Genomic DNA, 72,089 nt, shown 5'->3' on the forward strand with positions numbered 1-72,089 from the left:
TTTACCAAACACTATTTGACTTATTTTCACAGCTAATTTTTCTAAAAGCACAGCCGACAACAATTATTTTAAAAACTACAACAATCCCAAATGGAGCCTAAATATTATTACAAATTTTAGAGTACATAGATTAAATTATTATAAACCAAAATTAAAAGACTAGATTATTGCAGAATTGAAAGTATATATACATGAACGAAATCGTTACAAATCAAAATGAATACAAAATTTAAAACAAACTATCTTGAAAATACAACCAAATAAGCTCTAAAATGTCTTTTTTTTAAATAAAAAAAAATGACATTGTCATGTCCATAATACAAGTGTTGCCATCATGATTATATTTGATTTGTAGCATCAATTTCATTTACTTTTGTGATTATTAATTTTTCTTTTTCTATATAAGTATATGGTTTTTGCCCCCACATGAAATGTTGAGAAATATCCCAACATAAACATAGAGGGATAGTTCATGGGTCATAATTGTGTTTCTCAGTCTCTTAGGTGAAGACATCCCACAAATGATCTCAACTACTTCTGTTTTTATATCTTAACTTCCATTATTTTCTTTTCAAATTAAAGTATACTTTTGTATCTTTATAAACTTTCACTTTATTCTATTTTCTCTTTTTTTAAATGGTGTATTTGTGTGCTTAATTTGTGGTAATTTTGGCCATATATATATACACACACACTCTTGTATCTTTATAGACTTTCACTTTATGTAATTTTCTCAATTTTGTACAATATGTATTTTGTCTATTAATTTTGATGATATTTTTGTGTTTAAAAATTATTTGATTGAAATATATTATGTAATTTCGCAGGATCGACAAAAAAAAATATATTTTTGTATGGAGTCTGTTTAGAGGAATATTGACGATGTGTTTGTGGGTGATTTTGAAAACGTTGAAATTAATTTTATCATGTTTTTATTATTATCAAACATGTTTTTAATAATTTAGGATTAATTTATGTCTTGTTTGGTAATCATTTCATTTTTAAAGTTTGGTTTTTAAAAATTAAACATATTTCTTCTACATTTCTTACAATGATTTGCATCTTTCTAAAGTACAATAGTTGAATTCTTAGTCAAATTTCAAAAACAAAAACAAGTTTTTAAAAGCTACTTTTTCTAGTTTTCAAATTTTGGTTTGGTTTTGTAGACCATTGGTAAAAAAATGGATTACAAATGAATAAATTTGGAGGTGGAAGTAGTGTCTATAAGCTTAATTTTCAAAAACCAAAAGCCAAAAATGAAATAATTACCAAACGAAGCCTTACACTTTGAAATCTAAAGACTAAATGGAACTAGACCCACAATTTGGGGACCAAAAATATTTTTTTCCCTAAAAAAAATCATGGAAATGTTTTTTTTTTCTTTTTTTTTTTAATAATAAAAAAAGTCATTTTTAAAAGTCTTTTAAGATAGTTTTTGAAATAAGTGTACCAAACATAATTTCATTGTTTTCTTTGTATTTGTACTTTTATTTTTGGAAACATAAAAATGAAAATGGATCACAAACTACATGAGGTTTTAGTCATTCAAATTTAAGTTTGTATCCAATAAACTCTTAATATAAAATTATTTCTTGTCTAATAAACCTCTCAACTATTAAGATATCTCACAAAATCACTTAAATTTTAATCTCATGTTTAATATGCATTTTACCTATACAACACTTTTTTAAATTGACAAATCCATTAGACATAAATTTGAACTTTTATCTAATAGATTTTTAAACTTTTGGCTTTATAACTAATAGATCTATGACTTTAACAAAATGTGAAATTAAAAATTTAGCCTAAATTTTAAATGGGTTTAATATGTCCTTAAACTTTAAAAATGCTTAATAAATCTTTGAGCTTTCTATTTTAATATAACGTATTCGACGTTCTAAAAAATGAATAGACTTGTTCGTAGACAATTAAAATTATGTATTTAATAGATTTTCAAACTTTGATATTGATTTTTTTTTTAAAAAAAGATATATAGTGAATACGTCAACAAAAAATCAAAAGTTTGACAATCTATTAAACCCCAAATTAAAAGTTTGGTTAGATATTAGACATATAGTTAAATGTTCAAGGCAGTAGAAACATTTTAGAGGGTGATTGGCGTCGGGAGAGGAATTGTTAAATCTCAAATGGTGTGTTTAGAGCAAGGATTATCTAAAACCATAATAACCACCTCAGTAAATACTATTTTGTATTCCCCTAATTAGTTTCAGTCAACACTATTTCAAAACCATCATTTGCTACAGTATTTACTATTTGTTACAACTTGTTACTATTTTACCTTCATCATTTTTTTTATTCTCTACTACAGTGTTTACTATTTCATTCTCAAATTAAAATAGTTTATACCTCAAACACATATTATTATAACCCAAACGAAAATAATCTACATTCTAAACACAAACTATTATAACCTAGGACTATAGTAATCAACTGTTTGTCCCAAACGCTCGTAAAATTGTTTAGTTATAAAGCCCACATTGTAAGGAGTTTAATAAGTCACACGTAATCGATATTTTTTTAGTCGTAGGACCCATAGTGGTTTTGAAAACTCCATAGATGAAACATGACTTTTTTAAGTTTGATGATATATTGGACATTTTTATGGGTGAACTTGGACGTAACGAAATATGAGCCTAAGGCCAACTAATCATTGAACCAATAAGATATAATCCTAACTCGTGTAAGATAAAGAAAAGAAAAAAAAAAAACCCATCGCATCCTACTCCTAGGAAGAAAATGGAAATTTCAGGTCATTCTTCTTATAAATACATTATTATAACTCCATATGAGGTATCTAAAATATGAATCTTAATCTTGAACCAATGACTTCTTCTCCATTCTAGAATTCATACGTAACTGACTTTGGCATCTGAGCTATTTTTCTTTATTTTGCAAATCTTTTCTTCTCCAAAATACAAATTAATTAATAATTGTTGTCACCTGAAAGTTAAATATGTTTTTTTTATCCGAATTTTGGCATCATCAACGTAAACTAGAAATTTTAAAATTTAACCTTTTATAAACGTCAAATATGTCAACGATCACATAAAATTGAATTTTAAAAATGCACAAGACATAAAAATAAAAATTTAGAGAAGTATTAGACAAGTTTATGAATGGGGAATTTTATACGAACCTATTATACAAACCTGCAATTTAATACTAAATTTGTTATTTTGTTTTTTTTTTAAAAAAAAAAAAATCTAAAATTCTTATCCACAACCACAATGCATGTACGGATCTCAAGGCCAGGAAAGGAAAAAGTTGGCAGCAGATCCGCCCACATGCATACAAATCTATTTAAAATTTATTTTATACGTTACTCGGATTTTCCACAACCAACCATTTATTATTATTATTATTATTATTATTTAGTTACGTATTATTATATTTCCAATTTTTTTAGGGAGAAAAATAAGATTGGTTCATATGATCTAACTACATCAATATCTGTTCATGAGCAAGTTTTGTCTTGTGTGTGTGTCTATATATATAATATAATATATTAAAGAAATAAATAAAATATTACAATAGTGGAGTTTTTGTTTTTGTTTTTTTTTGAAATAAAAAAGAATTTATTTATAAAACCACAGGGGCTAGTTTTGAAAAAAGCCTTCACGAATAGTTAATAGTTCAGCGGAAGGAGGTTCGTAGTCAAGATTCAGATGCCTTGTCGAAGCTTCAATAATTCTGCCTTATGAATCCCTAATTATAGCACCAATGCCCGTTGAAGAAGAATTAAACGTCCAAGCTACATCGACATCGAGTTTGAAATAACTAGAGGGGGAAAAGATCGATTGCGTTGATGAACTCGTTGAATTATTGAGGTAACTTTACTGTTAATTTTATTATGTGATTGAGAATCTATGAAGCACATATACAGATACTATATATATTTCTAAAAAACGAGGATATTGATACGTCGTTGAAGATGCATTTTCTTTTTCTTTAAAAAAATCTAGGATGTAGATAAATTTAGTTTACAAGTTAATAACAATAACATAAAAGAGAATACAAACATTGAAATACAATTAAAAAAAAAAACATCTAAGATGTTGAAATACAATAGTTAATCAAATGCAATAGAAAAGTGACTCGTATTGCAAAGAAGAAGATTAGAAGGAGAAGTATGAAGATAAACGAAGAACTTCTTCATTAAATTGTTGAAGATATCCAAATGGTTTATATTTTATGGTGGACTTTATGAGGAATCATATGTGAAAATGGAGATTAGATGATTATAGTATAGGGTTCGATCAATTATTTATTTTTTTTCCTTTTAGTTTTTGGACTCGAGTAGTAAGCTTTTTACATATGTTGTCCAGTTTTAGATTAGGAAAAATTAGATAAGTTGCTTGTCTTTTTTCTTAAAAAAAAATACATGTAGAAATAGATACGTCAAATCGCGTATTGGATATGTATCTGGAAGTACGGTATTCGAAACGTGTCTGATACTGATTCTTTCCCTCACATGAAGTATCAGTACTTCGTAGTTGAGAATTGAAGAATTATTCATAATACTTAAGGATCCAAACTTTTCTTGTATCATTATTTAGATCTGGTTTATTCAACCTTAAATTGTTACGATCATTCCATATAACCCAACAAGTTAAGTTCTTATAATAGTATTATATATAAGCAAACAGTTTTAACGGGTGAATTATATTAGAATAATATAAAATAATATTAGGATAATTGTTTTAAATGACGAAATTGTTGAAAATATTTTTAAATATAGTAAAATATCACATCACTAATAAACATTTATTTAAATGGACATATTTTACTGTATTTGAAAACACATCTAATATACTTAATTTTAAATATAATATTTTGATCACAAGGTAGATAGTGATTGAAATAGTTTATTTACGTGGGAAGTCAAATTGAATATATTTTCATTGTGGAGTAGTTGATTTACCCTTTCAATATTTGATCTTGATATATCTTTCACATTGATGGTGTTACGAAACTATGTCCTTTCCCTTTGTATGATTGTGTACGCTTATTTGTATATTTATTTATTTGAGGAAAAATACTTAAATTATATATAGTATATCCTAAGAATAATGCCTACACGTTGAAATTGGCAAAATAATAATAATAATAATAATCCAATAAAATGATCCTATGAAGTCTAATTCAATTGGCTTGACATCTATATGATAGTCTATTTCACTAGGTTATACTTGAGATTATTCGATATATTTAATTGATAGATGATTATTCCATAATACATTTTGGGTGTAACCTTCATGACTTTGTCTTTAGTTTCACCCAAAAGACCTTATACCAATAGAGATAATTGTCCTCCTTTATGTACCCATGATCCTCCCCTAATTATCTAATCAATGTGGGACTTTGGTTGCATTCCCAACATTTGGATCATAGGATCTGAAAACAGTTTTCAAATTCAAATTACCTTACCAAACACATATTCGTTGAGCTCAATGAGTATGGTAACATAAAACATAATCCAAATTGTCTATCAAATAGACCCCTAAAAATCTAATTATGCAATTTATGTTCTGTACATGTGCACACAGTACTTTCATAATAAATCCTTGCCCGAAAATAAAAATTCATTATTAATTTATTCATTAACTTGGCGATTTAATTGCGAAACTATACGATAAAAATTGCATATTCTCACACCATCCACACACGTGCACATGCACCCACATGTGCACGCGTGTGCACTCACACACACTAGTTAAACTAACACTAGCTAGACTCAAAACTTAAATCTATGCTTGTTGGGAGAATTATAAATAAGCAAGAAATGAGTAAATATTGAAAAACAAGAAACAAAAACCTAAATAATTGGTTGGAGTGTTGGTATCTTGCTCTCGGTAAGAAGATTCAAGTCCTATACTTATTGTATTTCTTTATATCAACTACCGATACAACAAATATATTCTTTAGCATGCATGTCATCTCAAAGATACATCAATCCAATTGAAACGTTGTGTAACTCAAACTATTTTGTATTGAAAGGTTAAGTTCAAAGTTCCACAACAAAAATCTCTCCATTGATCAATTGTCCCCTTGGTAGAGCAAAGGAGAGAAATGTGAGAAAATGAAGGTTATAGAATATTGAAATATATGTGTTAGCTAGAGTGTTTATAAAAGAAGTATTTATTGAAAAACTTTAGATTTAAAAATTTAATACAAAACTATAAATTAAATAGAATATTAAAATTACTTTCTTATCACTACACTTGTTCATTAATTATTTTCTAGAACAGATTTCACTATGTTCGTAATAGATCAATAACTAGTTTTGATTTACTTAAAAGATCAATTTATTATCATTATTCAATACAATTTAGTTCTTACATTTTTTTAAAATTTATTTAAATTCAACTAACTTTAGTGTTAGTATTACTTATCGTATCATTAGCTCAATCAATTTACTGTTTGAATGAGATGATGGCAAACTATACAATATCTTCATAAGAAGGATGGTTGGCTTATTGTCAATAGTGAAAGGAATATCAATCTCTCTACTTACTTTTTTTCTCTCTTTCAAGGAGCGAGAAGGAAATTAACAACGTTTAAAGAAAAAGTAACATAAAAAATGTCATCAAAATAGAATCGACTTTAGAAAGATCAAAATTAATTCGATTCAACAGATTAACCAAATTCAGTGTCAATTAATCCAATTCAATCGATTGACCAACTTCGAAGAAAGCTTTTCAAATTGTATCCTTTCCCTCATTCACGATGAGTGTTTATTGTAACTGTTGAGGTATTTACCTCGTTTTAGCCCAAGAAAAGAGTAGAACTTTTTAAAAAAGAAAAAAAAAATTATATTGACATCACATGACAAGACAATCCATTAAAACAAACAACTTTCTTTTTCTTTTAAAGTAAAAGGAGTGGAAGATGATTATTCAGGGTGTCTAAGACTATAATAATATCTTCTTGCTATAGTAGATACTATTTTGTATTCTCTAATTAGTTACAGTTAACATTAAATCAAAACCTCATTTACTACAGTATTTAGTATTTGCTACAATTTTTACTATTTTACATTTTTCATTTTTTTTTATTCTTTATTACAGTATTTACTATTTTTTCTCAAATTAAAATAGTTTTCACAGCAAACACATATTATTATTACCCAAACTAAAATAATCTACATCCCAAATACAAACTATTATAATCTAATTATAATAACCTAGAACTATAATAATAAACTCTTTGCTCCAAACGCCTATTATAAGTATAAGTATTTTTAGTCTTATTCTTAATCCACTATCAAATTAAAGTAGAAAAAATATGGGTCTAAATCGTATTTTACTTCCTTAAACATTGATTTGTTCTATTTTGGTTCTTAAAAGTCTATTTAAGTCTATGAGCTTCCAATTTTTTTTATCCTAATTAATCCTTGAATTTTAAAAATATCTAGTTTAGTCCTTAAACTTCTACCAATAACATTTTTGTTGCTATATATTATTTTTTTCATCTTATATATGCTTATTTAATGCTCACCTCTTTAACCAATGTTGTTGGATATCATGCTTGTAATTAACTATTAGTATACAATATTCAAAGTTACTTCATTGATTCGTTAAAATTTCAAAATAAAAATAACGACTAGCTTAACGACTAAACTAGACATTTAAAAATTTTTGAAGCGAAAACATAATAAAACTTAAAAATCAAGTAAACATATTAAAAGATCGAGTCTAAAATAAAACAAACTTAAAGTTCACAATCGAAATAGAATTTGAACTAAAAATATATTAGTTTTACATCATTTTTGTTGATTGAATTGTTGTCATAGCTATCACCTTTTTTTTTTTTTTTGAAAGATATTGTAATTAAAGTGTGGGGTGGGGGAATTGAACCTCAAACCACGATGTCGATAGTATGAGCACTATACCAATTGAGCTACGCTCATAATTCTCTCTTTCTCTAATAGATTTTATAACTTTCAAATCTAGAATATGAAGGTTTTTTTTTTTTTTCCGTAAAAAATGATTATTCGAACATTAAATAAAGAAATACATATTAGTTATCTAATAAAAAAATTAAGTACAACGATTATAGATAAAAGATTAAACCTTCGATCTGTTGAATCGAAACATATATCAATATCATCAAGTCAAACTCATATTAGCATTTTATTTTATTGTGCACTTTAAAAAAGCGATGATGTAGTTAAGAATATGCAAACACGCCAACAAACCCACTTGGTAAAGTGGAGGAATAATAGAAATTTGGAAGGAAAAAGAAAAAATTAAAAAGTATAATAATAACAAAACCAAAGTCAATTTGAATAATACCTACTTCACTGGCTGCTTTTTCTTTCTTACACCTACTCTACTACCTTCTTCTTTTGGGTCCCTTAATTTCCAATATATTAGGGTGAAGGTCCCCAAAGGAAGATAAAGTTTTCAACCATTTTTCCTTTTTAAGATCGTTCGAGCTTTCTTCAAAGTTTACGTTTAGAGTATGATTAGAATTTCACATCGATATGACGAGATAAAACTTGAAATTTTTTTAAAAATAACCTTTGAAGTTTTTCACCTTTCACAAATATCATTCTTTCTTGTCAATGTGTTCTCATAATTGCATTTTGGTTAAGATCGATATCGAGACCGATGTAAAAATTTAACTTTTTTTTAATAATACGTTCAAATCATCGATTTTGTGAGTTTTTTTAGTTGAATCTCGATTAAGACAGAGAATGAGACCAAAAATATAATTTTTGCTATTCTTATTTCCACTCGTGGAGGGTTTAAATGAAACGAGTTGATTTGTAGGGGAAAAACAAAATAATGCAAGTTTGGTGGGTTCAAATTTATTTCACCCTTAATGGTGCATTGATTTCTATTGCAATTATATGAAAATTTTTTGTTTGGTGTCCAACGCAAGCCAATTAATATTTAACGCTTTAATTGAATTTGAGGGCTCTCAACTAAAATGTCAGAAAAATAGCACCTTATTTAATTTATTTTCTTTTATTTCCTTTAATTTTTTTTGACAATTTATTATATTTATTGAAGACTTTAAAAATTGTTTAGAAATATGTATACAAATACAACTAGTTTGTGAAGACCATTTAATTTCTCCTATTAAAGTTTATTTTATCTATGACTTTAGAAAATATTCAATATGATTTTAAGTTTTTAAATTTGTGTCTAATATATCAAACTTTTAATTCTATGTCCAATAATAAAAATTATTTTAATATAAATTTTTGTTGTGTTCTTGATGTCTGATGTCTAACTCAACGAGACTACCACCTTCGGCGGCCAACTTCATCGATCATCTCCTACGACTAACTCATCTGAACGCATACTAAAAAAAAAAACAAAAAAAAAATTGGATTGTGAAAGTGTTTATAAATACAAAATTAATGTTATTAGTTCATGGTGTTTAATAGTCGTCTTATATAGTAATTTAACATTAATAAAAACGCTCTGAGCATAGAGCCAAATCAAATATAAAGACACTTTTGAGAAAATGTTACTGAACATATTTGTATTTTTATTTTAAATAACTATTAAAAATATTTAAATGTAAATTACATTTTGAATAACATTTTATCGCCTTTGGCAGAGGTTATGATATCACTTGTTAAGGATCACAAATCTCTAGATATCTCAACAATGGTATGACATTGTCCACTTTGAGCATAAAAGCATAATGACTTTACTATTGGTTAGATCTCATACCATTAGTGATAGTTGTCATCTCTTGTATATTTGCGATCATCATCGTATCTAGCCAACATGGGACTTTGATCGCATTCCTAACACCAACATATATGCATAATAAATCTTAATCTTAAGATGCCAGAAAAAGCCCTAAACTCCTTGATGACCTATTTTTTTTTGTGCATATTACACTCATACATTCTACTAATGTGAAAATATATTATGATTTTGTTATTTGTACGAAACAAGTATTTTGTCTATCTCAAGAACAATGGTTACATGTAAAAAAGTTGTAAAATATATGTGAATTTTTAAGTTGACATCTCATTTGAGTGCTAAAAATATGGGAAAATATGTGTACAATTGAAGTGTTAAACAAAAAGTTAGGTAAAAAAAAAAAATCCAAAAAATCATTCTTTTTAGATTATAAAAAGTTGCAATATAGACCTTTGACTTAATAACTCAAATCGACACGTCAAAATATAGATTTTTTAACTTCAGACTAAATAAATCTGCACCGTCCATACATATTGAATTCACAAACTTAGTAACTCAAGACTTCAAAATCAGAGCTTCAAACGGTCCTTTAAGGATTATGAAATGTGCACAATCAAAGGGTTTTTTTAGGGAAAAAAAATGCAAACAACAAACAATTATAAAGACATCACGGGTATATCCATTTCAACCAAAAGATAAAGCCAACAATGAGAATGAACCTCATTTGCTGCCCAACAAACTATAGTACAAAATCTAAGTTAGCGTAGCTACAATGCCTTATCTAAATGAGTTATTATATAACTAGGTAAAACTAGAAATACAACGTTAAAAGTGACATTACCTCAACGTAATTTGCATGCACTCATTCTCTTAAACATTGTTTGGAGCGTTGAGTTGGTTATTATTATCTACAAGTTATAATAGTTTTTGTTTGGTGCAAACTATTTTAGTCTAGGTAGAAAATAGTAAACATTATAACAGATAGGGAAAGAGAGAATGAGTAAGAAATATTAAACACGGTAACATAGCTCACTTCATGTTTGGAGCTCAATTATAATAGTTGGTGTTTCAACTATTATAACCTACAATTAACTACCGCCTTACTATTTTGAATCCCTCTTTGTGACATAGTTTACTATTTGTTACCGTGTGTATTATTTCCTATATAGTCATTTTTATAGTGTTTACTATTTTTTATCCAAATTAAAATAGTTTATACTCCAAACACATATTATTATAACTTAACTCAAAATAATCTACATCTTAAACATATCGATTATTATATAATGTATAGACTATAATAATTAATTCAATACTTCAAACACTTCCTTAAAAGAGAAAATTGAATCTCTTATCTTACCATCATAATCATACTAATTACTAAATTAAATAAATAAATCAATAACTAGTCGTTAGTCGGACAAAAGTGAGTTCCCTACTAAATAAGAAAAACTAGGCAGGGCAGGTGCACAAATTTTTATTATATATAGCCCTTTTTTTTTTTGGAAAAGGATATATATAGCCTTTTGTCTTCTTTTTTTAAATAATATTTATATTTATTATTTTTTAAAAAATATTTTTTAACAAACTTACATTTATAGATATATATTTTCCTAATACTAATTAAAAAAGAAAAAAAAAAGAGATTAATATATTGTTTTTTAATTTATAAACAGTTGACTAGACTATGATAATTGATATAATATTTTATTCTATCTAATAGTTATGAAGGTACATTGTTGATTATTTTAGATAGTGATTAATTGTAATTTTAGTTCAATTAGCATAGATGTGTACTAATAACATAGACGTTTGTGATTCAAATCTCTGACTCATTGTATATCAAAATAATAATAACAAATAACTATAATTAATTAAGTGATTTATCTAACCACCAACAACCAATAGCCAAGAAATCCAAGTTCATAACCAACATAAAAAATAATTCTCTCATGCAATATTATAAAACTAATATTATTGTGTTGCTTTTAATATCAATGCATGACAATAAATTCATTCTTGCTAAAGGTTCTAAATAAATCAATGAGATATTTGGATTGGTCGGAGATTTTTTTTTTTTTTTTAATTTATTTTTTTTAAACTCTTTTGATAAAATGTAGTTAAAATGCACTCTAAAAATTATTTTAACCGATTGTTAAACATTTCAATTTTTTTTTCAAAAAATGACTTATTTTTAAAATTAAATATTTGAAAAGTTAATTCAAATTGATCCTAACTAATTTAAGTCTAAAAACCATACTAATTTATGACTACATCAATTCCTTAAATACAACATCTAACCACTCGTGATCACAAAAAATAAACTCTAGACTAAATGTGATCTCCATATTTCTAAACTTTAAAATCTCTCGGTTTTTTTAAAAGTCCTTTCAAACTTTCAAAAAAATCAATTTGAAATGAGTTTAGAGAAATTTCCTCTCCAAAAAGGCTATCCAAGAAAGCGGATGAAAAAAGTATATAATTAGAAAACCAAGACAAAGTCTGGACGTTGTACCCTAATTGTGTATTAAATTAGAAAAATGGTCGTTTCATCGAGACGCTACAGGCAATAAACACATGAGTATGTTTTTTTAGCGTTGAATGGGAGTTAAGGGGTAATTTGTGGCATTAAACGAGCATGTATCATCCAATATACGCAACATTGAGATGCTATAATGTCAACATCGAAATGCTATGCTTGTGAGTCTTTTGGCTTGGATGCTAACGATGTTGAGATGCTTGGGACATGTTTTTTTTTTGTTCGTTTTCCACTTTCTTTTGGCTTTATCACTTCAAATAGTGTTTACTTCAAAGAGCTTTCACTCTATTTCGTATTTCTTCAATTTAACTTTAATTTGTTCCGAGTATGGATCAAAATCTACAAATAAAATATATATTTTCGTGAAATTTATCTTTTTAACCTCTTAAAAATAACACATTTTGTGCGCTATCAATTATTTGAATCCGTTCCAAAATTAGATGGTTAGAGATTAACGAAAATCGTGCATGCATGTCAATTTGGACCAAAATGTCTTTCTCAAAAAGTCAAAATAGTTGGGAGAATTTATAGGCCTAGGAACCAATAAAGTAACAAAATTTTATTCAATATTTACCACTCTAAGTCACAATTCTAATTACCACCTTAACTATAATACTAAATTCAATTGTCTAGCGTAACCCTACCAATAACTTCATTTCAAATCAAATTCAACACGAATTGTACATAAATGGAATGTTCAACTTTAACCCTATTTGTTAAAAGGGGTTATGTTTTTTTAAATCAAAGTTTATGTCTATTAAATACTTAAATTTTTAATTTTATATGTTACCCATTTATTAAAATTTTGAAAATGTTAAATAAATTCATGGAATACTTTTAACTTTATGTTTAATAGGTTCTTAACACATTTAGTGTTTCTTTTAAACTAACAAATGTACTATACATAAAAGCGAGTCTTTGTATGTGTTTAATAAATCATTAAACTTTCAATATTATGTCTTCTCAAATTTTAAAAAACGTAAGTTAGATAAAAGAAAAAAACTTATTAGACCTAAATTGAAAATTCAAAAAAATTGTTAGACATTTTAAGAAGTTCATGAACCTACTAAACACTAAAATCAAAAGTTGATCAAATAAATAAAAATTTTTTAGAGAGCATTTGGACCCCCAACTTACCTCGGGTAGAGTGGACTATTATATCACACTCAATATTTGAGTATTCGTTTATAATAGTTGAAGTTCTTAATCATTATCGTCCACACTTAGTTACAATAGGACCATTTAAAAACCCTATTGTCTACCGTGCTTACAATTTTATAACCATTATTTCTCCACAAACTATCATAAACTATTGATTATAATAACCAATTGTCCAAACAACCCTTTAAAATTTTAGACACTTACGGGATGTTTAGGACAAGAAGTTGGTTATTATAGTCGTAGGTTGTTATAGTTGGGTTATAATAGTTTGTATTTTAGGTGTAGATTATTTCAGTTTGAGTTATGATAGCATGTATTTGGGATGTAAATTATTTTAGTTTGAGAATGAAATAGTAAACACCGTAGTAAAGAATAAAAAAAGATAAATATAAAATAATAAAATATATAGCAAATGAAGGTTTTGAACTAATGTTGACTATAACTAATCGAGAATTTTGAAATAATATTTACAAATAATTATTATAATCTTAGGATAGTTCTCGTCCTAAATGTCTAATAAAAAGAGAAAAGTTAAAAGAATTAAAAGCTTAAAAATTTTCAACTACAATTATCACATATCATGATGACTTTGCAATCCTAAGTGGACTTCTCCACTAAGTCACTAACTAACTGTGTGGGGCCAAAGCAAAAATAGACATTTCACTTTATGATCAAGATGTCTCTTTGATGGTGGGTCCATTTTTCTTTTCAACACACTTCTCTTTGCACCCACTTTAACAAAATTATAAAATTAAAATTTGGTCAATTCTCCCGTAGGAAACTCAGAAAAAAGGAAAAAACAAAATAAAGAAAAAAAATCTCCCACAGGTGAAAAAAAAAAATAATAATGGTGGGCCTCACCTACTTGAGTTAAAAAGGGGGGAAAATGATACCCAAGTTTTAAATTTACCACTTGATAAAAGGGTAATAATTTTTTACACCAAAACTTTCCGTTTCATTTCATCATGGGTTATTTTAAACTTGGATGAGTATTGCAATAATGACCTTTTAAATAAATTTTTATTTAAAATTTTGTTACATTTAATAGATATTATAACGTATCTACGGTGATGACCCAAAAAATAAAAATAGGAAATGATATTTTATCATTGGACAAATTTTCAACTTTAGAAATGATAATATTTTATTCGAAGGAATTTCATATTTCCATCGTGAATGTTTTTCATAACTATCCAAATAGATGAGTTTTCTCTATTTTTAATATTTTTTTTTCTTTCTCTTAATTTTTTATCTTTTCATTTTATTTGTTTAATTTTTATAGATATGTTTGAATTAAGTTTATAGTTAACATTTATAATTAATTTTATCAATAATAATGTCAATATAATGATTTATTATGAAAAAACATAATTTTTTTAAAAAAAATATGAATAATCATTATTATATTTGCTTAAATCCTTTTTATTGGCAGTATATATTAACATCATAAATTGTTTCTTAAGATTATTAATTCTCTAAAAATATTAATTAATTAACTAATAATAAAGTAAGTTAATTTTTTAAATTAAACGATCTTGTACATTTGTACTTCTAGTTTTAATCTATAATCATAGTTACTTTTTTAATTAAAAACATTGTTTGATGATTTAAAATCAATTAGTTTATATCAATTATTTTGTATGTATATAAGGCTTGTAATTGAGATTAAACAATTAGTCAATTATTTTTTCAATTAATAAAACTACATAAAAATAGTATTTAAATTAATTACCAACGTTTTTTTAAATAAAAATTGATAATATAAAATATTTGATTGATAATAAATATATTAAACTGGAGGGTGAGTGGTAAATTTCATTAAATTTTAATGGCTTAAAATTGATTTAGTATTTAATGTAATAAAAATAAATTAACAAATGAAAAATAATTATTAAAGTTAATTTTTAATGATTTTATATTTTAGAATTGCATAAAAAAATATCACACATTTCTAAACATCCTATTCACATTCCAATACATAACCAAACACATTCATATTTGATTCTCAAGCATCTTACTCTTAGCATATGAATATATTAGCGATTAAAATTGTAAAAGGTTTGCGGTTTGAATTTCACTATCTCATTATACTAAAGAAAAATAGATTAAATTGAAAATTTGATACATATAGTTTGGAGAAAGTCAAAATTCAGTCCTTATGGTTTAATAAGATCTTCATAAATAGCCTTGATTTATCAAAAAGACCAGTCACGAGGTCTTATCAAACCATGTGGACTAAATTCTAATTTTTAAAATCGCAAAGACTAAAATTTAATTTTCTTCAAAATCAAATTTGTAAAAAAAACTTAATTTCATGCAAAAATTGATGTCACAAGCGTTTTTTTTTAAAAATTTCGAACCATAAAGCTCTTGGTTGTTTAACACATCAGTATACCAGTTGAACCACTTTGACAATAATTTTTATTTTATCATTAAATAGAATTATGTTGGTGAATTTAGCGAAAATTGAACCTATATGTAAATTTAGGTCGAATTTGATTAAATTTATATTGAAATTTTTCATAAATAGAAAAAATATCAAATTATTTATAGAAATAGTAAAAAGAAAAAAAATGATAGATACTAATAACTTCAATCAATCTATATTATCTTATTTTACTTTATTATTATTATTTCCAAGCGTAGGTGAATTCTGGAGTAAAAGTTGATTTCCCCCCTTAAATCTCGTTATTATTATTACACTTACTAACCAATTCCAAACCGCCCAAATTAAATTCTTATCTCTTATGACTCCTTTCACGCTTCTTTATTGGATGTTATTTTTCTTTTTTCTCTTTTCTTAAAAAAAAAAAGGAAAAAAAAGAAAACAAAAATAGAAATTTAAATCCTAAACCTTCTTTTTAGGAGTCTTTTCGTAGCTCCCTCTTTTAGGAGTCTAGTGCTACCAACATTTCATTAAATCGAATTATTCTATACTATTAATATAATTTTAATTGAATGATTAATTTTACCATATTTGAACTTGCATGATAGTAACATTTTAGTTCTTCTACTTCTAAATTTACGATAATCTAGTATCTACACTCTAATAAATATTAATTTGGTCAATTTACTTTACAATTTGTAACAATTTAATCTCTATTACGAGACATTCGATTAAGATTTAATTTTTATTTTTTATTTTTTATCATGGTAGATTGATTAACTAATTAAAGATTCAGTTTAGTTATGAATTATAAAGATAAAATCGTTACATAATAAAAATGGACAGTTAAAAGTTGAATAAGGAGGGTCAGATTTGATTGACTTCTAATTTCTCCAAATCTCCACAATAGTAGAACCTAGGCTCAAATTGGATGGGCCAAGACATTTCGGCATTCAATTAAATGGGCCCGGCCCACATTGTAGGTCCATTATCTCACACAAAAGCCCAAAGCATAAGCCATTGCTACGGTTTTGGATTTCAGTGATAAGCAAATAATTGAATTTGGTTTCCGGTTCTCCGTCCACCGGCTTTCTCCTCCGGCCATTTGACACTCAAATTCTCTCACTCTCCAGCAACGAACCCCACCGTTCTTCACAGAAGAGATACATTAACGTCCTCCGATCCGACGGAACACGGCGGAGATGGGTCCACCCAAAACCCTCCGCACGATCTCACAGGAAGCCTTCGACGAGGTGGTAAGAGAGAATGTGGAGGACCTGGGGATGGATCCGACTGAAGCTCTCCAGGATGCAATCGAAACCTTAACTCTCCAAGGCGTTGATCTCTCAGGTGATTTGTTGAACTCCATTCGTAACCATTATTTTCATTTTCCGATTGTTGGTTCTTTCTTTATGTAGGCATTGTGAGATGTGTTCCTGGAGAGGGTAGCGCGAGAGATAATCCTTTGGTACAGAGATTGGAGAGGCTGAAACAATTGGATGGTGATTCGAAGGATAGAATCAGTGACGAGTATGTTGACGAGATTGTGGTTTTATTTGATGGAATTTCTGAGCTATGTGGATCAAAAGAAGAATCCGGAAATGCATCGATTGCATTAAGAAATGGGGGATTAGGATTGCTTTGTTCTCTTTGTTACAAGATTCCAAATGATTGTGAACGTGCTATTGCTTCTGCTTTGAAGACAATGGTGTTATTGCTTCCAGGTACTGCACAATTGTTTTCAGAATCATGGAGGTTGGAAAGTAAACATACGGAAAACAAGCAACTGTGTGTAAATCTAAAATGATTTTCTAGAATGAATTTGGGGTTTGCAAGGAAAGAGTTAGTCGATGAATAACTTGGTGTAGCTTTACATTTGGCTTCATATCATCATCCTATGAATTTGTTTGGAATGTTCATATCTAGTGTCTGAAATCTTGATATGATTGCAGATTTACACAGTACGGAAATATTTCGTACTAGCAATGGACCCAAAATCGTAATGGATATTCTGAATAGTGGCAAGCAAAATGTAGACATCTTACATGGTGGATTTGCTGTCGTTGCTGCGGCTGCAACTGCTAATGAGGTTCTTAAAGAGGTATTCATGGAGATGAACATTGATGAGCTTATTTTGCAGACTCTGAGTACGTACAGAGGTGATTGTATTAGTAGCTTATATGATGCTATTCGGATTCTGCTGACACCTGATGATCATCGTGTAGTTGCCTCTCAAGTAAGTGGTCTTATTCTTTTCCATTACCACCTTCCTTATGGATGATTATATGACCAAGGTTAATGATGTGGATGTCGATGAAAATCTTCAGGTTTATGGTTATGCCCGAAGATTTGCAAAAATTGGAATTGCTAATGCTCTTGTTGACTTGCTACATGGAGGACTTAACTCAGCTGGTCTAGTTTCTGCGAGCATTGCTTTAAGGGCTGTTGCCGTTAATGTAAGTTTTCAAATTTGGTTGGAAAGTAAAAAGGTATATCTTTTTATTGGGGAAGAAAAAAAAGACTCTTTTCATAACACACATAAGAACGAGTAGTTGATATTATTAGACCTTTCTGTTGATTTCTCATTACTTTAAATTGATTGGAAGAGTTCTCTCTCTTCACAGAAAAGATAAGAACGAGGATTCACTTTATTAGACCTCTTCTATAAATTTTTTTCCTCATTAATGCAAATTGACTAGACAAGATTTTGCAGCTGGAATCATTTGGCTAATAGTCATGCACGTCATTTTTAAAGTCTTATTGGTGATGTATGTGGTAAAATCTGCCATCTTGATAGTGAGTCTTCTTGAATTATCACTATGTTGTGATACTAACTAAGAATATGTTGCTTTTTCTTTCTTTCACTAAACTCATAACTATTAGAAGCTTCTTATGTGAAACAAATGTACTAAGATATCTAGCGAGGTGTGTGCTATCTCGTGGGGCTTTGGGGAGAAAGAAAAAATAGAATTTTTAGAGCACTTGAGTGATGTCTAGGCCCTTTTTAGACCTATTTAGACCTAATGTTTTTCAGTCGAATTCAGTGGTAAAAACCTTTTCGTAATTATTCGTTAGGTCTTATTTTGCTTGAATGGAGGTCCTTCTTGTAGGTTGTCTCCTTCTTTAGTGGCCTCTTTTTGTGTGCCATTGTATTTTTTTTATTGGATGTGTTGATACCAAAAATCGTACCAACGGTGAATTTGTATTTCTTGAGGGAGAGTAGCCCAATACCCTGCAAAATGAACAAAACTAGACACTGGTGTGGTGTTGAGCTAAATCCACTCCGACGCTCAAATTAGAATCAAGTTTGAAAAAGGTTCAATTGATAGAAAATAAGTCTTAGTTTTCAACATACCTCAATCATAGCTTGGGGATTATATAGGTTGATCTTTTAGTAATTGAAGCCAGCAAGACCTTTACTCTTCCAAGCCACTTCCGGACTTCTCTTCTGTCGTTACCCATCCAGGCCATCATTGCTTGAGCCGTTATACATCTCAGCCTTCAATATGCTCGGCTCTTGGGTAGATCTCTGACGTCCGGTTAACTAACTACTATCTGCAATGTAATTATACATCTTTAATACAATAATTGCTTAGTTAATAGTTTAGTAACATAGAACGGAAATGGACATCTTATAAGTCTCCAAAATAATTATTTTGAAACACACTTTTTAATGTAAATACATGGCTCATGCATGGTTCATGTATGTTGAAGCCATACAAAAATTCTCTCACAACATACTAAAATTTGGCCTTTACATGGCCAAACCATGCAAAATTCCACTAATAAACACACACACATATATATACAGATACACACACATATATTACTCCAAAATGCATGGCCAAAAAGACCATGCAATGCTTTAAATGGGCATAAGCCCAATTGAGATTCATTGCCACCCATATTTCTCTCTTTTAAACGTATGTTGACGTCACATGAGGTTAGCCTTCCGTGAATGGGGTCAACAAATTGCCGACCCCTCTTGCAGTGCTCCTTAGCTGACCCCTTCATGGGGTTGGTTCTTCTATCTTTTTGGGAGTTGTCGACCCTTCGTCTTATATATATATACACTCTAATTTAACTCATCTGCATAACTAAAAAGTGTGCATAACTATTGCTTCTAAATGGCTAAAAACCACCTAAAAGCTTCTTAGCTCGATCTCTTAGGTGGACCTTATTTCTTAGCTCGATCTCTTAGTTCAACCTTCTTTCTTAGCTCGATCTATTAGTTCGATCTTCTTTCTTAGCCTTAATGGGTTGAGCTAGCTAAGGTCGTTTTCTTTAACTTTGGGCCTAATTAAAATATATTGCTCATAATGGGCTCTTGATTATCTCTGCCCTAATCTTGGCTTTAATTTAATTAACCAGGTTTAATTCTTCTACATTTGCCCCTCTCTTGAGCTGAGCTGTGTATAGCTTTTAAATAGAGTCTAGTTTGAGAGCTCTTTCTCAAAATTTTAATGCATCCATTGCTTTAAGCTCGATCTTGGTAAATTTATCGTTTTTCGTGCCAAATTTCCTTTTTATAAGATTCACTTGGCCATCAAGATTCAACACACTTCATTTTTTTTTCACCTTTCTCCCATCTTTCTTAAGGTAATCTCTTATTTGGCTTATCCTTGTTCATGGAGAACATTCAAGCCTTAGATCTAGGGTCGATGTGTCAACCGACTTCGATGATGTCAATTTTGTTCCCAACCAAAGGCCTCGAAATTGTATTCGTAGGGGATGTGTGTCCTGAAATAACGATTCGGTTCCCCAGATTTCTTCCTCATGTCCACTAACCAATTCTCTTAGGAATAAATTTGAGATTTCTGATTCTGTGCATATGAGAATCTCTTCATTAGACGAGGAACCATCTAACTCTCCTTTAGGTGAAGTAGCTTTTTATCCCACAATGTTCACCTATGGGGTCAGGTTTCCCTTCCACCCCTTTATTCAATAGTTCTTAACTTATGTAAATGTAGCGCCCTTTTAACTATTTCCCAACGCTTACTGTGTGCTGTTAGGTTGTTACATCCTTTGGTTTCAGTTAGGGAACCCAAATCCCATTACAACGGAAGAATTCATGTCCCTCCATACTCTAAAAAAAATAAAATCATCATCTAATTCTTATTATATTAGTACTCGTAAGGGAAATTCCATCATTTCGTGCCCCACTGCTACAAAAGGGTGGAAAGAACAATGGTTTTTTGTCAGTGGCGACTGGCTCGTATCAGACTATGGAGGTCCCTCTTTTCTGGTCTTGATCGAGTTCGGGACTTTTATTAAGTTTCTTACGTATTCATTCGATCGGGACCAACTTTTACATCTCATGCTGGCAGTTTTTCTTCTCTACTTTGTATAGTTCATTATAAGCCTACCTTGACCAGCGCATTTGCCAACTTTCGTGACTTAGTCTTCTTGATTAGCAATTTGATCTGCTACGGTTAGAGCTTGGTTCAACGAGAATCACTTGGTACCTTTGAGCTCGACCTCTCAGGTAGACTTGACTTTTTTTGACCTTTAATATATATATATATTTTTAAATAAAAAGTATTATAACATAAAGTTATTTTGGAGCTTTATCTAACCCCTTTTCTTTTTAGAAATGGCTCCTCGCCAAATTATGCATCGAAGAATGGAAGTGGGAACTACGACACCTGTCCCTAAAATTTGCTCCACAAACTCCATTCCCATGACTTTTAGGGCATACTAGTTGGGTCTGTCCCCCCTTGGAGTTCATATGATGAACCACCTTCCCAACGTTTGTATTTTTGTACCTCTCCTCACCACAATGTTTCTAACCAAACTGTGATAATTTCGACTCCCTCAACTGTTGAAGGGTCCAACTCATTCCTCCATATCCTTTCAACTTCAATTGTCCATACGAGTCTGAAAGTGACAATGCTGCGTACTTGACTCGAGTTATGGCCTAATGGTCAGGGGTGAACGAAAAAGTGCGACCTGATGGCACACCGACCCAAGATTGGGTATCCACAGGCCCAGCAGAACCTTCACATGGTAAAAGACTTTACCAGATCATATCCTTGCATTTTCCAGCTAGTCTCATTTTTCTTGTTTCTTTTCTTCAGACATATTACGAGATGTTGATGTCCTGTTAGAAGCTGAGTGATGAGGTGGAATATCACAAGCAAAATCATGCGAGAATGCGCGAGCAGATGGAGCTTCTCAGACGAAATTCTATCCCTCGGGGAGAATTTGATCGAGTTTCAGCTCTATATGTTGAGGCGTCCACTAGACTTGTTAATTCTCGGGAATCTTTGGTGACAATTCAATCTAAGTATGACACTTCGATCGGCGGGCTAGGAAAAGCTATCTACTGCCAAGACAGAATTGCAAGAAGCTCGGGCCAAGCTATCAGATGCTAATGCTTGACTCTTAGGTAGATCTTTGATGTCCGGTTAACTAGCTACTATTTGCAATATAATTATGCCTTTATAATACAATATGTGCTTAGTTGATGGTTTAGTAACATAGAACGGAAATGGACATCTTATTAGTCTCCAAAATAATTACTTTGAAACGCACTTTTTACCGTAAATACATGACTCATGCATGGTTTATGCATGTCTAAGCCATGCCAAAATTCTCTCACAACATACTAAAATTTGGCCTTTATATGGCCAAACCATGCAAAATTCCACTAATAAATATATGGATCTTATTTGATCCATGCAAAACTTACTCCAAAATGCATGGCCATGCCTTTAACTCAATGGGCATAAGCAATTATCTCTCTTTTGAATGTATGCTGACCTTACATGAGGTCAGCCAATTTGCCGACCCCTCTTGTGGTGCTCCCTAGCCGACTGCTTCATGGGGTTGGTTCTTCTATCTTTTTTTGGGACACTCCCTCTTATTATTATTTTCTATTTTATATATATATATATTCTAATTTAACTCATTTGCATAACTAAAAAGTATGCATCATTATTGCTTCTAAATGGCTAAAAACCACCTAGAAGCTTCTTAGCTCGATCTATTAGCTTGATCTTCTTTCTTAGCCTTAATGGGTCGAGCTAGCTAAGGTCGTTTTCTTTAACTTTGGGCCTAAATAAAATACATTGATCATTATGGACTCTTGATTATCTTTGCCCTAATCTTGACTTTAATTTAATTAACTAGGTTTAATTTCACCCTCTACAGTTGCCTCTCTCTTGAGCTGAGCTATGTATAACTTTTAAACGGAGTTTAGTTCGAGAGATCTTTCTCAAACTCTCCAGGCATCTATTGCTCTAAGCTCGATCTTGGTAAATTTTTCTCGAATTTCTTATAAAAATGGTTCACTTGACCATCAAAATTCACCACACTTCATTTGTTTCACCTTTCTCCCCTTTTTCTTAAGGTAATCTCTTATTTGGTTTATCCTTGTTCATAGAGAACATTAAGCCTCATATTCTAGGGTCGGTGTGTCAACTGACCCCGATGATGTCGATTTTGCTTCCAATTAAAGGCCTCAAAATCGTATTCGAAGGGGACATGGGTTCCAAAATAACGATTTGGTTCCCACGTTCCTTCCTCGGGTCCACTAACCATGAATATTTTAAATTCTCTTAGGAATAAATTTAGGATTCTCGATTATGTGCATATAAGAATCCCTTCCTTAGATGGGGAACCATCTAACCTAACCCTCCTCTAGGTGAAGTAGCTTTTTATCCCACAATGTTCACCTATGGAGTCAGACTCCCACTACACCCCTTTATTCATAACTTACATAAACGTAGCACTCTTTCAACTATTTTCCAATTCTTACTGTGTGCTATTAGGTTGTTACATCCTTTGGCATCAATTAGGGAACCCAAATCCCATTACCATGGAGGAATTCATGTCCCTTCATACTAAAAAAAAAAAAAAAAATTCTCATCTAATTCTTATTATATTAGTAATCGTAAAGGCAAAAGGGTGGAAAGAACAATGGTTTTTTGTCAATGGCAACTGGCTTGCATCAGACTATGGAGGTCTTTCTTTCCTTGTCCCAATCGAGTTCATGACTTTTAGTAAGTTTCTTACGTATTCACTCGATCGGGACCAACTTTTACAACTCATTTTGAAGGTTTTTCTTATCTGCTTTGTACAGTTCACCACAAGCCTGTGTTGACCAACACAACTGCCACCTTTCAAAACTCAGTTTTCTCGATTGACAATTTGATCTGTTACGGTTCGAGCTTGGTTCAACCAGAATCACTTGATACCTTTGAGTTCGACCTCTTAGGTAGGCCTACCTGGTTTGACTTTTTTTGTTCCTTCTTTTTTTAATAAAAAAAATAACATAAAGTTATTTTGGAACTTTATCTAACCCCTTTTCTTTTCAGAAATGGCTCCTTGCCAAACTATGCATCGAAGAATGGAAGCCAGATTGGGAACTAGGACACCTGTCCCCCAAATTTGCTCCACAAACTCCATTCTCATAACTTTTATGGGCGTACCAGTTTGGTCTGTCCTCATTCGGAGTTCATCTGACGAACCACCTTGCCGACACCCATGTATAAGTACCTCTCCTCGTTACAATTTTTCTAACCGAACACAGTGATAATTCTAACTCCCTCAACTGTTGAAGGGTCCAACTCCTTCTCCCCATATCTTTTTGACTTCAATGGTCTATACAAGTCTGAAAACGGCGAGACTGTGTACTTGACTCAAGCTATGACCCAATGGTCAGAGGTGAACGAAAAATTGCCGACCGATGACACGCCGACCCAAGATCGGGTATCGCACAAGCCCAGCAGAACCTCTGCATGGTAAAGGACTTTACTAGATCATATCCTTGCGTTCTCTAGTTGGATATGTATATATTCTCATTTTTCTTGTTTCTTTTTTTCAGGTGTCCTACGAGATGATGATGTCTTGCCAGAAGCTGAGTGATGAGGTGGAATATCATAAGCAAAATCATGCGAGATTGCATGAGGAGATGGAGCTTCTTAGACGAAATTTTGGCCCTCGGGGGAGTTTGATCGAGTTTCAGCTCTATATGCTGAGGCGTTCGCCAGACTTGTTAATTCTCAAGAATCTTTGGTGACTTTTCAATCTAAGTATGATACTTCGATCAGGGAGCTGAAGGAAAATCTATCTATTGCGGAGACAAAATTGCAAGAAGCTTGGGCCAAGCTATCAGATGCTAAATACTTGGCTAAAAGCTTCAGAAAAAACAAAAGCCTACTGTCAGATGGAGGACGATTGTCTTCAATATGGAGTCACGCTGGCTGTGGGCATTGTTAGAGCAAAGTATCCCGACGTCGACTATAGCTTTGTTCCAGCTGAAGTTAATGCTTGGCGAGACGACGAGAATCGAAGCCTCGATAGTTTAGGTGTTTTTGCAAGCCAACCTTTGCTAACTACATGACGTCTTGAACTTCACTGACACGTTTCTCCAAGGTGTCTCTGATTTGCCTGACTCAAGAACCTGAGCAGAATTAGGCGACATTGATAACATAGATGAATTATTATTATTTTTTTTAAAATTTCTCAACTTGTAATTTTTGTCAGTCATCATTATGTAATTAGAGCATGTAAATTTGCTTGCAGCTTGGGCTGGCAGCTTGAGCTTGCAGCTTGGTCGAATGAAACTTGCAATTTTAGCTTCTGTTTATTGAGCTTTGTATCCAGCTTTTACTTACAGCTCGAGCTCGCAACTCGACCTATTGAAACTTGTAGTTTCAGCCTTTGCTTTGACAAATTTAGTACTCTTTGGCCCCCATTCATACATGAGTAACTTTATTCATTAGAGAAAAATCTCGTTGCTTGAGCAAATTAGAAGACTCAAAATGCTCATTATAAACTTGAAAAAGATAATTCTCATTGTTTGAATTAAAAGAAATTATGAAACTTTTGTTGCAAGTTTGAAACAAAGCTGAAAAATACAAAAACACTCCTTATGAAAATATAAAGAGATATTTACTGAAAATAAAATTTTAGATGCTCAGCATTCCACGGGTAAGGCATGCTTTTTCCACTTAGGTCATCTAAGCTATAGGTTCCAGGTCGGATAAGCTTGGCCACTTGATAAGGGCCTTTCCAATTTTGTCCCACGGCTTCGCTACCGGGATCTTTAGTGTTAGGCATGACTCGCCTCAGAACTAAGTCATCTACTCTAAAGCTTCACTTGCGCACATGGGAGTTATAACATCGAACAACCTGATTTTTATGCTCTGCAACTCGAAGATGTGCAGTCTCACGGTGTTCTTCTAAAAGATCTAGGTTTAACGGGAGTGCCTCATCATTCTTAGTCAGATTGAACTGTTTAGCTCTAGGTGAAGGAATTTCAATCTCTATCGACACTATTGCTTCTACCCGGAACGGAAGTGAGAAAGGAGTCTCACCGGTAGAAGTTCTTGATGCCGTCTGGTAGGCCCACAAGACATTTGGTAGCTTTTTAGACCACAACCCTTTTAATCCTTCCAGCTTAGTTTTAAGATTTTGCTTGATGATTTTATTGACAACCTCTACCTGTTTATTAGCTTGCAGATGAGTTGAAGAGGAAAAGTAAAGCTTAATGCTGAGGTCGGCATGAAATTGACGAAACGATGCATTATTGGAGGCTTGAAACTTCATATTTTGCTCATTATACTGACAAAATTACAAGTTGATGAATTTAAAAAAAACTAAAACTATTCATCTATGTTCCCAATGTCGTCTAGTTCTGCTAAGGTCCTTGAATCAGACAAATCAGAGACACCTTGGAGGAACATGTTAGTGAAGTTCAAGACGTTATGATGAGAGGCAGTCGGCAGAGGTTGGCTCATAAAAACGCCTACCCTATTGAGATTTCGATTCTCGTCTTCTTGCCAAGCATTAACTTTAGATTGAACGAAGTTATAGTCGACGTCAGGGTTTGTTGCTCTAGCAATGCCCACAACCAGCGTGACTCCATATTGAAGGCAATCATCCTCTATTTGATAGTAGGCTTCTGTTTTTTCGAAGCTTTCAACCAAGTATTTAGCATCTGATAGCTTCGCCCGAGCTTCTTGTAATTCTGTCTTGATCGTAGATAACTTTTCCTTCAGCTCGCCGATCGAAGCATCATACTTAGATTAAAGTGTTGTAAAAAATTCTTGAAAATTAACAAGTCTGGTGGATGACTCAGCATATAGAGCTGAAACTTGATCAAATTCTCCCCGAGGGATGAGATTTCATCTGAGAAGCTCCATCTCCTCACGCAATCTCGCATGATTGTGCTTGTGATATCTACTCTCGCTCAAGAAATATACATTCACCGTTACGATTTTTGGCATCAACAGGATGAAACTTCAATTTTTAGATGAAACATACCAAGATACCAAATATACCTGGCGTAATGTCTTTCTTGCTTGATCTGTATTGCATTGTGGTTGGTGGACTATCTTCTTCATTAGGCCAACCATTCTCCACTGTGTCTGTAGTTCTTTTATGTCAAAATGGGTATTATCACAAGACTCACTTGTAACCTAGGAAGCACGGATACTCTGATTAAGGTCGAGTATCCGTGTCCGACACGTCCGGACACGCTCCGAACACGTGTCCGACACATCAAAAACGTGTCCAAATTAAATATTTAATATTTTCTAATTTCGGACATGGCGGTGGGACATGGCCTGGACACGTTGGTGGTGGCTGATTAAAGAAGAAAACGAAAATAGGAAAGGAAAAACTAAAAAAAAAATATGAAAGAAAACGAAGGAAAAAGAGAATAGGAGAATAAGGAGGGAAATGAAAAGTAGCCTTGAAATCTGGGATTCTAAAAGGTTAATAAATAAAGATAATATTTGAATCCTTGAAAACTGAAATCCGTGAAATATTTGGAGGTAATGAATTAAAATAATTTAACTTGAATGGAAAACAAAAAGAACGGAAAGTATGCATGTTTTTACATGTTTTATCTATTAATATATTAATGGACATTTGACGCGCAAAGTTGAGTTGAGTTCGTTTCGTAATTATTATAGGAGGGGAGTAATTGAGGTAGTTGATGCGAATAACGAGGTGAGAAATGTGTGTTAATGCGGATAGCGGAATAGTAAACCTCTTCAATTATTGGTGAACCAAACGGTGAGTGAGTTTTTTTTATCCACCCAACTCAACCTAATTTGGGAGGGCAAATGCCCCTTTAATCAATAGATACACTACACATATATTAATAACATACTAACAATTTGTTTAATATTTTTTTTAAAGTATTTTCTTCTGGATGATGTCAGATAATCAAAATCTCAAAGAATTTGTTTAATATTTTTTAAAGTATTTTCTTCTGGATGATATCAGATTATCAAAATCAAAATAATTTACATGCTTTATCTATTAATATAGTAATAAATAGATACACACATATATTAAAAAAAATTGTTACACACGGTTAAGAACCAAGGTAGTAAGGATGCCTTTGTCCCACATTGGTTAGAATGGGATGATCAATGTGGTAATTAAGTGGCTTGGCTCTCCCACTTCAATAGCTAGTTTTTGGGGTGTAGTTTTCCAAGATGCTTAAGTACTTAACAATGGTATCAAAGTGACAGAGCCGATTGTCCACGTTTCGAAGTGGAACCATCGGAGGATTCCGACTGAGTGTGGCCGAGTGAAGTACCGCTGGAGTAGCCGATGGGACGTCAATTTTACGGGGATGGGGTATTGTTAGGAACCAAGGTAGTATGAGANTTTACGGGGATGGGGTATTGTTAGGAACCAAGGTAGTATGAGATGCCTTTGTCCCATATTAATTAGAATGGGATGACCAATATGGTACTTAAGTGACTTGGCTCTCCCACCCCAATAGTTAGCTTTTGGGGTGTGGTTCTCCAAGGTGCTTAAGTACCTAACACACACATAGTATTAATGATTTATCTATTAATGGATATGTTTTTTATTATATTATATTATATTGTGTATAATTAAAAAAACGTATCCCCAACGTGCTGTGTCCTTCATTTTTAGAAATTGTAGTGTATTGCATGTTCCGTGACATTGTCTGTGCTTCTTAGCTTGTAACGTTTTCACCCACTTGACGGATGGTATAGACTCTGCCTCCTCTACACATCTCTAGTCTCCCAGCTATATTATCACTGACCAGAAAAGTGATATATTAGTTTTTCTGATAGTGTTTGTTTTTCCCCCCGATCAATTGCTATTCACGAAATGCAGGATGAAATTTGTAAATCCATAGCTGAAAATGGTGGTATTGATGCAGTTCTGAGATGCATTGACGACAGTGGTGATCAAGGCAATAAAATGGTAGCTAAAGTTTGCTGTTCTTTGTTATCAAAGGTATGAGGTTAAAATCGTGTTTTGTGGAGTTGTTAGTTTCCCATTCATTGAATCTACTGGTAAGGTTGAATTATTTAGTGCAAAGTCTGTCTTCTTAGATTCACCGTAGCATTTATGTCTCTTCAGTTTATCATCAACAGACTCAACACTTTAACTGATCTTTTGTGCCCTGTTACTGAAGGACTACTTTCTAAAAAGAAATAAAGAATTGGAGGAGTAGATTTAAGAACAAGCGTTGCCTTAGTCATTTTCTTCAAAAAAAAAAAAAAAAAAAAAAAAAAAAGGTGTAACTGCAAGCTCTCTCTCTCTCTCCCCCCCTCCCTCCCATTTTCTTTCTGCAAAAGAGAATAATACTACTTGGTTTTAGAATTTAGTAGGAAAAATTAGTCTGAAGTCTTATGATACCAAAGCTGATAAATCCAATAAATAATTAAGTGTAACTGGAGCAAGGAAAGGTAGTTTTGTACTTTTGTTTAGTTTTTTAAGTAAATTGTAAATAGGCTTGTTTTATTTAATTCATAGCTGCATTTTTTGTGGTGAACAACGATTTTAATCTGCTGGCTTCCTTAGTTGGTATTTGTTAGATCCTCTCATGAGATCTACAGGTTATCATTTGCGTATTTCTCCTGTTTTGCAGATAACTTTCTATGTTGGTTTTCGTCTCATTGCTTTTATTGAATTAGTTGGCAGGAAGTGATGCTAACAAGAGCGCTATTATTGAAAAGAAAGGATTGGATAAACTAATCAAGCTTTCATCCAGATTTAGTGATGATCCATCTGTTCTGCAGGAGGTAAATAAGGAAATCTTATTGGCAATAGTGAAACTTCCGGGTTTTTTTTTTTTTTTTTTAAAATATTATTATTAAAAAAAAATTAATTAATTATTTTAAAATTTTAAATCATTATTATGCTATTTTAGATATAGCCTCCTTGACATTGTAATAATATCACATCCCAGTCTTGAAGGGTTTTACTTTCTTTCTTTGGATCAGCATATTACCTTGATTCTGGAAGCAATCAAAGATACAACATCACCATCAGCATCATTTCTGTAGTATTTTTTGAAAAACTCAAAATAAATTCATTACTTAAACATCCATCTCTTTCTTCACAATGTAACGTCTAATGTCTATTATAAAAAGTATAGTTTAAAGCTAACATGATTATGGTATATATGAGATTTGAATTTCCACCCCTACATGTTGAACACTTATATAATTATGATACGATATCCAGAATATGATATCAATTCCAGTCTCAAACTCTTTTAATTTTTGTTACAGGTAATGTCGATTATATCAGTGCTTTCATTGAGATCTCCAGAAAATGCAACACGCGCAATTGAAGCTGGAGCTGGAGATCTTGCTATTCAAGCTATGCAGAAGTTCCCTTCAGCTCAACAAATGCAAAGGAACTCCTGTAACATGATACGAAATCTTGTGGTCAGGAACCCAGAAAACAGGTGTGCTTTCAAAAGCTATATTCTCCATTAATGTTAACTAGCATTATATATCTCAAACTATTATCCACTGATGTCAACATTTACTTAATCAACTACATTCTGTATTATTCAGAGCTGTTTTGCTCAAAAGTGGAATCGAGAAATACATTCGAAAAGCGAAGCAAAACCATGAAAGCTGCAAAGATGCTGCAAGTGATGCATTAAGAGACTTGGGGCTTGACAATTATCTGTAGCCTTTGAGAGCTTGGTTTGATTTCCTTTCACTTGTTTTTTTAAATTCACAATCTTTTGTGCAACTTTGCATTCTTCTTTTTTGGCTCATTTTGCTTCACTTTTAGTGTAAGTTAGGATGGGGAGTGGGAGAAAAAGTGATAACTTTGGTTAAATTTTTTAACCCACGCGGCCAAAATTCATCTGTCGAAAAATTAGGTTGGCTGATGAGTGTAGAAATCCTGTAGTTACAAGGAACCTTACATGTAACAAATACTTGCCTGTTTGTCCTGTTTATGATATGTTTTACAGATGTTTTGTCAGCGTGAAGAAACTTGTGTCGGTTTTTCACTCTTGTTGTTTTGCAGATTTTAACCATGGTGAGGCCGTCATATTTTCACTCTCCGTTTTTTTACAGTTGAGTACTTGAATTTATATCTAGTGGTTATTAGGAAGCATGCAAATGAATCTACATCCGATGGTCATATAAGACAGCTATATTATGAGGACTTCAATCTGGTCTAGAATGAAGAAACCTAGCATTTAAAAAAAAAAAAAAAATGTAAACCAAAAAAAGAATCAAATAAAAACATTAACAGGTGAAAGGTCCCCCTCCTGGGCCTTGGTTTTGTGGGATCCAAGGCCAACCCGACAAGAAAACAAAGATGAATCTGCAAATAGATACGTTGTTGGATGTGACATTTAGGGCTTATTTGAAAAATCGGTCTCAAAATAAATATTTATTGATTAGTTTTTTTTGAAATTTTTAATAAGGGAAAAATAACTTTTGGTCCCTACATTATGGGTCTATTTTTTTTATTTGGTCTGTAGGTATCAAATGTACATCAAGTTTTGAGTTTGGTTTCAATTTAGTCTATAGATTTCAAAATGCTATAACTTTACTAACATTTGAATTTTGCTTCAATTTAGTTTCTATATTTCAAGATTTATACTTTTAACCTTGATTTTTCACTAAATACCTACTTTTCATCTTTAGAATTAATTTATGTTACATTAAAAATTGTTAAAATAATTATAATTAATTAATTTTCACTACTTTATCACTTTTAAAATTACCTTCATAATTTCAGTTCATTATTATGTTTTATTAATTAATAGAAATTAACGTCAATTATTGAAAGTGAGTATTTAATAAATAAAAAAAAAAAATTAAAAGTGTAAAATCTTAAAATTCATAGACCAAATTGAAATAAAATTATAAAAATTATAACATTTTGAAATTTAGCGATTAAATTGAAACAAAATTCAACTAAATGTGTGTATTAATGACCAAATAGAAAGCATAACAAAAAATATATTATTCCCTGTTAATAAAATTATACAAAATGACCTGATTTAAGAAGATGGTTTTAATTCTGTACTTGTATAATAAGGGTTTATTTTTACCTACAACCTGTTAATTTCTTGCAAAAGTAAGTGCTTCAAATCAAATTTTTTTTATAGTTAAGAGAAATTAAAACTAATGACCTAAGTAAGTATTTTGCATAAAAGTTATAATTGATTGGAATCTACTCAAATTAAAGCTAAATTATAAAATCACCCTGAATTTTGTACTTTGTTTAAAAAGCATCCTAAATTTTGAAAAGGTTTATCAATTCCCTTGAACTTTTTTTTAAAGGTTAAAAAATAAAAATTTTTGTAAGTTGATATGTATTTTTAGCGGTTTCAATCCAATAAGAGTATTTATTTTTATTTTATTTTTTTAGAAACTTAATGGTATTAGCTGAAACTTTTATAACTTGAGTATAAAATTCACGATATAATGGGTATGTTTAACAATTTTTTTTTGTTAAGGTATTATAATTAAAATGTAGGGTGGGGAAATCGAACCTCAAACCTCAAGGTCAGTAGTACAACCACTATATCAGTTGAGCAACGCTTTTGTTAATAAAAATTATAATCAATTAATTAATTAAATATAAAAGAACAAATTGATGTAATTGTAATATTTATTTTATAATTTAATTAGTTAGTTAATTAACTCAAATAAAAATAAGTAAAAAAATTTATTTTAAACGTTTTTTTGGCAAAAAAATTTATATTAAACGTTAAACATTAATTAAAAAGTAATATGGACTATTAAACAATTCAATTTCTCACTAAAAATAATTAAATTTATACTATATAAAAAGGGTTATGGGAGAAAAGCATTCCATTTCTGCTTTTGCTTACGGTAGGAATATATTAGGTAGTTTTACATCTAAAATCATTAAATAAATTATTTGACCCTATCTTTTAGCATCACATGAAAAAGAAAAAAAAAAATCTAATTTTGTCCTCTCTTTTTTAGCATCAAACGTGAATTTTATTAAATATTTTTAAAAAATTAGTTTCATTTTAACGTGGATAATATCTGAATTCATTTATAAAAAAAAACACTTTCAATTTTGATTTATTTTAAGATTTGATTCATCAAAATATCTCTACTACACTCCAAAATTTTCATCGATTATCTCTCTCTTTCTCAAGTTTTTTCCCCCTCTTCTTTCTATTTTGTTAATTAGTTTTTGTTTTCCTTTTGCAACGTTATGCCTAAGTCTTAAACTCCAACTCAAACTATTCTTCCATAATTGATAAAGTGTTTTGGTAAAACAATTGAATATTAAATATTTATGAGTTTTGCTATTGAAAAAAAATCTCAATAATCCACTTACATTTACCTTTCTCTCGTTTTTTTTTTCCTTTTATGAATACTTTTTTACAATTGAATGTAAAATTAAATTTGATTAATTGTATGTATAAATTTTTTTAATTAAATTTGATTCATTGTATGTATAAAGTTTTGAAATTACATTTGATTAATTGTATGTATAAAGTTTTGATTTTAGATTGAATTAAGTTTTTAAGGTTTATGTCTAAGAAAAGAAATAATATTAAAACAGAAAAATAGTATTTTAATTTAAAATAAAGTTAAAAATTAGAAGATAATCATAACATTCAAACCCAAATTTAAAAAGATTCTTTTTACGCGAATTAACACAAAATAAAAACAATGATAAAATGAAAAGATTAAATCACGCCATTCCAAATAAATAAATAAATAAAATTTTGTGCAAAAAAAAACTTTTTTTTTAAAAAAGAGAGGATCATCATGAAATTAAAAAAAAAAAAAAAAAAAAAGAAGATAAATAGAGATCAAACAAACCAGATGATAAAATCATCCATATCAAAATAAATAAATAGAAAGAATTTTAAACTAAGAGACGAATATCACGAATTTTGAAAAAAGAATGGAAATAATATTTTCATTTAAATTAGGAGATATCTAAAAAAAATAAAAATGTATATATCTTTTAAGAATACTAAAAGAGGATTAAAAATTTTAAAATTAAAAGAAAATTATCACACAATTTTAAAAGATTGAGTTTTGTGAAAACATATGTAATATAAATTCTATTACCTATTTTTCTTAAATTGTTCAAATATTTATTTTATTCCTATAAAACATGTGCGGAATTTACAGGTACACAGTGATATCGACTAGTAAGTCTAAATTAGAAAACCAAAATTAATAATAGAATTTCATAGTAATAGTGACATTGTATAACATGTTAATTATAATTGCATTAATTAAAATTCTTTAAGTCTGAATAATATACTTAATAAGTAACTAAACATAATTAGTAATGACTTGTCAATACTAATTAGATTATATTTTTATGGTTTCATGTAAAAAAATTCAATCTAAAGAGAGAGAGTATTAGAAAAATCCATGTTGGATGAGCTTTTAAGTTTCAAAGATAGTCCTGGATTTAAATAAGTGTCATCTTTGAAACAAGGAAGAATATTAACCATGGCAAAACTCATAAAACCAAAGACCCTAAAAAATATTTAGACAGATGGCAAAACCTATAAAATCCTAACCATTAAAGCCAAAAACCTGTCCAGAATGCCATAGAAACTTTAAAAGAGGAAAATAAGAGAACAAATAATGTATTTTTTTAAATCTCATTGGTTTTTCTTGTTGACAAAATTGTTTGAATGGAGAGTTTCATCCAGCCTTAGTACATTACTTTTAACATCTTCCAGTTCAAAGCACCAATGCAGTACCAACCATCGGTCAATCAAATATCGATCGATTTGATTTCGCATGGGTGAAACTCGTCGGGTATGGATCTAGCTCTCTACTCCATAAACCTTGATTGAAGATGGGAAAAACAAACAAACAAACAAAACAAAGAAGACTATCAGCCATGGAACATGACAGATGAACAAACAAAGATCAGTTCCATACAAATAATGTGAAGAACCCAACTTACTAATCAGGGGCTACTGGAACATCTTGCTATATGCCTTTCTTTCTTGATTACGTCTGTCAGCAATCTGTATCAGTAAACCATATAAACCCGTCAATTAACAACACGTGTCATCTCGACGCACAGAATTTACTTCAATTAGTTTACCTTTTTCCTCGCGGCAGCAAGCTCTTTCTTTATGGCAGCTGAAATTCGAAAGAGTAGAAAGTGATCAGCAAGTTCCAGACACAAGAGGCATTGATATACAGTAACACGAATCGAATATCGACAGCTATAGAGTGAAATAAATAGACGGTTAGCTAGTACAGTCTTGCACTCTTTCAATGAGTTGAATTAGTTTCAAGATAAAAGGCTTTCCTATAATAAAAAGTTAAATTATATAAAATAGTCACGAACTTTGCGTTTTGTTTTAAAAAATACTCCTATTCTTCAAAAGTTAACCTTTCATTAACGTTTCAGAAGTTACAATACAAATGGGACCTGACAATGGTGTGACGACGACATAAAACAAAAATTGAAAGTGCCAATCCATTTTAGATCACTGCCAAAATGTTCCACATCTCGATTTTCTTTCTTGTCTGAAATTCTAAATGCAGATCTTTTCCTTCAATCTTCTACACTTCAGTGGGTTTCTCTATATATCTCATGTTTCGTCGACACCTTCTCAAGACCAAGAAAATGGGCACGTAGTGATATAGATAACATTTCATAGCAATACTACAATAGTAATGGGAGGAAATAGCCACCCCTCTCGATTCTAAGTTGGGATCTCTCCCAGAATTTGCCAGCATTGTTACTACATTTTCTGATTTTCTCCCACCAACATCGATTCATAAGAAAATGACACTTCCTTAGAACTCAAGGACACAGGTATACAACCTATAAAATAGATCCTGTTCAAGTAAGATCGTCGTATGAAAATGACATTTCCAATTTCAGACATCAGAGAAGCAAATGAATACCAATCCACTCTACTGAGATATGAGGTGGCTAGTTTTCAAATTCTAAACAGATAGCTTCTAAATCAATCATTTAGTGCAAATCATGAAATATATCCAGATGTTTTCTAAATAAATAATATAAAATACTTTGAAATAAGTACAGCAGCAGCCCAATAAAAAACTATTACCATCATTTGGCTCCAAATCTGATGCCTTTTTGAAACTTTCGACAGCAGAATCAATGTCATTAAGAGCCATGTATGCCTGGATATGGAATGATTACCATAATCAGTAAGCTACAGCAATAAGGGGATACATTTGTAAAAGGAGGCTTACATACAGAATCATGAATACAAGAACGGGAAAGCACAAAGCAAAAAAGGAGACAAATGATTATGGCTTGTAGTGCTTATAAGCTCATTTCTTTAGCATTTGTCTTTAAATCGATGAATGTATGAGCATACTTATGAACACTTTAATTAATCTCATGAGCCAACAGTCGGAGTCAGATCCATTTAGTTGTTAGGAAACTCCTAAATTTTTAACATCCTATTGCACCATGGGATAAAAATGCATTCTCCCAAATTTCCAAACCATGGTGGCTTTCCATCGTTCATTTCTTTTAATGTAAAGTTATTTTATAAATGAATTCATGGAGAAATTTAAGAAAAATCAAATTAGAAGCTTTTTAATTATCCAAATAATGTTTAATAAAACTGAAAAAAATACTGACAATTAAAACAAATTCTAGAAATTTTAAAGAGAAAATGACAAAGAATCACATATTATCCAGGAAAGCAGAGCTCCATCCACCCCTTTGAGCCATCGCCTTCTTTGCCACAAGAAATACCAACCTGACCTTGGCGAAACAAAGCCTTAACATTGTTGTCTCCGTCACGCATTGCAAAATCAGTGTCTAGCAATGCTCCTTTTAGATCCCCTAACTTCAATTTACAAGCCTACATCAACAAAACAACCACATGATCATCAGACTGACAATAGTTAAGTTTAATCTGCTGAAAAATTCAAAAGGAATAATAGAATCACTTTTTAGTTAAGTGGTAATTAATGACAATGAAAATGAATCAAACAGTGCAAGCAAGGACAGTCTCCATACTATGAAAGAGCGTAGTTGGCACTTCAACTAAATAAATCTTCAAAAGACAATGTGCCCACAGCAGAGTGCACCAGAACATATAATCATAGAGCTGAAAGAGAAGCATCATTGCAAGAAATCTGAAATATATGCTCATTGTAGCTGGAACATTCTCACCAAATCATCTCCCCTTTGGGAACTGGGCTTTCCTTAAGGGTTCCACCACAACCCATTAGCATTTGTCTAAATTAGCAACTTTCCTATTCCAAGGACTTTTATGTACATTTCATAATTCACAAAACTAGATGTGCCAAATTCTGTTAGATCCAGAATATTTTATTGTAAAAATATCGGAAGATTCCTACCACAGTTTAAAATTTTCTTTAAAATTTTCTATTCAAAGAAAATTTACATGATTTTAGTATTGTTTTAGGTCTTACACATAAAACCACATTATGTATTTTAGCAATCTTTATTCACGAAAAAAGTTTGAAGTTGTTCATTTATCTCACTGTATCTCTCGATGGAAGCTTGAGTTTTTATTAAAAAAAAATAATAAAAAATCTCAGTGTTTCAATGTTTGCAAACCAACAAGGCTTAATTTGGTGTTGTGTTTGCAGACTGTTGTCTTTTTCATTCAGTCATAGGCAACTTTTACAAACAAGGGATAAGTTTGGTGAAGAATTGGAATTACAATCTGTCCAAACAAAAATTGTGAAATGGGAATAAGGTTTCGTAGTATTACATTCACTTCAATTATTTTGGATTGAGAAACATAAATAATATTGTTTCCAAAATGATTGGAGAAGCAAATTTCAATTGATGATAGAGCCAAGAAAAAGGTAAAACAGTAAAAGTACAAAAGATAAATGGAAAAGTTAAGAGATGGTGGAATGGGGATAGATGTGTCGATTACCACCTCCCAAATGATTGTCAAATAAGTTTATCAACGTAAATTAGAAATACTGAAATTCCACAAATAACTCAACGAAGAAAATGAAATACATTAACTAGGACACTTACCGAACTGTTTGTGAATATCTGTGATTTAGTTTTTCTAAGATATGAACTCTTCTCTGCAGACTCAAAGGAAAAGACGAGGAGAAATTGAGGGGAGGGGGGAGTCAGTGCAGTTATTTATACTTAAGATATTCATAGTAAAAATATCTCTAGTTTCATGATACTACCAAGTACCATTTATGTCAAAGGAAAGATGTACCTTCATCGATTCCTTCTTTTTCCCAGCAGATATCAAGGTAGCGTAAAGCCTTCCTATACTTTCTGAGAGCCATCTTGTAGTCTTGCTTCTGTAAGGAGAGATTATTCGAGGTAAACAGAATCTATCACTAGGTTTTAATGATAAGCCAACCGAAAATCTGAACCCAAGGTTCTTTCTCATAAGTACAGAGGACGTAATCTCATACAGCAGAAAAAACTTTTACTGAAATAAAACAAAATACATTCATGTCAGATGGAAACTAATGCCAATACCTTGTAATGCTCGTTGCCAAAAACCTTCACAGAATCAACTGCATTCACCCACCATTCAAGTTCATCAGAGCTTTGTTCCAGGTCAGCTGGCCAATCAGGAAACGTATCCCCATCATTGAAAAAGTTTGAAATTCCATCATCTGCTCCCTCAGGAATTTCTCCACAATCCACAATAATAACATCGGCAGTAGGGCAGTTATCGTCACCAGTTGTAGCATGCTCAATTGAACGAACAACACCCATTCCTTTCAGAACCTTCCCAAACACTACATGTTTCCCATCTAAATGAGGAGTTCGAGTAGTTGTGATAAAAAATTGGGACCCATTTGTGTTGGGACCAGAATTAGCCATAGACAACATTCCTTTTCTTTCATGTTTCACCTCAAAATTTTCGTCATCGAATTTCATGCCATATATAGACTCTCCACCAGTACCATCTCCAGCAGAAATATCTCCACCTTGTACCATGAATCCTTTTATAACAAGGTGGAAACATGACCCCTGAACAATTCAAATTTCAGAATGAACACATAAGCATCCATCCACATACCCAGTTCAGGGTAATCAATTCTAAACCAACAAGTGAAACACATTGCTTAAAGAGTGAAAAGTTGCAGTCATTACCAAAGACCCTTTTCATTACTTCATGAAAAAGTTCCAAAATAATTTTTAAAAGATATTGTAGTTAAAGTGTGGGGTTGGGGAATCAAACCTCAAACCACGAGTTATGCCAGTTGAGCTACACTCTTGTCGGTGAAAAGTTCCAAAATAATCAAAGTGAAAGAACATAAAAGAATATTACAAAGCCCACAACCAAAACCCAAAGTCCAATGTTCGTTATTAACCTTTCTAATCAACGGAACACAACTAATTGGAGACCCCGAGTAATTCCTCTGCTTTCAAACAAGAGAAAAACAAAAGAAAGAAGAAACAAAACCCAAAATTTTGAAGACCCATATTTATATGAAGAAAAACTAAACTGAATCCAACTCCTCAAGGAAAAAATTGCTACCACCATGGAAACAACCAAGCAATAAGATAACAGCTATAATATCATCAAATAAGTAGAAGAACAACACTATTTTATTTACTGATCAAGGACACAGACATCATCATTCAACTGACACCCATAAAGGAATGGAAATCTAACGTCTTTCTAAAATAAACAAGTCATACCAGAAAGGGGAAGAAAAAAAAAAGCCATACACGTAAATACAAAGAAACCCAGTTTGTATTATGCATATACAAAGTACAAAACAGCATAGATATACAGAGCAATGACCTTGAAATGAAGGGGAACGCCGGTATGAGGACCAATGCCCTTCTCGCCAGTGCAAAGAGCCCTGAAATTCTCAGCTGTTTTAGGCACTATATCGTCGTAAAGCTCCACCACAATTCTACCCTCAAGATCACCTCCAATACTGATATCCAAGAAGCACCGGATCCTCCCCATTTCCCACAATCACTGAATCTCAAGCCTCAACTAGCTTGACCCAGTAATGTAAACGAGTTTGTAGAGTGTTCCGAGGCCTTCAAAACAGAGTGAAAACAGAATCGATGAATCTGGGAGAACGTGGAAATGAAGACAAAAATCGATGAACCCTAAAGAGGGTCGGCCACTATTTATTAGGAAATCTGTCACTCTCTCTTTCTCTTTCTTTGTGGGTCTGTGTGGGACTGTGTCAGTGTTGAAAAATTTGAAAAGAAAGTAGGTTTAGAGAAGGGTTTAGGGTAATGAAATAGAAATTGGAAGAGAAGGATTGAAGGGACTCTGGATTGTTCTTTCAGATTCAGAAGATATGGCGATGGGCCTCGTGTGATCACTGCATTTTTTCATTGTTGATCCTCATTGTTCCCTTTTGTCATCATCTGTTTCACCTAAGACTCATTCAATCTCTCTTTCCTTTTTCTTTCTTCTCTTCCTCTCTTAAATCTTAATTCACCTCTCATTTAGGTTAACCTTTCCTTATTTGGATTTAATAAATCATTTCATAACGTGTCAAATAATAAATTAAAATATGAAATATTATTATAGAATTAGAAAATTTTCTTCCAAAGATATCATTTTATATCGTTATAAGTTATATGTATCTCGATTAATCAAGTTTATGGGACTACCTATCTTATAATATTGAGTATCAAGAAAACTCGTATGATGTTTAGATGACCCATGGATTGCACTTGTTCCCTTTAAGCTCTTTATCAAACTCATGTTATTTATTTACCTTTAGGTCAATCCATAGTGGTTCTATGAAGTTGTATCGTTTAAAATATTGAAGTAATAAATTTATCGATTTAAACTCCGAACTTTTGCAAGTGTATTAATTCACATTTACCACTAGACTTCGTTTTGACAAATATTTGGTGAAACTTATCATTTCTATAACTCATAAACTTTGAAACAATTTAGACTCTTCATTACAATTTCTTTTTTGGATTAGACTCTTTATTACAATTACTTTTGAAAATCATCCATATGCATTGGTCTCATATGTGTGTAGACTTCTTCCATTGTCAATTTCATAAAATAGATGATTAAAGTCGATGTATGAACGATTTTCAAAAGAAAATCTAATAGAAAATTTAAATTGATTTACTTATGAAAGTTTAGAAGTAGTGTATATCATTATAACTCTCTCACAATATTTTTCCAAATAGAATATAATGGAAATGTTAATTAATAAACTTAGAAAAGTTTAGAGTTTAAATTGATACAATTATAACATCAGGATTTTAATTGATACAAGTTAAAATTTTAAAAGTGTAAATTAATATTTTTCTTAATAAATAATGGGTATTATATTCTACTTGAAGAAAATAGAAGTTTAAAATTTAAAAATAAAATTTATTTTTTTTAATTTATGATTTTAGCTCATTTGAGTTCATATGCTTTAATACATCAACGTTGATCCCTATATTTATTAAATTTTGTTCATTTTTGTCCATCTATTTTTAAAAAGAATAAAAAGTATGCATGATTGTTCTTCTACTTAAAAGATGTTTTAAATAGAAAATGAAAATGATAGTCAAATAAGCATAATTTAGAGGTAATTGATCAATATTTATTTTCTTAAAATCGAAGGTTTAAAATCATCGTACCCTAAAAGAAAAAATTAAATAAATTTTGAATACTACAATAAAATTGGCGTGGATGTTACCTTAATTTAAAATTGAAATATTCAAATATCACTTTGATTATAAATCATTACAAAATTATTTCACTCCAACCTTGAAGATAGCCATAGGATATTTCATGCTCTAGATAATTCCAATTCTTCAATCTTCCTGATGTAAGAAATAATAAAACTTCAACAATATTGAAAGAGAGAGATTAAGATGTGCAATATAAACAATATATATGTGTATGTATATATATTAAACATAACTGTGCAATATAAACAATATATATGTGTATGTATATATATTAAACATAACATCAAATAATCGAATTGTAATTTAGGGAAAAGATATTTTTATACACATTTAGTTTAGTAGGTAAAGTTTAGCCTCGAAAGAAATATATAAATGCCTTATCTATCAAACCATGATTAAGAGGTGATTTAAGAGGTATAATATTAGCTAAATTAATCTCTCTCTCGATATGTTAGGGTAAAGAATAATTGAGTCTCTAAGTTTGAGATTGATAGTACAAACACTATATTAATTGAGATATAGTAAAAAAAAAAATCGATGTTATCAAATTTGTAATTCATACTTAAATTCTGCCAATCTTGCTGTTTCATCGGTTGAACTATTTTACGTTGTACTAATATGTTGAATTTTTTGTATGTGTTCATAAGATCTTAAATGAAAAACTCTAATTGTTATTGACTTGATAGATGCAAGATTTTTGTCCTCTTTATTTAGTAACCATATTGACTCCTATATCATCCAAATCAACGTGGACAATCAAACCATCGACCTTTTGACATAGTAATTTGTACTTTATCCATTGAACTAGGATTTATATTCTAATGTGGAGACTTTAAAATCTTTTTTAAATCCTATTATTAAATTATTAATAGAAAAGGAGTTTCAAAGTCGAGATCAGTAGAGGCATTGATGACACAACAATAAATTTGTTTAGAGGTGTGAGAAGAGCATGCTAAAATTCACACCAATATGTTGTTTGCCACACATACTCTAATGCTTACGTCAAAGAGTGAAAGAGTATGAAAGCTTTAAGATTTGAAAGTAAAAATTGATCATTCACGTTCTCTAGATCTATAATGATGTACTTATTGGAGTAGATGACCTAGGTTATCTCCAATAGAGTTTTAAAGCTATATTAGGATAATACTTCAACTCACATTGAGTTGAGGCATGCAAGAGGTATGTTTCGTTGAACATTTTTTCAGGCTTAATCTCAATCTTGGTAATGACTACCCACCTTTTTCTAGACTCATGTTGGTTCTAGAATGATGTTTCAGTTTCGGATGTGTGTAGAACATGCCTCAACATTAACTATTTTGCTAGGCTCGACTTCGGTCTTGGTCGAGGTAGAGGACAATTAATTTGTTTTGGGCTAAGCCAACCCTCCCTTCTAGGTCATTTTGGTCATAGGGTTTTATTTTCAGCCCAGATCTAGTTATTTTTTTGGTCCCAATTGTTCTGTTTTCGTTTTATATCGATTATGCCCTGATTCAAAATCACCCTGACAAAAGTTTTTTCTTTATCATATTGGATAAATAATAACCATTTTTTTCATTGTAAAGTGACAATAATATATACTTGCATTTGGGATATTTTCACCCTTTTTAAAAATTAAAAAGTACAAATTAGTTCTAACATGATGGTGTAATTTGAACCTGACCTTTTCATCGAGGTTAATAATATTTGATTAAGTAAAACATTGATAGTTTAAAAATCTATTATACATTTTTTACAATTTAGAGAGATATGTAATTAGATACCACCTTGAAAGTTTCAAAATAACTTGTATTAGAAAAAGTATATCATTTTATCTAACAAATAAATTATATATAGTTTTTACCTTTCTTTTTAAATAAATGATATATATACATACACGTACATATACACATTTAGATCAAACGAACGAAAAATAATCAAAAATACCAACCTTAATTTAGAATGGTGAATCATTAAGCTTTAATTAGTGTGAGATTTAACCATTTTATATTTCATGTGATAAAGATGTTGCAAATGTTTAAAGAACAAATATTAATTTATACTCATAAATTTTGGGAATCTTATACTAAAAATTGTATCAATTAAAATCATAAACTTTAGATTGATAATTTAAATCCTAAACTTTGAGAGTTGTATTAATTTAAACCTAAACTAATAATCATATCAATTTAAACCTTAAAATTTCGTAAATATGTCAATTAAACCCTGAACTTTCATAAGTGTATCCAAATAAAATATAATAGAAAGATTAAGTTGATACAATTGTGAAAATTCAGAATTTAAATTGATACGATTATTAGTTTGGGGTTTAAATTGATACAGTTTTTAGTTTATCCAAGATTGAGGGAATATAAATTGATATTTATCCTCATTTAAATTATAATAAAGTCATTGGCTTATTTTAAATTCTAAACAAGTTTTGTGCTACAAAAAATAATCCTGATATAATACTCCTCTTGAATCAAGACAAACAAAAAATTTAAAGTTCCCCAATAAAATAATGGCATGTGATGTGCATATCCAAACAAAAACCTTGAAATTTGAGGAATTGAAAACCCTAATTTGTTGTGGACCACCAAATTGAGTTGATAAAATTTTCATTACAAACACTTTAATTAATTCTCCAAGTTGAGAAAAGAGATTTTAGCAAAATTTAAAAATTTTCACAAAGTCGGTGAATTTCAACCTGGAGTAAAACTTAGGTAGTGGTTGAGTTGTCTCCACGTGGCAAAAATCTATTGAATTAGATTTTTATGGTTTTTATAATAGAAGATATTTTATCTAAACTAAACTCTGTTATATCAACATTTTTTCTCATTCTTTTTTTTCTTTCATAAAACGATGTGAGGGTCTTGAAGAAGAAACTCAAAGCACACACTTCATCTTTAATTTTGGTTGGCTTCTCAGATTGTGTGTATTTCTCAGATCAAAAACTTCTCGCAGGCACTTTCTAAGGTGTTTAATCCGCATACCTCAGCCTATCTCCATGTGGGTTCATTTTTGTTTCTGTTCGAATTAATTTGTTTCTCATTTTCATTCAATTGCTCAAAGATTTGGAGAAGAAAAAAATATTTTGGAAGAAAATAATGATGCAAGCAATATAGAGGATTCAAGTCAATGACGGGAATTAAGAGAAAGTCTACCGTTGGTCGTCAATGTAATCAAATGAAAGATCCACTTGAAAGGAGGAGACAAACAAAATGTAAAATCACAATATGTCATATATTCACTCAATTTTAAAGTAAATACATTTCTTATTCTAATGATTATTTTTTCAATTAGGAAAATATTATGGAAAAAGATGCAACCGTTGTGTTGTTGATTATAAACCAACAACCAATATCTGTAGATACACAAAATAACATGTCATTCACTCAATTACTTGGTTAACTTTCTATTCAAAATATATTGGTTGGATATATAGAGATTATTTATTAATTTTTTTTTCTTTTTATAGGAAACATTGGCACTTGGTAACAAAAATCCAACAATCGAAGATTAATAATTTAGAGTATTAATCTATTTTGTTCAAGCTTATTTTGAACTAACTTTGTTTACAATCCATTATTGTTGAATGTTTCTTTATAATTTAGACGTATTTTTTTGTCACATTGTTATTTTAGGCCTTCCATTTGTAATTAATTGTTTAGAACAAATTTTGTAATTTATCGTGTATAGAATCTAACCTCTAATTTTTGTAAAGTGGACTGACAATTGAATTAGATTTTGAATAATTGTTCCAAATTTTATTTATAATAGCAAAAATCTATAATTATATGTCATTAGGTGTACAATTGATAGTGTTAGGAATCAAATAACTTTACGAGACAAAAGACGGAAATGAGACTTCTGTCTCTCGTGAAGTTGAATTCATTGTTGTAAGTCGAATGATGAGTTTTTTTACAGAGGAATGAACGAGAAGAGATTCCAAAAAATGGTAAAGAAAACTCAACAATGAGAAGAAGAATGGAAAACCCTAAATTCCATAGGAAGATGACTCATATTTGATTTTTGGAGACTTGATTTAACTCTTTGAAATGACCATTTAATGAGAGGCAAAATTGTCATTTTACGTTGTGGGTCCCTCCATAACTGTCGGGAAATAGGGAAACCTAAATCAATTTTTCTAGCCTAACCTAACGGAGGTTAGCTCTAATAGAAAGTATATTATTAAAAAAAAATCATACTTTATAGATTAATAAATATTTGCCGCGTGACCAGGCTACAAAAGATAGAAGCAGCTCACCCAATTTACACCTAAGTTTTACTCTTTCAACCCCTAGATTCCACTCTATTACCAGCCCCTTCTTTTACTGCATATTTTAATTAATTTGACTAGTCTTAAAACTTTATATTATAATTTGAATTTATCCCTCAAATGAAAATGTTTGAAGAGAAAAAGGATTGAATTTTCATTTTTAAGCATTTAAATTTATTCCCATATTCAAGTTAAATCTTAAACTTCTTTTGATATTTTTTTTTCTTGGAAAATTACATTTAGCGGTCCAAATAGGACCCCAATCTGGAATAATTGATATTTTTTAAATTCGTTAATTTATGACCAACTCTTGATGTGGAAGGCCACATCTCCCTAAGTAAAGTTCCAATTCTGCCCTCCTAAATCTCAGTCTCCCAACAATTACGATTGGGTATATCCTCACAAATTTAACAAAATCCACAACAAATTTTTAGCTTATTCAAAGACATTTCGTTGGGATTTAGTTTTTAATTAAGAGGGATGGTTTAAGATTTTGTTAAAATAGAGTGCTGATTTTTTTTTTTTTTTTACAACAAACAAAGCTTCTATCGCTCGTAGTAAATGGTGCCAAGGATCGTGATTTGGATTGCAATCACTACCATTAAGTTTTGGATTTTTTTTTTTAAAAAACTTAAGTTGTGTAATGATGTACTCAAATCTCTAATCTTATATATTTGTTTACTACCACATTATAATCCATCGATTAAATGTTTGAAATTGGGATTTCATGACATTTAAAAACTGTCAGATTTAAAATTCGTGACAGTTATTTTTAGTCATTGTATCTTCTATAAATATATAGATATCAACGACAATTTTTTAAAAAAGATCATAATTGGTCTTCTCATGATAATAAATAATGGTCAACAATGAGTAATTATTGATAATCATGAATTGCCATTGTCAAATATATTGACAAATTATTATTGTCATCAAATGACTCAAAATTGGATTTTTTTTGTAGCGTCATGAGCATTGACAATAGTTATAAAATATCAAAAAAGAACATATAATGACATTTTTTTTCTTGTCAAGAATATATGAACAAGGACACTTTATTGTTAAGAATATTTAAACCATCACAATTATTTTATGTGAACAAATGTTTTATCACGATACATTTTTATTGTCACATGATTTCATATTTATGACACTTTTATATTGTCAATAAAATACATGTCTCGATAGTTATTTATTTGAATCTTGTCATTACACACATGATTTCCATCATCAACTAATTTTATTTAATCCCAAAATTGACACAAACATAAATAAGAACTTTTATATATAAGAATAAAGTTGATAACCTTTTATAAAGAAACTAAATAAAATGAACTATCAAATATCCTCCATGGGACAAACACACAAACTAAAAACCAAATTTGATAAATTTTTTACAAAGAAACTAAATATAACAAGGTATTGTCACGAGTAACTACATTACAACAAGTTTTATCGCTAACCAAACGTCAATCACTTGCTTGGTAGCTTCACCACTTTAATAGGTTTGTGCAAGACCTAGCAAAAAATACAACATTCATTTTAGAGTTCAACTCAAAGTATCGACTTCAACGATAATTATAATATTCATGTAAGTCTAAGCATCTTTTTCATATATCATTTATATAACAAAAGTTAAATCACTCAGTCTACTAATACACATTAGATAACATGCATGTTTTTTATATTCTTCTACCTCCAATTTACAACGACATATATAAATATTCCTTTCAAAATCCGTCCCCCCCACCCCCACAAAAATCAAAGTATCAAATATAAACACCCTTTTAAATCTATCAATAACAAAGTTTGAATTAATACTCTAATGTAAATATCTACCGAGAAGAATCAAGATAATAAGTAAATCTCTGAGCAAATGAAAAAAAAATAGTGGAACTCATTTTACTATGAACCCCAACTGCCCAAATAATATCTAGAAAAAAAAAATGGATAGAATTAAAAGACAAACTTACATTGGGTATCAAAACCGATTGGTTTTTAACAAATGTAGAGAGAAAAGCACATCAAATTTTCTGTGTCCTATCAACTCAGGCATTCATTCGTAGCAGTGATTCAATAGAGTATCAAAACCGATGATTTTAAGTTAATCTTATACATAGTGTGTTTGGTCTTGCGCTGATATTTGAGCCTAATTTGTTCTAGCCTTTTGGTTTAAGCATGTAGATGCACTGTGATGATTTAACAATAAAATGCTTGAACCAAAAGGAAATGGTAGTAGAATGTGGTAAAAATACCTACCTCAATCACGTATGAGAACCCCACAACGATAATGAGAATAACTCCTAATAAACAAAATGATAACAACTCCAAGAAGTTAAACAGATTTGGTTTGGAAGATTAATCAATGATCAAGAAGAAAGGAGAACTTATTCCTAACTTCAAGATTTTGAACTCTCCACGATCTAATTGATTAAACTAGATTGAAAGTTTTAATACATGCATTCTAAATACAAGAATACAAAGAAAAAACATAAAACTTGAGAGAATAAACTCTAATGAAATTTCATTCAAATTCAAAGTCTTCTCTTAAATGACAAAAGTACATAGGTATTTATAATAATTGAAAAGACAACTTGAAATGACACAACCTTTCACCTAATTGAGTAGGTTCAACAAAAACCCTTCAACTACATACATGAACCTCCATAAATGTAAATACATTGTCATAAATTGATACATCTAATATTAAATATGTGAATGAATATGAATTTTCAGATTTATTATGACTTTTGGTGGCTTTGATTCTTGAAGGGTTGCAACTTTCCATACTTTTAAGCTTAATTTGGAAGTAAACCTTTTAATGTTCCAGCTCCTAATTATTGCCAATTATTTGCTTATCAGAATTGGCCTACAATATCATTTATACAACCTATTACTTCCATCAATCTAATGCAACAAAATATAAGAAAATCATAGTAAGCACAACTCAAGAAAATAATAACCTAATAAACGGTAAACACCAAGCCTAATGTTAGGCAAGAATCCCCTTCAACTAGAACCCTCCTTTCAACTTCGCCCTTACCTCTATTCTTTTAAAAAATTGAAAGATTATCCTTTTAACTTTTCATAAATGACTTTTTAAAACTATTCTTAGAGTAGAATTCTAAGTACCAATAATTTCCATTCTAGGTTACTAAAATATTGTTCCAAGTCGAAATTTTCAATCGAGATGGATTTCTATTCCAAAGATAGTTTTGAAGCATTTATTAAAAGTCAAGTGTAATAATAAACAGGGTGTCATTCTCTGCCGTCGCTCTGCATATAAGCAACAAGCGCTTCAAGTTCCGTAAACCCTATGAAGGGGTTTGAATCCCAGCAAAAACGTTTGATCACTGTTCTTTGATTTCTTGAATGAATTAAAAATACAAACAATAGAAAAATGTTAAGTAACATACCTTTGTCAATTCACAATTGTACAGTGAAATCTCCTCTCGAAATTCAAAATTGGTAGTCTTCTTCTTGAAACGAGTAGTCTTCTTTTTGAATTCTTCTATTCCACAGGATCCAGCTTGTGGGAACGGTTTCTTGAAAGAGTAGAGGGAATGGAGAAGAGTTTCAGAATAATTCTAGAGGAGAAAGTTAGGACTTTTAAACCTATTATAAGAAAATTAGGAGAATTTCTAGGGAAAGAGTTTTAGAGTAATTCTAGAGAGTGTGTCTCACTCCCAAGAGCCTTATTTATGTTATTTCTAATCTTGTTCAGATAATGCTTCTGCATAGATTTTAGGGTTGTTTTCAAATATAAGAAAATGAATCAAAATATTAACATCTAATAGCAAAATGATAGACTGCGATAGACAACGACAGATAGACGGTGATATTTTGCTATCAGTGGTAAATATGTTTAGCAATTTAGTCATTTAAAACAATTTTCCTAGATTTTAAATGAAATATTTAATAATATCCAATATTAATAAATATCTACTCAAATAATAATACAATTAATATTTTCCCTCATAAATTCAAATATTTCAAATTTTCTTTCAACATAGTTGATCCTTGTTGGTCCATGGTGAGCTAGTAAGGGACTTTATGGACCAACAAATTATAAGCTCCAATGATTCAAGATTAATTAATTAAAAAATTTAACATTCATTCATTAACTAGAGGGAAAACCACTATAGACACATAGTTGAACTCTTATGCACTATAGGACAAGTTGTGTCCATGGATATAATCGATATAAGCAAATCGATCATTCACGAGTTGTTCATAATTACAGTCAGATCAAATATCCGTTTTACCCCGTAATTACCCATTTTCCTTAAGTACCACTGAGTGAATTCCATCCTATGAAGTTATGTTAGCTCCCCATTTAGTCAAGTCCCCAAAATAGTAGGCTTATTGTTATTGAGTCGACAACTTGGGTCACTCTCATCCATGCAAATCAAAGGATTGACCTCACTGACAGGAGTTCATAAATCACTCATGATTAAGATCGAGTCGCACATGATCATTCTATGAAATATTAATCTCATCGAGTAATGGATTTACAATGAAAGATTAAATATTTCGCAGTTCGAACTTGTATAAACTCCTTGTATAGGATACTTCCACTCACATGTCTCTACATGAATGGTTTGGGTCAAACCATTTGTAACTATTAAAAAGTGTGTTGTATCCATAGTGTTTCTAAAATAAAACACCCAATCTTATCCATATACTATAGACCTTTAGGTTATCCTTGTAGGGAATCGAATCCCAAGCGGAAACATGAGAACGTCTTGCATTCGATTTTTTCATTTTAAATAAACAAAAGATAGCAAGCTTAAACAAAATAGATGGGGATAAACATCATACTAAACATGCATTATAAAGAAGAACAAAGGGATGAATGATTCTTACATTCGTAGATTCCCAAACTTCTCGAAATTCCTCTTGTTCTTCACATGAACGTCTTCTCAACGATCATTGATATTACCACAAGAATAACCTTGTTATTCTCTAGGATTCCAAGAGTTGGATGAGTGGTCTCCAACCTTTGGAAGAGGAAGAGGTTGAGAGAGTGTAGAGAGAGAGTGTAAAGAAGAATTGTCTTGGAGGTAGGGGATGTTTTTCACCAAAAGAAAGCTTGCCCTAAATGGGCTAATAGGATGAATTTACATGGAGAAGGGTTTTACCACTTCTCCAAGTATTTTTCTTTTCACCCTTAGTGGTCAATTAACTAAATAAGGTTATTTAATTAATTGACACATTAAATAAATGACCAAATATTAAATTTAATTTAATATATAGTTAATTAATTAATATCACATGTTTATATGTTTCCACATCTCTAACATTATAACTAATTAAATCTTCATGAATCTAATTCACATGAATTAAATATTTAAATCTCATTCAGATATTTCTCTCTAACATTATTTGAATTATAGATCACATCTATAATTAGTTATATATTAATCACATTAATATACAATTTACTCAGTTGATTCAAACAATTTAAACCATTCCTCATTAATATCCTTTAGTGAGTTAACAAGGGGACTTGGTGGACCTACCACTTAGAAGCTCCAATGATATGAGATTAATTAGCTAAACTCATTAACCAAATTAATCAATATTTGTTAAATATGGGTACACTCCACTAAAGACCCACAATTACACTCTTCTCATTGCAGATGTATTTTTGTATCTACGGATATAGACCAACAATAGTAAGTTAGTCTTTCATGAGTGTTAATAATACCAACTGGGTCAAATTAGCTTTTTACCCCTGGGTTACCTCTTATTCTTAAGTACCAGTGCCCCTCTAATGAACAACCTGTTTATGGTCCAATCATTAAACAGAAACCTCTCTCGGGTCAGTGAGAGGGTAAGGTCTTTTGTTCAAGTCTCGGAGACACCATTTAAGGGAACACTCATCTACTTACCCTTAATTTGGAAGTAATGAATTCCATTTTGTATTATTATGTTCCTAGCTCCCCACTCGGTTTTGTCCCCAAAATGATAGGCTTATTGAGTCGGCAAATAGCCACTCTCACTCATACAAATTAAATAACAAATGTTATGCATAATCATAAATTTACAGCATGCAAACAAAAAGGAAATGAGAGAATTAGGATGAGAGAACTAACCCTTGAAGAACGATCTTCTTCGTGTATCCTCTTCTCCAAAAATCATGAACTCGAAACTCCACAATGGACACCACCACTTGATTGCCTCAGTATTCTCTGGGTGAGAATCCAGAAATTTTGTGGGCTCTGGCTATTTTGGAAGAGAGGGATTTTTAGAGAGATGAGAGAAATTGATGGGATTCAGAAGAAGAAGATCTTCTTTCCCCTGCCTCACTATCACGTATTAGAGAGAAAATAAGGGGAGGGGGTTGGAGTTACAACACCCTCCCAAAATGATTTTTAAAATAAATCAAATTAAGTTAATTTATTTTCATAAATAAATTTAATATATATTTATAAGATAACTACCTTATCATATAATATATATTAAACTATATGTTATATCAAATATAACACATAACCTATAGCTTCTATATTATATCAAATACAATATAACATATAATTTATATTCTCTCACTAATGGAATTTAACATATAGTTTCTATTTATATTAAATTTAATTATATGAATTAATATTTGGATCATATTCAAATATTTGTTTCCTCTCAAATAAACTTTATATGATAATGTATCAAATACATTATAGTAATTATATCATATATAATTAGATTAAATTAATTATATCACATATAATTCATTCCCTCAATTAATTTGAACAATTCAAATTAATCCAAAAATTGATTCTCATTAATTCCCATTGAGCTACAGAGGGGACCTCATAGACTTGTAGCTTGAAGCTCCAATGATACGTGAATGATTAATTAAACTCCTTAAATTAAATTATTCATTGTCCGTTAATTATCGAGCACTCCACTAAAGACCGACGACTGCACTCTTTGCACTACAGATATATTTCTGTGTCCATTGGATATAACCAGTCAACAATACAATGACCCTTCACAAATTTCTCGTAAGTACAGCTGGGCCAAAGTTACCGTTTTGCCCTTGTAGTTACATCTAACTTCTTAAGTACCACTGATTCCTCTAATGAACAATAAATCATAGTCCAACTATGACCAAATCCCTCTTAAGCCAGGAAAGGGTGTGGTGCCACATTGTTCAAACCCCGGAATTAGCCCTTAAGGGAGCAATTTATCTACTTTCCTCAACGTTGAGGAAGGAGTGAATTCCTTCTTTTATAGCTATATTCCCAGCTCCTCAATCAAACAAATCCCCAAAGTGGTAGGCTTGTTGAGTCGGCGATCTGGCCACTCTCATCCATACAAATCAAAAGACTGCCTTCATAGACAAACATTCACAACTCACTCAAGATTCAGGTCATGTTACTTATGGTCATCTTGGTGAAATATAAATCTCTATTATGAACTAATGACTAAAATTTAGTGCGAATGCAATTATGCAATGCATGTCTTAAGTTATGCATTAGTTCTCATGGGTGGTCATGCGTTGGAATGGAAATATGTGTTGATCTCATATGCAATTACCATGCGTTCCTGTCACAAGTTTTCTTTGATCCGAGGTCGAACTTAGGGACTTGTAGCTAAATGTATGCGGTGATGTGTTTGCGGCGGATGAATAAAAGAATGATGGGGGTTGTAAGCTATANTATTATGAACTAATGACTAAAATTTAGTGCGAATGCAATTATGCAATGCATGTCTTAAGTTATGCATTAGTTCTCATGCGTCGGTGGTCATGCCTTTCTGTCACAAGTTTTCTTGCACTCTCGCCAAGTATAGCGAGAACGCAAGTTTCTCAGGTGATCCGAGGTCGAACTTAGGGACTTGTAGCTAAATGTATGCGGTGATGTGTTTGCGGCGGATGAATAAAAGAATGATGGGGGTTGTAAGCTATAAACTACTCCTACTCCTAACTAACAGACAAAACAGTGGAAGTATGAATGAGAGATAGAGACATGACAACTATTGACGTGTAGTAAAATGCATGGAGAAATAGATAAAATGGTGAGGATGTCTTCATCGCAACCCTTAAACTTGACCGCAAGGGCAACCTCAACCAACACAAGCTATGCGATTATACTACACACACTTGTGCCTAATTCTAGGACGCATACGATGTATATGCGATAGTGCCGAGAAACCTATTTCTAAGCCTCCATAACCCGCTCACGTGTTCTCACACATAAGCATGATGACCACATACCACCATATCCTACTTCTGGATGCATGCAATATTCTATTTGTAGGGTGCATACGCTGTATAATAGCAAACGAAGCTTATCTCTAAGTTCTCCATTCTTGCTTATGCATTCCAATCCGCTTTCTCGAGTCTTAGATTTGGTTTTTAGACTATTCTCCCAAGTATGCCTAAATGATGAATGATGTGATCATAAGACAAAGTAATCGCATAAACCTAGCTGACATAAGATTATTCCTATCTCTAGTGAACACTTACTTACATTGCTTAATGCGACCAACCACTTACCCTCTCGGGCAATTGGTTGTTGCCAAGCATTGTGTCCGCTTATAGACAAGGGTTACTACAGCTTCACACTAAGCAAATAAGGTTTTCTCACAACACTCACGCAACACACACCTCCTAGTGGTTTGCTACATGCTTCATATTCCTATGCCACATGATTAAGTATGCGATACTCTAACAATCTTACTAAGTGATGCAATGAAAGTTAAGGATACTAAGTAAATGAAGATGGAGATGGAATAGAAGGAAAATATAGAAATGCATTGATCACAAAATGTATTAATTCCTCAAGCCAAAATGTAATAAAATACAATATAAGGAATGAAGAGAAATGGAAAGGCTAGCTGGAAGCAATGTCTTGCTTCTAGCATATGTGAGTCAAGGATGTCGGTGGTGCCATGGATGGGCAGTGGAGCTGACTCTCTCGAGCTCTAACTCCGGCGAAGGCTCCGATCATCACTCAGAATGGATGAAGGAGATGAAGAACTCTCAAGCTTCCTTCTCACGCTTTCGTTTGGATCATAAGGATCCACCCGAAGGTAGAAACTTGGATGATTTGAAATTCCGCTCAACGGCTTCTATTTATAGAGCTTGATTGCCGACAACATTAATGAACATGCTCTGATTCTGACACTCGCGGCGCGATGGTGCTTTTTTGAATCTCTACTGCTAACGGCATGGTAGGTGAAATGTCTACATCATTTTTTGATACTCCCGAGGTATGCGTTCATGTTTCATTCCACCAACCTTGCAGTCGCCCTTCTATTATGGTCATCATTATGTAGCCGCAACTTCTATGCGATGACCACATTCGCTTGATGACCGCAACTTCTATGTGATGACCGCATTCACTTAACAACCGCAACTTCTATGCGATGGACGCATGCGGTCGATGGCCGCAACATCCTTGCGTCGAACGTATGCGTTTGTCTTTGCGATGGAGAGTTTCTCCACATGCAGTCGTTTTTGCGATAGTTCGACTTCCGCGTATGCGCCCGCTTCCTGCGTTAGCTACAAAGATAGACAATTGAACACATAATAATGTATAATAGTAGGTTAGTCGAGATTCTTAATGTCGATCGACGTAAACTCATTTTCTCATGAATTCCTAACATATTCGCCGCATATTTTACTTAACAATCCTCATAATTCTAAATAAAAGGCTTAAGATGACGTGCATTTTTGCCCGCCATCATGAACGACCGTTATAATGAGACTAGTCATTTTATGGTCCAGTCTTATATAAATTCTTTTATATAGAATATCCCCACTCACATATCTCCACATAAATGATCAAGATCAAATCATTTGTAGCACTTTACAATAATTGTAACATCTACAAAGCGGGTCATACTCATAGTGTCACCAGAATAAGGTATCCAGCCTTATTCATCTACTATAAACCATTTAGGTTATCACCTAAACATCACCCATATGTCTCAATATATATGTTTAAGTTACAAAATAACCTTTGATGTTAATTTATTAGTTTGTAGGTTTAATGCAACTAAATGTTAAATAAAACATCACATATTTTATTAGATAAATAAAATGTTTGTATAATACAATTACAAAACTATAGGACCCTACGAGATTTAGGGCATCAACCCAACATTTCTCCCCTCTCAATTTGATTATGGTCTTGTGTCATGGAATGTCATTTTTGTTGTAGTGGATACATCTTCCGAAGTAAATCTTCCCTAACGCATTCTTCCTAAAGTGCAATTATACTGACAAAGTTTAGGTTTTTTCAAGTGTACGATATTTGTGCGGTTCAATTGATGAAAATTTTAGTTATTTTTAATACAAGGTATTTGCATACTACAGTACAATGTACATATTTAGATGATTTTTTTTATAGCTATTACGAGGTCTTTTTTTGTTGTTACAATGTATAAAATTTAAATTGTTTTAGGTATTTTGTGTTGCTAAAAGTGTAGTGAAAATTTTAGCTAGTTTTAGTACAAGGTATTTGTATGGCAAAACTGATAAGAAAATTCTAGCATTTTTTAGTAGAAGATACACAATGGAATGCGCTGGATATGAAGTAAAGGAATTGAGAACATAAGACAAAATGCAAATACCCTCCTTATAATTATGAAAAGAGAGATTTTCAAAAATAGAAAAATAAGGGAAACTATTTACACAAAATAAGAAAATTTTAATTTTCTTTGATAGAGACTGATAGAAGTTTATCCGTGTTTATAAGTGATAGAAATTGATAGAAGTCTATCATTGATAAACGTTGATAAAAGTTTACCGGTGTCTATCATTTATTTTTATTTTTTTACTATTTCTGTAAATATTTTGACCATTTGTGAAAATTTTCCTATGAAAAATAGATAATTAATAAAGCATAGATGATTTTTTTTTATTATTATTAATAAAGGAGTGGGTTGAGTGGGTATATCGTATATGATGGACAATCCTAAATTAGGTTTTATTCTTCACATATAAAATCCCAAATTAGATATATGGTTCTTTTGACACAATTTTTTAAACTTTTACGGTAACATGAATTTATGTTAGGTGTTATATTTTTTTAATTTATTGTAAATAACGATTTTTTTTTTTTTTTGGCTTGTTTTAGGATTGTTTTCAGAAGTTAGTTTACTGAAGTAAATCACCTAACATTCCTTCTTTGGAGAGATTAGTTTGTTTTTATTTGAATTTTAAATTTGTTAGTATTTCAGTTAGATAAGAGGTTTTTTTTATATTTGATCAATTCTATTAAAAATTCTAAAACAATCATATTTATTCAAAGAAAAAGGGTCAATAATTTATTTCCAAACCACGTAATTTATTATCAATGTGAATTTAGCTCAACTCTTATTGAATATATCTTAACTTACATCAAAGATACATGGTTCAAATCTTTTATTATCGTACTGAAAAAAGGAACAATAATTTAACAAAGTTAAAATATTGTTTTCATTTTAGTGCTTTGAACTTTTTTTCATTTTAGTCTAAATATTAAATGCATAAATTTTGTTTTTGTACTTTCATTAAATCTTACCAATGGTCTCCACGATTAGTTTATGAAAACGTTTCGCTAAAAAAAATAAATTAGTCTTCTTTTTCCTTTTGGTATATCAGGCTAGAGTATAAGATTTAATCCTCTAATTTCACGAAAGACATTGCATACCAATAATCACTAAGTTATGCTCATTTTGCTCCCATCTTTTAGGAATTGCTTTTAATGACAGTTATTATCTTTATCATTTTGCCAAAAAGACTAATTTAATTTTAAGATTTTTCCTGAAAATATAGAGACTAAAATATAACAAATTATATAGAATAGAAACCAAAATGAGATTTTGATCTTGATATTGTTGGCTCAAGAATTGAATTGCTATTTTAAATCATATTATTTGAATTTAGTTTTAATTTTATTCCTGTAGCTTTTGAGAGTTTCATTATAGTTTTAGGGGTCATTTGGGGCGCAGGGTAGGTTATTATAGTATATGGTTATTATAGTCTATGAGTTATGATAAACTGTCTGTTTTTATAGTCTGCGTTTGGAGTGCAGACTTTTATAGTTTGGTTTACAATAGTCTGTGTTTGAGGTGAGGTGCAGAGTATTGTATTCTGTCTTATAATAGTCTGTGTTTGGAGTGCAGGTTATTATAGTATGAATTATAACAGTCTGTAATTTGAATGTAGATTATTTTAGACCATGTGTAACTTTTTCTACTACCACGTTTTATAATACTAATAACTATGCATATGAAATATCATATGTTGAAAATATAATTAAGACTATATATTCCACCAATTTGTACAAAATTAATTTGATTTTAATTTATATTAAAAGCACCACGATTTTTTTGTTATTTTCAGATACACCTCGGTTAACATGGCCAAAAAAGAAAAGAAAAAAAAACATTACTTTCGGATGCAATTTATGTGTTTCATATATAAAGCTCTTTTTTTAGGTACAAGTATCTCTAAGACAAAATAACTAACTCATGATTGCATGATTAAAATATGACCTTTTTTTAGGTACCAAATGTACTACAAACTTAAATGCATAATTGAAACAAACTAATCATTGTTCATTATTGAAAAGCAGTCCAAATAAAAAATTCTCTTCAAGGAGGAGGTTGCAATAATCCAACTTCAGGGAACGGATATGAAGATCTGTATCTTGCACGTTGCGGAATATGATTTGCATAAGCTTTACCTTTTGTCGGTTATACAATTCAGGAATATCTTGAAGTTGGTTTACGACTGCACGTAGTTCGGCTTTAGTTGCACGCTTCTCTTTCGGTCATTCTACAATCGCCTTCAATTGGTCATTTGTGAACTCCATTGCATTCCTAACAATCTCTATCGTTTCATATTGATTCCCATTTCGCTTCCTCTTACTTCCTCTTGAAGTATTTCCTCCTTCAGTGCTTCGACCGGTACATGTTCCATGCATGTCATCCTGTGACATGTCCATTCCCTGTTTAGACATCGTGGGGATGTTTGGATCCTGTGATTCATGAATAGGAACTCCATCATTCATAAGGTTTGGCACATTAGACCCGACATCCATAAAGGTCTCTGATTGTCCTCCCGTAGCCCGATCATTGCCAAAGACGTAGGCCAGATCATCATAGTATGGGAACGACTTGTGTAGAAGCCCCTTTGCTGTAGGATGACTCTACATGAAGGGTAAAGTGGATGTTATGATTTTGTTACCAATATTCGTAAATCAATTTAGACAAAATTGTACTTTCACCCATCCATCAAATAACTCCTGCTTTGTAGTGATGCATTGGAATTCCTCATTCTAGCCAAATCCACTACAAGTTGGTCCTCTCATTCCTACGATCGCTTGGTAAGTTTTTTTAGGGATTTGATTCGACAATCTATAGTTAGTGATCCTTGAATATTACAGTCGGGCAAATTCTCAGTCATCAAACCTTGTAGTTGTGCCAAGTAGCCAGGTCGAAACATTCGATTGTCTGATCTCCATCCACCAGATGCGACCAATGCCACCAAACACTTGATTAGCTTCGCTTTTTCCTCTTTAGTCCAAGTGTGCTTCGGGGCTCTTGAGGAATTTGACATTCTAGTCTATACACGTACATATTTTAATACAATTAAACAATAAATGACAAGTAATTGTAGCAAAGCTAATGAGAGAGTTCATGGGTAAAGTTAAGCACAAAATATAGTAAACATAATTAGAGAGTTCCTAATGAAATCATTTCACAACAATAAACAAAAAGTATAAAGGCACTACATGCTACTCCCATTCAGTAAACATCTATTGCGTCAGTTCATCCTCCATTGGGTCCATTCATTTGAACTCTAAATATAATTTATCTCATCCCCTCCAGTTGTAGCAAAGCTTGAATCCACCTCATCCAAATCCTCGATTAGTTCACTGTTAGTCATCTCCCTATTGATAAGATTGTGTAGAAGGCAACACGCCATGATGGTTTGACATTGGATTTACACTGGGTAGTATGATTTTCCTTGCAAGATTGCCCATCTTCCCTTCAACAACCCGAACATTCTCTCGATGAAATTTCGTTCAGAATAATGCTTCATATTAAAAAATTCTCGTGGAGTTGTTGGTGCATTACCTCCTCCACGCTACTCTGAAAGATGATATATTTCGCCTCTATATGGAGCCAAAAAAAACCTTCCGCATTTAGGTATCCGGCATCACATAGATAATATACCCTGTTAAACGTCCAATTGTTTCAAACCTTATATTACAAATACAATGAGTAGGGAGAGATGATATGTGTAACCTGTTACCCTTTGAAACCTTCAGTCCGTTAAGTTGTGATATTGCATCTCTGAGAACTCGAGAATCAGTTGTGGATCCTTTCCACCTTGATAAAATAAACACAAAGTTGCCATTTGTATCACACACATGGAGTACATCTATTGCAATTTCACCCTTCCTCATCCTATACCTTGTGCGATCAGTTGCATACCTTGATGTACGTGTCATCTAATGCACCCAGACAATTCTGCATTTGAACAAAATAAGAAATATTCATGCACATATGTTCTCCTGAGAAATAAGTCACGTCGAACTAATATTGGTGTAGTTGAATTATACCTCTAACCATTTCTATCACGGATCTGTACACGAGTTTGTGACCGACAAAGATTTTTTTAACAACACGTCGTGTAATCTTAACACTGCTAATAAAACAGTGTTGAAATTTCTAGAAACAGTCTCACCCGACCGTACAAATTCTCTTCGAACTCTCCGATTCTTAACGTCATGGGCTAAAATATGTAACATGGCAACCATCTCCTCCACATCTATAACTTCAGTTCCAACTAATCTGCCAGTTGTCTTAAGTAAATGATATAAAATGGCAAAACATCTTCTATCCATTCTTATACTTTGACGACAACATAAATCAGACTCATGAATGAGTCGAAAGTATGCTAATTGTCTAATACGATATTTACTATCTTGTGATGTGTTTTTTATCTTCCTATGGTCATTCAGTAATAACTCTAGTGTTAAAAGTAACTGACGTTGTGAAACTGTAAATGTTGTTAGTATCGTAACTAGTTCTGTTGGGTCCATTATGTACTAATAAATTTGGAATTGGTCTTGAAAGAAAAATTTTAGATCATAAAATAATTACAAAACTAAAAATAAACTTAGTCAAATTCCAAAATATTTCTTAGTCATGTTAACATTGTTTTTTCTTTTTTTTTTTCCTTTTTTTTTGTTTGTATTACTATTTTTATATTACTTAAAAAACAACACTTTTTATATTACTTTTTTTAAAAATATATATATTATTTTTTTAAGTAAACTTAGTCAAATTCCAAAAAGTTTTTATATTCTAATACCATAGATGTCTTTACACAATCAACGACCTAAAAAATAACATTCCGTAAAAGGTAAATGATGAATGAGCATCATGCTATATGTAAAGATATTTTGATTTTTTTTTACCATTTATAACATTTTTTTTTTGTTGTCTACAAAAAGAAAAAGGGGGGTGAGTATTAACTGTTGTTTGTGGATATTAAAAATGAAAAAAAAATTCATTGAAATTGTTTGTTTGTATTTCTCACTCTTTGCAACACTTGATAAAACTCATTTTTATAAATTGAGAAAATAACTTTGATAAAAATTGTTTAAAACACACACGTAGTTATTTGAAACTCTTGAAATACATCCAATTGAGAATATAATTTATTCTTACCTTCCTCATCTTCTCTGCTTTGCTCCCTTATTCTAATGATTGTTTTTGCTACTTTTTCTTGTTTCATAATAATAATACATACCAATTCAAAAAATAATAGATTGTTTTAAATACCATGTAGAAATTTGAGAAATGACAAAATCAAGCATTTTAATTCTTGTTCCAGTTTCCAATTTATCAATAACATGAATCAAAATATTAATTTATCATTTTTACTAATATAATTATAATGAAGCTTTAGAAATAAATATTGCAAAAATTTCCCAAATTTTTTTATTTTTTAACTAATTGTTATGAAAATCTGTTTTTAATTTAAAGCTACAAAAGAATGAACACAAAAATAATAAATAGATAAATAAAAATAAAAATAAAAATAGATAAGAAACAATTAACAAAACGTTACATATATTCAATCATCCAAATCTAGCAACAAATATTAGGTCGTGATATTGTTACAATCAATTATCCAAATATAGCAAACAACAAATTACAATAAACAAAACTAGCTAAACAGTATTTGCATGTAAACAAATTAGAAACAATTAACAAAAGTAACATATATTTAAGTGCATGTAAACACCTTAGCAAGAGAAAGTTGGTAAACAGTGTTTGATCCGACTGATTCATATAAGACCAACCCTAAAACAAATTACAATAAACAACATTAGTACACTAGTCAACAACCGTAATAAAAAAAAATGTTGGATAAAGAGGGAGAAGGCATACCATTTGCATTTATGAAGTATATGGAATGTGTTTGTCCTTATACTTGAAGGCAAGTGAGAGCATAATTATAAAGTACAAAAAAACAAAAAATAGAATAGGGTCCAGCCTCAGAGTTATGAAATTCATTCATTGAAACTTGAATTTCAAATAATATCATGAATATGATAAATTAGAAACCAACAAGAAGAATGGAATAAACAGTACCAATAAATGGAGAAACCAACAAGATGAATGTAGTAAACCAACGATAGAAACTAAAAAGATGCAAAGAAGAGAAATAACACAGAATAAGAAAATGTTGGAGACAAGAGAAATAACATACCAATTGCATTAAGCAAGTAGATGGAATGGATTTGGCCTAATGAAGTAAAGTGAGACACATATATATAGTTGTGTGAATACAATAAACAGTAACTAACAACCACTGTCAGTAAATATAGAATAGACCATCCAAAAAAAGGATATGGCAATGATGAATACCATAAACAGTATCTAACAACTACTATCCATCAATATATAATAAATCATCCTAAAAATAGGGGATATGCTAATGATGAATGCAATAAACAGTACCTAACAACCGTTGTCAATCAATATACAATAAACAATGGTCAAACGGAGGTCAAAAGTTACAAATTGGACAAGCAATGGACAAACAGAGACTGAAATGAACAAATTTTTGACAGAGACAGTAATAGCAATGAAGAACATAACATATCTTTGATAAAACCTAATCATATATCCTAATCGAAATCTATTCTTCTTTATCAAAATTCAAATATATTATTCTTCATTCTAATCAAAATCCATTATTCTTCAGTATAATGAAGAGCATAATTCAACATAACACAGTAGTAATTGAAAGCAAAATAATTCAGTATAATGAAGAGCATAATTCAACATAACATATAGTTGGCAGTAGTAATTCAAAGCAAAATAATTTAGTATAATGAAAAACATAATTCAACATAACATATATTTGACAAAGACAGTAGTAATTCAAAGCAAAAGAATTCAATATAGTGAATAGCATAATTTGGAAGCAAAATAATTGAAAGTAAAATAAGGAACATAAAATAATTTGTCCACTGATTTACAAAAATTTGAGCTAAAATTGAAAGGAAAAAAAAAAAAAAAAAAAACTCATCATCGGCTGGGAAAGGGAAAAAGAAGATTATTTCAACCTTCCCCCTACCAAGCTCCAAGGCCTATTTCGACAAAGTGAGAAGACCGAATAAAGCAGAAAAGGGAATTAAAGTTTTCAAGCGACGAGAGAGAGATTATTTAGAGCAGCAAGGTGAAGAGACACAATCTATAAATCTATGAAATGCGAAACCAAATCTGAAGAAAAACATGCAAGAAATGCAAAACCAGACCTAAAGATGGCACCAAAACAGGATCTGAAGTCGAAGAAATAAAGAGAAGGAAGAACGAAACCAAATCTAAAGCCGGAGAAGTAAATAAAAGGAAGAACAAAACCTGAGTATAGCATTTGATTGGACAAGAAAGGAGAAAAATCGAGGGAGAACGATCGGACAAGAAAGAAGATAGGAATGCGATGGAGAACAAAGGAGATGCAAACAGCGAATCGTGGGAGTTGAGAACAATTCCTCTAGAGTTAAAATGTGATAGTATAATTGAAGCTTTAACTAAAAATAATTGGAGCCCAAACAAGGAGTAGCCCACTCCACCTCACTCTAATCTTGGGCTTAAACAGGCCCTTAATGATTTGAATTAATCTACCAATACCTTCATATTGTTACTATACATTAACAGTTTCCTTGAGATGAATTTGAAACAAAACTTCAACTAAATTTAAAGGACTATTAACAATCAAATAACAAAACAAACGCTCATGAAAATAGTTGTTCTAATCATAAACCAAACATTTCCAATCATAGTATTTCTTTTTCCCCTCAATCTCACCAATAAAATATATTTAAATTTTACATTATCCCATCACTTATAAACTTAGCTAATAAACTTCAGAACTTAGTAACATAACAACAAATACTAAAATGAAAATATAAAAAAATAAGTCAAAATATTTAAAACAAATCATACACTTGCCAAAGTAAACCTTTAGATCAAAAGGTTCAAATCTCCACCTCTAAATTCACAAATAAATAAATCATACATTTTAACTTGAAGAAATATGTGTAATAATGAATATTTTGTAAATTTACATTGTTCCACCAATCTGTTTCAATACCAACGCTCTCTACTCTCACCACAACATATACTTTTGCTAAAATTTACCAAACTCTCTAAAAAAGATTCTACTTTCCTACCTTTTACTCATACAAAAGTGTTCTTAGAGGCCAAGCCAAATAAATAAATAAATAAAGAAGTTTAAAGAAGAGTAAGCTGGAGCTTTGGTCTATTTGGTTGGGGCTCCACAACCTCCATGTGAATTCTCACTGCCTGTAGAATGTTGTATGTGATGCTTCCATCCAACTTCTTGATCTTCTGTTCCTGCTCATCCACAAACCATTCTCCACTTTGCTTCTCACATTTTCCTGACAAGTATACCGGTCCTTCGATACCAAATCTGACAAAGAGGAAAGGGAAAAAACAATGTTCACCATCGGAATGGTTAGCAAACAAAGCCACCAATGTACAACTGTGTTCTATCATCACTGAACACCGTTTTATCGACTTATCAACCACATCACTGATTTCCTATAATTCGATGTCAACCATCCAACATTTGATGTTGGAAAACTCATAGAATATTTAGTCTTACGTGCAAAGTCACCCTTATTTGAGCTCGTCCCACACAGTTCAGATCAATCAAGTGAAAAATAGAGTTAAAGAAACACTAATATAAAACCGAAGGTTTGGGAAACATACTTGGGAACAAATACTATAAACCCATTTGATCTTATCTTCACTATTCTGGCCTCCGTGTCCGTAGGCCTACACATCAGAAAGAGATGAAATTTCTTTAGATTGAACATGATATAGAAAAAAGTGAACGTGAAAATAGTTTACTCATACACAAGTGATGAACAAGCTTGATCACATACCGTTTTTTGAAGTAAATTAGAGTATGAAGCTCCACTGAAGCCCGGCCAGCCATTTGGGCATTTCTATGTCGGTAATTTAAGTCTGAAAATAATTTACAAAGTCAGCATATCCATGTCATATTAATTTTCTAAATTAGGAGTGCTTATTGAGAATGCACTATGCAATATTCCATGTCATAACAAATAACTAAGATGCAGAGAGAATTTCATACTATCAGCGATTGTAGTGAGTTTCGGTCTATCAAGGAATAGTGTTGGAAGTTTGAATATTCCCAAAGAAGCAGCGAGCAATCTGTGCACGATGACATCTGCAATAAAAAGATGGCTACAGACCCAAAATAATAGGATAATGTCCAAACAGACAACACAAGGCAAGCCTGAACCTGCATATCGTCGAATAGGAGAGGTGAAATGGGTATAGAGAGGTGCTGCAAGCCCATAATGTTGATATTCTGGAGGACTGAGGTCTCCGCTATAGAAGTAAACAGCCTTCACTTGTACAAAAACAGATTTCAGAAATGTCCATAAGCAATTAAATGTCAAAATTCCATATTTAACTGAAATTACCTGTGTCATACATCTAGTAGCTAAAATTCTGATCAGCTTATTGAAGTACGGATCATCACCCTGATAATATATGAATTTGTTCCAGTTAAACAAACAACAGAAGAGAAAATGTTTATAACAATAAGGAATTTGAATAATTAAACAAAGCCACTAGCCAATCAACAATTTGAAAACAAATCTAAAATTGTCCTAAGATTCAATATAATATACCAATGCACGATCAAGAGAATCAGCCAGAGCTTTCGATGATGAGACATCCAAGTCAAGACCAACAGCTACAGCTGTGCGAATCAAAGGTTCGAGCATCTCTTTAGTTGGTGTAGGATGGCGCCTGCAAATAAAAAGAAAGGCCAGAAAGCAATAGTTTATTATAACAATCTCGTCATTCAATCATTAGCCATGAAATTCGATAAAAGAAAGAAAAAGGCATATTTTGAGAGAGAGACAAGAAATAAGTCATATTAGGATATAGATCAGAAATTCCAGCTGAGAAAAATGGATGTTCAAGCTTTTAGATTTTTTCTTTTTTTAAAAAAATGCGGGGGGGTGGGGGTGGGGCGACTCTTCAACTGGTGTTGAGCAAACGGGCTAGTCAGATTAGGCTTGCTTTTAATATGGTAACTGTAAAAAACAGATGTGAAGTGGACAACTCGTGGAAATGTTTATCATACAACTCCGCTCCAACCATTAGACCATTCCACGACGAAAAGCCCCCATAAAGAGATACAAGAAGAACCAAAGGGAAGCCCCAATAAGAAAATGTTTATGTGATAGCTCTTTACCTTAATAACGAACACAGCGGAAAATGCTTTAAAATTTTTTCTGCTACCGAAACATTTGCTGCAAGCATAAACTCCTCAACCATTTGGTTAGCTTCTCGAATTTGATACATACCTGGAATAAAAGGTTTGAGAAGCTTTAAAGAAAGGAAAAGGAAAAATCCTAGCACATTAATACACAACTAATAAGGAAACAGAAGTCAGTTTAGATTTTTTTTTTTAAAAAAAAAAAAAGGATAACGAGAACATCTTTTCATGTTAATTTGACTGTTTCAACTTAAATATTTGTGTGCTCGAGGATTCACAAAACCATTTTTGTGTCCAAGGATTCACAAAACTATATATGAACAAATGTCACATCCAGACATACCAATATCAAGAGGGTCATGTGTCTCGGTGTCAATTTGAAATTTAACTTCAGCAGAAGCAAGAGTCAAAGCTCCTCTCTCAATTCGTCTCAACCTCATTTTCTGCAGGTCCACAAAGTTGTGGAATGTTAAAACACTACAAGTCAGTCTGAGGCAAATCCTTGCGATTATTTATAGAACAAAAGTAAATATAGTATACTTACCTTTGCTAAAGCATTCATATTTCTCAAATCTCTAGTTATTGGATCCATCAATCGACTGCAAGTAAATACAGCTTTGTCAAAATAAAATTTTAGGTTTAAATAAACCCCAAACATATTCTGAAATTAAGTAAAGCACAGTGATAAATAAATCCTTAAAGGGAATTGGCAAACATGTTTAAGCTTGATTTGACAAATACGCATATAACAAAGAAAAGGTTGTAGATTATTCACAAAGGTTGCAACTCAGAGATTCTACGGTTCTGTATGAGCACCAAAATGAACAATATAGAGAGATAGAGGGAGACCCCAAGAAAATCCTACACAGTAAGGAACACAAGAAAATATAAGCAAATCTACGCTCAATTAAGAACATATAAAAGGGGGAGAAGGCACTGCTAACCTCTTCTTCATCCCAAACACATAAAGTGGAATCCTTCCCAAATATCAAGAATGCAGCACACTGATTTTAAATGAGAAATTAAGCCACTAGTTCAAAGCTATTTTGGTCGTACTTTCTATTTTTGAGGATAGACAATAAATAACATATATTTGGTAAACAACATTTATAACATATTTCGGAAACTATTTTAAAACAGGTGAAAATTTTCTTCTTTAAAAAGTCGTGAGAGTACATAAATAATTATTTCAATTGCAGAATAAACTTTTATATTCTACCCAAAACAATTCCTAAATACAATTTTGAAAACAAAAGCAGAAACCAGGAACCTCTTTTCAGAACAGCCCCCAAACAACCACTGATAGTCTCCATAGCCTCATGGTACTCTCTCCACGACCAAAATAGATGAGCATCTCAAGTTGGAGAATCCTCACTTCCAAAGACTACAATATGCTTTACAAAACAGCTCCCAAGCAACCCCCATGAATCCCTCACAAGTTTTCTTACCACAATCAATGAGCATGTCCTGCTGACAAAGTCTCATTCCAGGAAAGACTTATTTATGAAGTTCCTTGATATAGCAACTTACTTAACAACCAGCCATGCAATGCAACTATAAGATGCAATAAAGGGCTACTGCATGATCAGAAAAACCAACCCTAAAGACATCCAATCATCCACTGTTCATGACATCAATAATGGCTTAAAAAAAATAAAAGACAGTAAAGGCTTAATAGGAGACATGATCACCACCATGTCAAAATGCTAGCAATCACCATAAATGTTATAGAAGGAATATTACAAACTCCAATAAAGTTCAGACAGTTATAATGACATGAAATTACCTGTCGTCCATCCTTGCTTGAGCTTCAACGTATGATAATGCGGCACTTGATTTAATGATGCTTTTGGTGTAGCTAGTAGAAACAATATCGGCTTCAGGTGTCATTTCCTGAACATCAGACGCAAGTGATTGAAACTAAATTCGCAAATTATGGGGGAGGAGGGAATACTGAAGTCTAAACATAATCGCGTATGAGTAAATTTTCCCACATAGGAATCTAAGCCTAATTGATTAATAAACAATAGATAAACAAATAATCAAAGTAAACTGTAAAAGATGACAAAAGTTAATGGTATCATAAAAAAGAGAATGTACAATATGATAAACAGCCAAAGGGTAGGATTTTCATAAATTTAATATCAAGAAAAACAAAAGTATGAAGATGTTACTGCAGAATAAAACTCTATCCACATTTCCCAAAAAAATGATAAACCACATACCCAAATTACTGAAAATGCCAATCTTTCCACATCAGCTCGAAGAGAACATATATCTGCAGATTAAGATTTCTCATCACATTGAGCTAAAGTGGATAAGAATAAAACCTATCAAACGTGCAACATAATAGCAAATGTGGACCTTCTGTTAATGGTTTCGGAAGCATATCTATCCTCCGCTCAACAAGGTAGACTGATGTGCCCCTTTGTGCAGCCTCGTCATCCAGTGCAGTGCCCGGATGAACAAAATTTGTTACATCAGCAATATCTAATTGAATCTCATTAAAGATGCAAACAGCAAACCAAGCTTTTATTACATAAAATGAATGAATATACAAGAGCACAAAAAAATACCAGTCCCAGAAAAGGAATCCAAAACCTAACAGCAAAATCAAACTCCAATCCAAAAATATAGAATCAAACTTATAATTACAATAAAGTTGAGTAACAAACTGCAACGAAGTGGCATTAAATCTAATAATCTCCAAAATCTCCACCCAAGATCTCTCTAACCACTCTAAAAATCCTACAATTTCTCTTGAGCCAAATAAGCCACAAAGCAGAAATATAACAAGCATGCCAAGGCGAGCCTTCTCCCATGGAAAATTCACAAATTTGTGAAAGAAATAAAGAAAAGGGAGAGAGAGAGAGAGAGAGAGAGAGGGAGGGAATCCTAAAGAAATAACAATCTGAAAGGTTTTTTTTTAACTAAAGCCCTTGGACCGGCAACCTAAAACCCACAAAAAAACATGTATAAAAGAAGAAACACGAGGCAAGGCTTGATTAAGAAGTGGGTTCTTCTTTTGTATCTGGTCTTGGCTGTTGCTGGTGCTCTCTAAAAGGATATCCCTAATGAGGATCTTAACTTTTCTAGAATACCTGTTATCTTCCAAACCACTATGCGTATGTCACGATTGAGGACTGTGAACAGGCTTGAATGAGAGACCAACATGAGAAAGGAGAATCAACATCTATCGTGAGGGAGTAGCTTTCCATGCATCACAAAGTGACATTCCTAAATATTGCATCTGCTACGGGTGTAATAGAAAAAACAGTAGCACCTGCAATCCTACTCAATCCACCCTAGTAAAAACTAATCTACTTCTTTCAGTCTTATTTAGGATGACATTATTTGAATAGTAAACTAGATATAATTTTTTTTTCAATGGGGTCTCAATCCTGGTACAACTGAGTACTGAGAATATTATATTTCAAGAATCCAAATAAAAGAATATTTAATTATTCTCTATAAAAGGGATGAATAAATGGCATGAACCAAAGGATTTAATTAATCATTTAAAATCTTTTGGAACCATAAAAGTATTTTAGAAACCCATCGTTAAGACTCTTCAGTAACATAAACCTCTACAGCATATAGAAAATCAAAAGATTGAGGATACGAACTCCAACTTCAAAATTCCCATTTGGAAGAGCTGTACAGTGAAGTGCATCATCGATATCTTTGCAACCTGAACAAACAAAAAAAACATCGACTCCAATTGTTGTTTGACAGAATTGACATGACTACACCATCAGGCATCAAGGAACAATAACAGGTAAATAATGGAAAATGCAGGGGCAATAGAGTAAAAAAAAAAATGTTCAACTACCTGGAGGGTCTACACTAAAAACATTCAAATGCCGCAAATCCTGTCGAATGGGGTTTGCTACATCAACAGGAGACACTGACCATGGTAATGGTGGCAAGCATGCCATAACTTGTGAAGAAAATGGCCTGGAGTTTATATCATTTTCAATTAAGACCACCTGAAGTATTCAAAGGGTTCAAATAATTCAATGAATAAGAAAAGGCACTGAAAGATCTTCCACCCCCCCAACCCCACGTATTTCAAACTAACTAATAACTAACAATGTGTACTGCTCGTATTTAATTCTCACTTTCTTATAAATTGTTAGATGTCGGTATTGTACAAATACATACCTCGCTTTCTGTATCCCGATCTCCTATTTCTCCTATAGATCGCACATAATGTCCTGAAGGATATCTAGATAGACGGTCCCAAGAATCAACTGCTACAATAATTCTCTTGTCCAAAAGATTCTCAAGCTGACGAGTTTGGATTCTAATCTTAGGAATCCGACGATCTTTGGAAACAAATAGAGCATAGGCGACGCCGCCACTTCCGGCAGGCATAGGCATTGGATCCAAAGAACCACAATAACTGCATTAAAATTCAACATCAGACAAACAACTCCACTGTGATACGAAATTTGTGCTACAATCTTGGAGAAGTAAAGAAACAAAACTGTAATGAAGAAAACAAAAGATTTATAAAATCCCCAAACCAACTATAAAGCTAGGTGGAAAATCGCACACTATATTTTCAACATTATCTACAAAAGTTAGTACCATCTTGATAAGCTCATAGTGGGCTAATACATGAATTGAATCTAATGGGCCCTTTACTGAGCGGTAGAGTCACGCTCTTTAAACGCCCTAAGAAATAGGCATAAGTCATCGGTTCTAATCCAATAAAGGTGCTCTATTTTCCACAAAACTCCCGTCTTAGTCTTGATTTTTCAGCAGAGGATGTAGATTTGGAAAGGAAAAAAAAAACAGATTTTATATACATATAAAAATATATTCATGTACATATGCACCTAGAATGTATTTAAGTATTTATTAGAAGAACAAAAAGTATATGTACATGTGTAGAGCAAAAGACACTCTATGGAACAGAGGAATCTAGCAAACCACCAAGATAACTTACGAATGCCAGTTACGCTTTATGATACCAACAACACGTCCAGCTGGACGTGGTGAACTAGAAGAAGAATCTCCACTAGAGCCCTGTAGCACAGATGCAGCTCTTGGGGCATCATCAGCACTACCAGGAACAAGATGAACATCTTCTTCTTCTTCATCTTCTGCAATATGACAATCAGAATGTATCCATCATAATGATATTGTGTGTGTACACACGCGTGCAAGCCCGCATGTGTGTGTGAGAGAGAAAGAGAGCGAAGTTCAATCCCCAATAGAAACTTGAATTGAAAATACAGGGCAAATAATTAGTCACTTCCTGATAGAGACATTTTTATCCTTTCTACCCTCTTCATTCAAGTTGGCATATAATTGAAATTGTTATAACTCAAAAGCATCCGACTCCCAACCTAATCCTTTGCACCGCCCACTGCCCA

At 31.6% G+C, this 72,089-nt stretch overlaps 3 protein-coding genes and 2 long non-coding RNA genes across 11 annotated transcripts in view; 1 reads left to right on the forward strand and 4 right to left on the reverse strand.

The window, feature by feature from the left end:
• Nucleotides 1-16,820: 16,820 nt before the first annotated feature.
• Nucleotides 16,821-31,013, forward strand: LOC120077588 (armadillo repeat-containing protein 6). Its single transcript, XM_039031524.1, has 8 exons — nucleotides 16,821-17,125; nucleotides 17,194-17,499; nucleotides 17,728-18,011; nucleotides 18,103-18,231; nucleotides 28,889-29,011; nucleotides 29,695-29,802; nucleotides 30,295-30,473; nucleotides 30,586-31,013. The coding sequence occupies exons 1-8, from the start codon at nucleotides 16,978-16,980 to the stop codon at nucleotides 30,704-30,706; spliced, it is 1,398 nt and encodes a 465-aa protein (XP_038887452.1). The 5' UTR covers nucleotides 16,821-16,977; the 3' UTR covers nucleotides 30,707-31,013.
• A 3,533-nt stretch (nucleotides 31,014-34,546) lies between these two features.
• On the reverse strand, nucleotides 34,547-40,367 carry LOC120077894 (peptidyl-prolyl cis-trans isomerase CYP40-like). Of its 6 annotated transcripts, none has more exons than XM_039031995.1 (9): nucleotides 39,771-40,365; nucleotides 38,489-38,989; nucleotides 38,217-38,304; nucleotides 38,021-38,073; nucleotides 36,756-36,860; nucleotides 36,090-36,165; nucleotides 35,108-35,145; nucleotides 34,964-35,027; nucleotides 34,547-34,888 (listed from the first exon to the last, which is right to left on the reverse strand). In XM_039031995.1, exons 1-8 carry the CDS (start codon nucleotides 39,939-39,941, stop codon nucleotides 34,974-34,976), a joined length of 1,086 nt encoding a protein of 361 aa, XP_038887923.1. In that variant the 5' UTR covers nucleotides 39,942-40,365; the 3' UTR covers nucleotides 34,547-34,888; nucleotides 34,964-34,973. The 6 variants fall into 6 exon arrangements, 3 of the variants coding, with proteins under 3 accessions (XP_038887923.1, XP_038887921.1, XP_038887922.1); XM_039031993.1 differs by having other exon boundaries at nucleotides 34,547-34,841; nucleotides 39,771-40,364; XM_039031994.1 differs by having other exon boundaries at nucleotides 34,547-34,841; nucleotides 34,960-35,027; nucleotides 39,771-40,364.
• A 6,785-nt stretch (nucleotides 40,368-47,152) lies between these two features.
• Nucleotides 47,153-48,451, reverse strand: LOC120078345. Its single transcript, XR_005481987.1, has 2 exons — nucleotides 48,156-48,451; nucleotides 47,153-47,414 (listed from the first exon to the last, which is right to left on the reverse strand). It is a non-coding gene; the product is annotated as an uncharacterized LOC120078345 (long non-coding RNA).
• Nucleotides 48,452-58,454: 10,003 nt separating this feature from the next.
• On the reverse strand, nucleotides 58,455-62,744 carry LOC120078498. Of its 2 annotated transcripts, XR_005482023.1 has the most exons (5): nucleotides 62,626-62,646; nucleotides 62,158-62,216; nucleotides 60,154-60,371; nucleotides 59,976-60,075; nucleotides 58,455-59,886 (listed from the first exon to the last, which is right to left on the reverse strand). It is a non-coding gene; the product is annotated as an uncharacterized LOC120078498 (long non-coding RNA). The 2 variants fall into 2 exon arrangements; XR_005482024.1 differs by having other exon boundaries at nucleotides 58,455-60,075; nucleotides 60,147-60,371; nucleotides 62,158-62,744.
• Nucleotides 62,745-64,416: 1,672 nt separating this feature from the next.
• The window catches only part of LOC120077912 (exosome complex exonuclease RRP44 homolog A), a 12,561-nt gene continuing 4,888 nt past the window's right edge, over nucleotides 64,417-72,089 (reverse strand). The window contains exons 9-25 of the mRNA XM_039032013.1: nucleotides 71,660-71,816; nucleotides 70,870-71,110; nucleotides 70,538-70,694; nucleotides 70,328-70,396; nucleotides 69,070-69,195; nucleotides 68,931-68,983; nucleotides 68,492-68,598; nucleotides 67,250-67,304; nucleotides 67,049-67,148; nucleotides 66,682-66,793; nucleotides 66,110-66,230; nucleotides 65,900-65,959; nucleotides 65,716-65,821; nucleotides 65,545-65,640; nucleotides 65,333-65,414; nucleotides 65,157-65,222; nucleotides 64,417-64,854 (exon numbers count right to left, since the gene is read on the reverse strand). Coding sequence (XP_038887941.1) covers nucleotides 64,656-64,854; nucleotides 65,157-65,222; nucleotides 65,333-65,414; nucleotides 65,545-65,640; nucleotides 65,716-65,821; nucleotides 65,900-65,959; nucleotides 66,110-66,230; nucleotides 66,682-66,793; nucleotides 67,049-67,148; nucleotides 67,250-67,304; nucleotides 68,492-68,598; nucleotides 68,931-68,983; nucleotides 69,070-69,195; nucleotides 70,328-70,396; nucleotides 70,538-70,694; nucleotides 70,870-71,110; nucleotides 71,660-71,816 — 1,907 coding nt within the window. The 3' untranslated portion in view covers nucleotides 64,417-64,655. The remainder of the gene's footprint in view (nucleotides 64,855-65,156; nucleotides 65,223-65,332; nucleotides 65,415-65,544; nucleotides 65,641-65,715; nucleotides 65,822-65,899; nucleotides 65,960-66,109; nucleotides 66,231-66,681; nucleotides 66,794-67,048; nucleotides 67,149-67,249; nucleotides 67,305-68,491; nucleotides 68,599-68,930; nucleotides 68,984-69,069; nucleotides 69,196-70,327; nucleotides 70,397-70,537; nucleotides 70,695-70,869; nucleotides 71,111-71,659; nucleotides 71,817-72,089) is intronic.

The sequence above is a fragment of the Benincasa hispida genome, chromosome 5 (genome assembly GCF_009727055.1).
Source record: "Benincasa hispida cultivar B227 chromosome 5, ASM972705v1, whole genome shotgun sequence".
NCBI lineage: Eukaryota > Viridiplantae > Streptophyta > Magnoliopsida > Cucurbitales > Cucurbitaceae > Benincasa > Benincasa hispida.

What these genes read in the sequence shown, in the direction of transcription:
- LOC120077894 (XM_039031995.1), bottom strand. Translation starts at nt 39,941, where the DNA reads ATGGGGAGGATCCGGTGCTTCTTGGATATCAGTATTGGAGGTGATCTT. An exon ending in GCGTTCCCCTTCATTTCAAG is followed by an intron (nt 38,990 to 39,770) that starts GTCATTGCTCTG and finishes TGAATTGTTCAG; the next exon opens with GGGTCATGTTTCCACCTTGT. An exon ending in CTTTGTTTCGCCAAGGTCAG is followed by an intron (nt 36,166 to 36,755) that starts GTTGGTATTTCT and finishes TTCCATATCCAG; the next exon opens with GCATACATGGCTCTTAATGA.
- LOC120077588 (XM_039031524.1), top strand. Translation starts at nt 16,978, where the DNA reads ATGGGTCCACCCAAAACCCTCCGCACGATCTCACAGGAAGCCTTCGAC. An exon ending in TAAGGGCTGTTGCCGTTAAT is followed by an intron (nt 18,232 to 28,888) that starts GTAAGTTTTCAA and finishes CACGAAATGCAG; the next exon opens with GATGAAATTTGTAAATCCAT. An exon ending in GTCAGGAACCCAGAAAACAG is followed by an intron (nt 30,474 to 30,585) that starts GTGTGCTTTCAA and finishes TGTATTATTCAG; the next exon opens with AGCTGTTTTGCTCAAAAGTG.